Source organism: Peromyscus californicus, unplaced genomic scaffold (assembly GCF_007827085.1).
Source record: "Peromyscus californicus insignis strain IS unplaced genomic scaffold, ASM782708v3 Scaffold_19__1_contigs__length_69161282, whole genome shotgun sequence".
Classification (NCBI taxonomy): Eukaryota; Metazoa; Chordata; class Mammalia; order Rodentia; family Cricetidae; genus Peromyscus; species Peromyscus californicus.
Window position 1 is genome coordinate 4,989,586 of NW_026294491.1, and position 57,794 is coordinate 5,047,379.

Below are 57,794 nucleotides of genomic sequence, written 5' to 3' on the forward strand. Positions count from 1 at the left end.
GCCCAGGCTGGCCTCGAACTCACAGAGATCCGCCTGGCTCTGCCTCCCGAATGCTGGGATTAAAGGTGTGAGCCGCCACCACCCGGCTCCCACTAGCTCTTATAACTTAAATTAACCCATTTATATCAATCTACGTTTTGCCTCATGGCTTTTTACCCCTCTCCCACCTTGCACATCCTGTTTCCTCTCCATGTCCTTGGCATCTCTCCCCATTCTTCTTCCCAGAGCCCTCTCTGTCTGGAAGTCCTGCCTGTACCTCTTGCCTAGCTACTGGCCATTGATCTTTTTATTAAACCAATCACAGTGACATATCTTTACACAAATAATCAAATATCTCACAGCAGTCCAGCTCTGTCCATCAGAGTGAGTGCTGCCTTACTCCAGTGCGAATAAAGTCTTAGAAATCAGCTTAGAGGCCTTGGCCCTTCCCTTCCCTTCCCATCCATCTTGGCACACAATGCAGAAGATCCAAGGCCAAGGGCCCAGAAGCACCTTGACCTAGGTCACATAAGGTCTCCTGGCCCCAGGCCTTCCCTGCTGGATGCTCACATGGAGCTGCACGTGCCAAGCATCCTTCAGTCATGAGCTCCCTGCGTCGTCTTGCAGCCCCCGAGCAGATCACAGGTTCCCAGATGAAAACAACTTACACAACAGTGTTTACCTCAGTGGAAAGTCCCGGACCGCCTCCCACAGCCTCCAGGGCCTCCAAGGAGGAGGCCCATCAGGGACCAGTGTCCCTGTACCCGGCTAGGCTGCTTAGCACCTCCCCCAGGGAAGGAACAGGCGCCGTAAGGCCAACATGCCACCAAGCAGGACCCCACCCAGGACACTGTCATGAGAATGGGTTCACTGAGACAGGGAACCTGTCGGAAATTCTGACGAGGGTCACCCTGTCCTTTGCTCTTTTCCTGTTGTTGCTTCTGGATGGGGCCCAAGGGGTGCTTGCCAGCCTGAGTGGAGGAGCAGCATCTACCCTGAGGTCCTTCTCCAGGGCTTCAGAAACCCAGGCTCTCATTAACTCCCATGCCATGGATGCTTCAACAGGTATGATGGGGGAAGAAAGACATGGGCTCCTGACTGGAAAGATGGCTCCGAGGTTAAGAGCACTGGCTGCTCTTCCAGAGGTCCTGAGTTCAATTCCCAGCACCCACATGGTGACGCACAACCATCTATAACAAGATTTGATGCCCTCTTCCGGTATGTAGGCAGAACACTATACATAATATAATAAATAAATAAATAAATCTTTTTTAAAAAAGACAGGCTCAGGGTCACTCCTCCTTCAGCCCAGATCAAGTGACCTTTCTGGCTCTAACTGGCAGACTAGCTCCCCAACCTAGAGTGTCCTGATTGAGGGGAGCTTAGACAAGAGCCACCCCACTTCCACATCTGACTGTGGCCTTGGCACTGTGGCACTGATAATATTCTATTTACTTGTGACCTGTATAGCAAACTGACTTCATAGATAAGAACAAACCGGGCCACAGTGACCTGGATTGAAGTCCCCAGGGCTTCCTGGAGTGGCCCAGCATGAACACCACACTTTACCTCTACCATGCATTCTATCCCTCCTACAGTGGAGGCTCTCACCAGGCCTCAGTTGTCCATGCCCTCAGTCCTGGGTCCCAAGCCCTCATGACCTAGGTCACCTTGCTTTCCAAAATCCTTGGAGTCTTCCAGTACTTACCGAAAGACCCCACAGGCTTCCTGCCCGCCCACATCCCTGGAGCCCCGCACTCTTTCCTTCAGGCCTGAGATGGGGGCAGCGGCTGGCTGAGACTCGTTCCCTTTCCAGGTCATGTGGGATGAAGTTCCCACCTGGACATCCCTGCCCACATCCCATCAGGACTGCAGCTGGAATGGACACCATAGCCTGGGAGCAGCAGCTGTCGCAGGGAGAATGACCCCTGTCCCCAGCAACCACAGAGGTGTGGGCCTGGATCTCAGAGAAGCACTGGGAAGGGGTGACATTATTTCGGGTCCAATCTGGCTGTTGAAAGCTGAATCACTTGAAGAATTTGAGTGCATCTGTGAAAGAAGGACTTCTCGGCACAGAGGAGACTGAGCCCAGAGAGGAAGGAACAAGCCAAGGCTACCCAGCGGATGGAGGGCTAGCTCAGGGTCTGTTCACTTGCCTGCCTTCTCTCCCATTTTTGCGTCAGGGCTGCTAGTTCACTAGGCTGTCTGTCAGACGTTCACATTCTAGCAGAGATCCATCTGTCACTACCCGGAAGCCGCCAGTTCTCCCAGGAGAACTGAGGTTTGGGCAGAGGAGGGGTGACCGTAGAGACTGAGATCTGTGGGTTTTCTAAGCTGGAAGAGAAGCAGACTGGGAGTAAGAGGCCAAACACTCCAAAGGAGGTTTGTTCCCTGGGGCTGCCCTCCTGCACGGGCTCAGGAAGCTCAGGAAGTTGGCGGGGCAGACTAAGTGTGGGCTGAAGTCAGGTGACAGGGCAGATAACACACTGGCCCTCTGGGATGCGGAGACCTGGGGGACTGGGGGAGCTCAGAAGCATTGAATGCCATCTGGGCTGTATCGGTGCTATTTTGGGAGAGTGCCTGAGCCACCCTGTGGCCACAGTGGAGGGAGTGCAGTCAGGATTCAGTATTGGGCATCTTGCCCAACCACACCCACGCCCACTCCCTAAGGTACCTGTCTCATGGCAGAAGCATTGCCCCCTGGATGCCCTCAAGTCATCATGGCACCAGGGCCAGCAGCTGGCAGGGGAGGTCAGAGGCATGCAGGGTGCTGGCCTTCAGGCCCCTGATTGTCCCCAAGGCTACCTGAGCCTCACCTGCAACCCTGGGCTTACCTGTGAACTGCAATGGCACATGGTCAGTGGCTGAGGAAGAGCAAGTGGGGACCGGGGTGGGACTCCCAGGGGAACACTGAAGGGAAAGGGGGGCTTCTGGGGGGAGAAAACAGGGGTGCTATAGCAGAGGGAGGTTAAAGTGGGGGTCACCAGGCACTGGCATCCCAGTTGGAAGGCTCTGGAGGGCCTGTCAAGACCAGCTCTGGAAGACTGGCATGAGAACCTGTGGTGTGAGGAGGGCTTTGGACTGTCATCGCTGTGTGAGGTGAGGGCCCTTATTCTTCTCCAGCTATGGAAGAAGAAACCGAGGCACAGGCTGTGTAACTTTAGGGAGCAAGTGGGACACAACTCCAGTATTCAGGTCTGAGCTGGCACCAGGAGGGACAGGGAGGAAAAGAATTCAGCAGGAAGAGGAGGCCTGGGAGACCAAATAACTGAGGTGAAGGAACACTTAAGAAACCTATGTGAGGCCGGGCAGTGGTGGTGCACACGCCTTTAATCCCAGCACTCGGGGAGGCAGAGGCAGGTGGATCTCTGTGAGTTTGAGACCAGCCTGGTCTACAGAGCGAGATCCAGGACAGCCAGGGCTACACAGAGAAACCCTGACTCAAAAGCAAAAAAAGGAAAAGAAAACAGAAACCTATATGGCTCAGTGGTTAAGAGCACTGACTACTCCTCCAGAGGACCCGGGTTCAATTCCCAAAATCCACATGGTGGCTCACAACCATCTGTAACTCTAGTACCAGGGATCCCAACACCTTCTTCTGGCCTCTGCGGGCACCAGGCAAACAAGTGGTACACAGATATATATATGCAGACAAAACACATGTAAAATTAAAACTAGATCTTCAAAAGAGTGAAAAAAAAACACAACACAACACGTGTGCTTCAGGGCTGGGGACGTGGCTGGCAGAGTGCTTGCCGAGCTGGCACCAGGCTCTGGGTTCCATCCCTGTGACCACACACACCCAGTGTGATGACACAGTGTTGTAATCCCAGCAGTCAGGTGGAGAAGCAGCAAGAGCAGAAGTTCAATGTCATCCTTCGCTGTATAGCAAGTTTGGGGCCAGCCTGAGCGCCATGGAACCCTGTCTCAAAAGATTAAAACTGAAGGAGGAGGAGGAGGAGGAGGAGGAGGAGGAGGAGGAGGAGGAGGAGAGGTGGAGGAGGAGGAGGAGGAGGAGAGGTGGAGGAGCACACACCTTGAATCCAGCGCTTAAGAAGCAGAAGCAGGTAGAGTTCGAGGCCAGCCTGATCTACATAGCAAGTTCCAGCCAGAGCTACATAGTGAAAACCTGTCTCAAAACAAACAAAAAAGTCACCGAAAGACTCCAGTACAGGTGTTGACATGGCCAGCGTCACGTAGGGGCCAGGAAAGGGAAGCTGGAGGGTTCCCATGGGGCCACCCCGTGGAGCCATCCTGGCGGTAGTTTTTGGAAGAGGAAACAGTTGTTTTGAGGGATTTCTGCTGCCACCTGGATGCTCTGAGGGTCCTGTGTCTGGAAGTCGTATGTTCAACATTTATTAGCACACAGCTGCCCCAGCTAAGGCCACCCACAGCCCAGTACACTGTTCTAACTTGGTTACAGAGGCACATCTGAGGACTATCTGTCATCTCCCCTCCTTGTACGTTACTAGTAAAATTTCGTTGGAAAAAAAAAGAGCTTCCCCAGTCTGCTGCCCTGAGACAGAATTCTAGAAGGGTATCCCTTAAAGCACACCACTGCCACCTGCTGGACGACAGTGGCATGACCATCAACCCTACACCAGGATCCTAGCAGTTCCCGCACACAGTGGGTGCTTTTGTACTGTGGATGGAGCAACATTTTGGGCCAGTCTTGAACGCCCCTTCCTCCTGGAAAAGTATGGCTTGAAAGTGATGGTCCATCTCTCCTTGTACTGCCTCTCAACCAGATCCAGTACCAATTCTCCAGTCCACCAGCTCCTGCCTGAGGCTCTGGCCACTGGCCACTGGTCCCAGTTGGTGTCACTATTTAGATAGGTATAGGAAGTGTTAGGAAGCCTTACTGCAGGAAATATGTCACCTTACCGGGACCAGCTTTGAAGTATCAAAGCCGTGTGTCATCCCCAGTTTGCTCTCTGCCTGTGCCCTGGAGCCTTTACTCAGCCATCATGGGTCCTGGCCCTCTGGAACCACCAGCCCAAATCAACTCTTTCTTACACAAATTGCCTTTGGTGTTTTATCACATCAATGGAGAAGTAACTGAATACCCATGAAGGCTGGATCGCTCGCCCAGCAGGGGGTATGAGTGCACACCTGTAATCCCCCAGTACTTGGGAGATAGAGGCAGGAGGCTCAGGAGTTCCAGATCATCCTCAGGGACACAGCAAGTTGACAGGCAACCTAGTACATGAGAAAACATTTTTTAAAATATCCATGATAGGGTTGGGGATTTAGCTCAGAGGTAGAGCACTTGCCTAGCAAGCGCAAGGCCCTGGGTTCAGTCCTCAGCTCCGGAAAAAGGAAGAAAAAAAAAATCCATGATAGGGGCTGGAGAGATGACTCAGCAGTTAAGAGCACCGACTGCTCTTCCAGAGGTCCTGAGTTCAATTCCCAGCAACCACATGGTGGCTCACAACCATCTGTAATGAGATCTGGCGCCCTCTTCTGGCCTGCAGGCATACATGCAGGCAGAACATTGTATACATAATAAGTAAGTCTTTAAAAAAAATTATATATATATATATATATATCTCCATGATAAATATAACGAAGTACCTGAGCAATGGAGACGATTGCAACTCCTAATGTGGTAATGTTTTGCTGTGTCCAACCTGCCCAACCTCACCTGTGAGTCTGAGGTAAAAACCAAAGGCTTCAGGATTTTTCTATTTTATGGTGCTGGGGCTGGCATGATTCTTAGAAACCAACAACCTAGAGAAAGATGTGCTCTTCCCAGACTGTGCCCTGGCCTTGGTCCTGTATGTGGGTGGGGGGAGACCTCAGCTCTTACCTTGGCCTGGAGCTGCTGGAGAGAGCAGAGGGAAGGGGAGGGACCTGCTGGGTGGGAAATGTTAGTGCTGGGTGATAATCCCTCTGGGGCTTTGGTAGCAAACCCTCCAGCTCCACCCCTGTGAGCTGCAGTTTCCCAGCTGGGAGTCAGGGGTGTTGAATGGGGAGAGTCCCGCTGTGAGGAACCGTTCCTCCCTGCTCTACAGGTTGGTTTTTGTTTTGTTTTGTTTTAACTTTATTGTTTTGTAGAAGGATTTTGGAAGAAAACCAGTAAAATATACCTGAGCTGTCCAGTGCTATCTGAAGACTGCTGTTCATTTCTAGCCCTGCCCTGTCCTGGGGGGGCCATCGTTGTGCTTGGCTCTGGAAGACTTCCCTGTACACTCCTCAGAGAGTGGGAATGTAAATCTGGTTTAGAGACTTCCAGGGTCCTGGAACCAGGTTTAGAACTTGGTCTCAGTTCTGCCCAGATGGTTCAAATGCAGAACTAAGGGAGTGAGGGCGTAGTTGAGGTTTGGGGGATGAGGCTTGCGCGATGGCCCCGGCTGTGCTTCTCAGGGTCCACATCCTCCACAGCGCCTCTTTGGAACACCAGAAATCTGTTCCAGTCTACTTACCAGAGAGAGAAGGTTCCTGTAAGAAAGCAGTTCCTCAAACTCATTCCCTTGAAATAAATAAACAAGTAGTTTTGGCTCAAAATTAAAATCAGTTCAAAATACTACCATGGCTTCCCATGGTATTCAGAGCAGAAAGCCAATGTTCTCTGTGTGACCCTACGCCTGGTGACCTCTCTGAACCCCTCTCCAGGCAGTCCCAAGGGCCATTGCACTGTTTTTTCTGTGCCTGCAGAGACCTTTCCACGGGCTCACTGACCCCATCTTTATCGGGTTCATTATAAGATATCTCACTTTATCTCCCTTTATTCTTCCTGAAAGTAATTATCACGAAATATTTGATAATCTGTGGCCGGAGAGATGGCTCATCAGCTAAGAGCCCATATTGCTATCTTACAGAAGACCCAGGTTCAGAACTCCAGCTCCAGGGAATCAAAGTCCTTCTGGCTTCCGAAGGCACATGCACACCAAATACTCATGGACATATCCGCCAACCACACATACACATACCCCTCCCCACACACACATGATTAAAAGTAAAATTTAAAACGGATAGGAGCTGGAGAGATGACTCAGTGGTTAAGAGCATTGGCTGCTCTTGCAGAGGACCCGGGTTCATCCCCAGCACCCACATGTAAACCCCCAGTCATCTGTATCCCAAGACGACCTCTTCTGGACTCCGCGGGCACCAGGCACACACGTGGTTCATTGACATACATTACAAGCAAAACACCCATACACATAAAATAATAAAAAAATAAAATGTAAATATTAGAAAAGACGTGGAGAAGGAGTAAGATTAGGCAGCAGTCTAGTACCAGCCTTTCCACCAAGCGCCGACCGGATTGGCACAAATCGCTGGAACTGGCTCCGCCCCCCCGAGGGCTCCACCTACTATCCAGTCTGTGTAGCTGGCGGTTCGCCCTTTCCTGACGCCATCGCCCCGCCCCTTCCTTGGCCACGCCCCTTCCACACGAGTCTGATTTATTTGCCGGTCACACCCCTTCCGGTCCCTCCCCCCGCGCCAAGCCCCGCCCTCTCAGGCCCTGCTCCGGTGCTTCCCGTTTCCCCCGCGCGGGGATCTCTGCTCCGGCCGAGGATCCCTCGGCCCTCGTGTGTTCTGTCCGCCGCCCCGCGTCGGCTCTGCGCTGGAGCGGTCGGTGTCAGACACCGTGGCCTCGGCCGGGGCGGCGCCCTGGGCGACCCTGGAGGCCCCCGCCCGCCTCCTGCTGCAGGCGCTGCAGGCGGGGCCCGAGGGCGCGGGCCGCGGGCTGGGGGTTCTGCGCGCACTGGGCCGCCGCGCGGAGCACTTCCCCTGGGGCGGCTTCCTCGAGGCGCTGGGCCGCGCAGAACCCGTGGTGCGGGGCCCCGACGGCCGCCTGGAGCTGTGAGTCCCCGCCCGTGGCCCCCGCCGCCTCCCCTCTGCTTACTTGTGTAGTGGAGTCAGGGTTCCATCTAGCCCAGGCTACCCTCGAACTCCTGCGGCCACCTCCTGAGTGCTAGGATTACAAGCATGCGCCCCAACATTGGACTGAGACACGCCTTTCGTCGGGCATAATTCTAAGTGCACGCAAATTGACTCTGTTTGCGTACTTCATCTCAAAGTTGCCGACCTGGTGTCGCATGCCTTTAACCCCAGCATTCACGAGGCAGAGGCAGGCGGATCTCAGACCCTGTCTCAGAAGAAAAATAAAAGTTGAATTGTGATGGTGCATGCTGGTAATCGCAGCACTTGGGAGGCAGAGGCAGGAGGATCCCTTCAAGTTCAAGGCCAGCCAGGACTACATAGAAAGACAACAGAAAAAATAAATAAAACCTCCAGTACAGGCGTCCTTATGTCAAGTGGACGCCTGTGTTAAATTAAAAATATAGGTCATACAACGTGGGGTGTGCTTTCAGCAATCAGGAAGCTAAGACAGGAGGATTGCTTCAAGTTGGAAGCCTGGACTGCACAGCTAGCAAAACTATATTTAAAAAAAATAGATGTTACTTAAAACCGATGTGCTAGGTAGTGCAATAAGGCCTGCTGGTTGTCAGTTTTTCAAAACATAATATTCACTTTAAGGGTAACACCGCTCTCACCCCCACCCACCCACCCCAGCCCCTTAGGAGCTGTGAAGGGTGGGGTGAAGGGTCTCCACCCTGTTCCTTCTCAGTGTCCCACTTGGGCAGTGAGACCCTTTCTGGATTCTAACACAGCTGTTAGCGGCTGCGTACATGTCAGGTGTCGACTCCGCCGTTCCCTTTCCAGCCTCACACCTCTTTGGTGGTTTGGCTTGGTTTTTGAGACAAGGCCTCGTTATCGAGCCCTGGCTGGCCCCAAACCCGTAGAGATCTGTCTGCCTCAGCGTCACAAGTGCTGGGATTTAAGGTGTGTGCCACCATACCTGGCCCCCTCTCCTCAGCAACTCTTCAGACACCACCCATTCCCTGCCACAGTACAGCCTACCCAGTCTGCCCCACCCGATCTGGCACATAGCTGTAATCAGAGCACTTAGGGAGCTAAGGCAGGAGGATTGAGAGGTCAAGGCCAGTCTGGGTTACATAATGAGACCCCCAGCTCAGAAAACAAAGCAGCTCTGATTGTTCGTAGGATCCCACTGTTGCTACGGTTGCCTGGGGTGTGCCGGAAGAACCTGATGTCCCTACTGATGGCTGTTCGACCCTTGCTACCCGAAAGCGGTCTCCGTTCTGTGCTGCAGCTTGCCCAGCAGGACACAGCATCTACCCCTGATGCCTGGCTCCACGCCCTCGGGGAGCTGCTAAGAAGGGATGTGGGGATCGGAGTCTCTGTGGAGGGAGCCTCTCCGTTGTCCACAAGCTGTCAGTCACAGCTCCGAGACCTGTGTGGGCGTCTGGGCCAGGGAGGTAGGGGGCTGAAATTGGCTCAGGCTCTAGATCCTGAACAGGAGGACCAGCACTTGCAGCTTTGTGGGAAACGGAGGAAGGAGCCAGAGGAAGATCCTGCCAGCCTTGAGTCAGAGAGAGCTGCTAAAAGGTTCCGGGGTTTGGAGGAGGAGGGGAAGGACCAGGAAGAGAGACCCAAGCTGGAGTCATCGGAATCCCCACCAGAGGCAGAACGCATGTCACCTGATCCAAAGCAGACCATTACTGAAGCCGAGACTCCTGAGACTGGCCCGGATGTGGAGGAGGCCAAGGGTCCAGTTGAGAGTGTGGAGTTGCCTAGAGTTGTCCAGGTACTGTGCTGGAGGCTGGTTTCAGAATGGTCCTTCCGGATAATGGTGAATGTGGGTTGAGACTCATTTCCCAACAGAGACCTCTCTAGTAAATGGAGCAGGGATCAGGGGGTAGGTTGTGGAGGATGGAGGAGGGCAGCCTCCCCTCCCCAAAGTGATGCAGATGGGGAGGAAGTGAGCTGGAAACACCTGTCCTAATGATCTAGGGTGTGGGATTGGAGGGTTTGGCTCCTGCTGCTCTACCCAATGGGGTGAGCCATGCCAACATCGAGCCAGCCTGCCTGCCCATGCTGGGTCTACCTACCCCATTAAGGTTGGATGCAGGAAAGACACACAAGCCTGATTCAGACATTTTGTAAGATGGAGGTGGCACATTCCTGCTTCTCCTGAATTGCCTTGGCCATTAGTTCCCATTGCCCCCACTTTTTAAAGGTTTTATTATTTCATGTGTGTGCCTCCTTGTCTGTGTGGGCAGCACATGTTCATGGTGCCCATGGAGACCAGAAGAGGGCGTAGGATCTCCCAGAGTTAGAGTTACAGGTGAGTGTGAGCCAGCCCGGTGTGGGTGCTGGGAGCTTAACCCAGTTCCTCTGGAAGAAAGGGAAGTGTCTAACCATTGAGCCGTTTTCCCAGCTCTTCCCCGGGTGTTTTTTACAGAGGGAGCCAGGAGGGCCCTCTGCACTACAGAAAGTGACTGCCCTCTCCTCCGCAGGACCAGGTGCCCAGGCTGCAGCAGCTGCTGGAGGCCTTCCAGGAGGTGACCGACCCTCCCTTTTCGCCACAGCCCTTCTTCTGGCTTCTCTCTACTGTAGCCATGCCCAGGGAAGCCCCAGATCATGGAGCCTGGTGTGGAGCTGGGGAGGAGGGAAATCTGAGGCTAGTCCCCACAGGGCCAAGTTTGGATACGCCATCGCCATCATCCCCCAGGAAGTCGTCCTCAGGTGGAGCCTTCTAAGAGTGACCTCTGTGACCTGTCACAAGCACTCTACCGACCCTTACTCAGGATTTGCCTCCCCGCCAGGGGCTGGAGCGGGTGGAAGAGGAGCCCCCAGTGGACATGCAGTTCCTCCATGAGTGTAGTCCCAGCCAGGTGAGACAGGCCTCTGCCCTGAGATCACCGCTGCACCAGCCTGTTTCCCCATCTCCCACGGGACTTGGGGTTCTCCTGAGTCATTTCTTAGCCCTGGTCCCTCCCACTACAGCCCTCCCTGCCCCCTCTCCCCTCATGTTCTTACCCTTCCTGTTGCCCGCTGGGCTTGTGGCCTAGCAGAGCGAGAAGAGTGCCCTGGTTTCCCCCAGATGGAGTTGCTATGCAGCCAGCTGCAGCTGCCCCAGCTCCCCGATGGAGGCCTCCTGCAGCTCTGCAGCCGCCTGCTGAGTCTCACACCAACCCTCAGCCTCGCCAGTGCCTCCGTGTTGGCCAGGAGCCTCTTTCTTGACCGGGTGGGTGCAGGTGGCACCAGGAGGCCAGGGCTATGGGGCCCTCTGAGTCCTCAGGAAGGGGATTTGGGAGAAGGGCCAAGGGGTGGGCTCCTGGCCATGCATCCTTACAGCATGTAACTTCTTCCCACCTGGGCCCCAGATGGGGCTTTTGGGTTTGGGAGCCAGGGGCGGGCAGTGCAATCAATCCTAAATAGATACAAACACTTGGCTTTTCCTCAGTAATGGGGGAAACATCTGAATCGTGTGGGATAAACACTTCCTGAAGGAAAGGAGTGACTTTGTCCTCTCCCTGGTGACTAGATCCTCTCCCTGCCATCGTCTGCCTCCAGGCTGCTCAGAGTTGCCCTTGTCTCCTTCTGTGTGAAGTACACCTACCCTGTCTGCAAGGCCGTCCTTGTTCCCTTACTCCAGGACCCAAGCATGGGTAACTACAGAACCAGTCCCAGGCCTCCCCTCTGTGCCCTTGGGGCCCTGCTGAGTTGGGGTTCGGTGTGTAAAAGTGCTAGTTTGCCCCCAGACAGGTGCCTCTTGTCCCTGTCAGCCTGCTCCTGCCCTCCCCCAGCCCTCTCTCCTTTCCTATCTTTGGCCCAGGTCCCATGCAGACAGAGTTACTGTGCTCCCTTATAAAGGATGAGTCCCTGGAGCCAGACATGCAGGTCCAGATTCTGGGGTGAGTGTGCAGGCTCTGATGATTACCCACTCCTCCTCCCCAGGTCAAGCTTGCATGAGGCCCTGGGTTTCATCCCCAGCACCACGTGCACACACACACACACACACACACACACACACACACACACACACACACACACACCATGGCATAGCACATGCTGCTGCCCCTGGGGTCTAAACTTGCCTTGTGTCCTTTCCTCTGGGCCCATGTTGAGTACCTGGATAGACATCATCCCCAGTTTTACTGGGTACCTTGGGGAGTGCAGACAGAAGGCTGGTCCCTCTCAGAAGGAGCTCAGCCGGACACACGATAGCCGATAACGGTTGTCGCCAATGTCAGCATGAGTTCAGTCTCTACCTTGTTTATTGACTTAGATGGATGGACTCAAGTTCAAGATTGTTTTTATTTATTTAATTTATTGGGTTCTTGTTTAAAAAGATTTATTTATTTTTATGTGCATTGGTGTTTTGCCTGCATGTGTGTCTGTGTGAGGGTGATGGGTCCCCTGGAACTAGAGTTACAGACAGTTGTGAGCTGCCATGTGGGTGCTGGGAATTGAACCCGGGTCCTCTAGAAGAGCAGTCAGTGCTTTTAACCCCGGAGCATCTCTCCAGCCCCTTATTTGTTTTTTTTTTTTTTTTTTTTTTTGGTTTTTCGAGACAGGGTTTCTCTGTGCAGCTTTGCGCCTTTCCTGGGACTCACTTGGTAGCCCAGGCTGGCCTCGAACTCACAGAGATCCGCCTGGCTCTGCCTTATTTGGTTTTTGAGATGGGGTTTCTCTGGGTAGCTTTAGTTGTCCTGGAACTCGCTTGGGCTGGCCTCGAACTCAGAGATCTCCCTGCCTCTGCTTCTGGAGTGCTGGAATTAAAGGTGTGCACCACCCCATCCAGCTTATGAATCTTTCTTTAAAAAAAGACAGGGCTGTTACACAGAGAAACCCTGTGTCAAAAAAAAAAAACAACAAAAATGGAAAAAGAAGAAAAGGGGGAGTATTCTTAGCTAACACCAGCCACTGCTCACCGGCCACTTCAGATCTTACACAGCATCCACTTTCTGCATAGAAGAACTTCACAGACAGTGGGCGGGTGATCAAACCTGGGGAGGTACTGGAGCCTGGGGTCTGCAGCTGCTGCACATGGGGGCTGCTGCCCGCTCTACTGTGTGCCCAGTGGTGGGAGGACAGCCCTTACTCACTGTGTGTCCTCTGCAGGCAGGTCCTGGAGCTGGCCTGGAGGGAGGAGACATTCCTGGTGTTGCAGGCACTCCTGGAGCGCCAGGTGAGTGGACTGCCTTAAGAAGGCTGTGTGGGGCCCAGCAGCTGGCTTTCAGTCTTAGGCAAGCAGGCTGCCTTTCAGCAGTGTCAAGAGCTCCTGCAGCTGCAGGTGGGGACAGACAGCTGACCCCTGGTCCCCTTAGCTCTGTCTCTTTCTAGCACCTGCCTTGGAGCTGATTCCTCCCCTTGTGTGCTGGCCTGGAACGCCTAGGTAGTAGAGGGTGACCTTGAACTCCTGCTCTTTCTCCCTCATGCTGGGATTATAGGTGTGCCCCACCACACTGGGTTGGAGTCAGCAGGAGGGGAATGCTCCCCTGACCTTTTCCCCAACCCTCTGCCTGGTGCTTAGCTGTCAGTGGTTTAGAGAAACAGGAATGTGCAGAGCTCGAATTTGCTGCTTCGACGGCAGGCCTATAACTCGCCCTCCCTGCTTCTCACTCACTGACGCTCACCAGCCCTGGGCCCCTGTACCTGCTCTTCATGTGTCCAGCTGGGGTTTGAGCCCAGGACTTGGTTCACACTAGGCGGGTGCTAGACTTTGGAGCCATAGTCCTAGCTCATGGTTTTGGAGACAGGGTTCCACTGTGTAGCCCAGGCTGTCATGGAATTTACGATCCTCCTGCCTCAGTCTCCCAAGTACTGGGATTACAAGCCTGAGCCACTATAGGTGGCTGACTGGATATTGCTTTCTTTTCTTTTCTTTTTTGAGATAGGGTCTCATGTAGTCCAGAGTAGCCTTGAACAGGGCAACCTTGAATTCCCAATCCTCCTGCCTCCACCTGGGATTACAGGTGTGCGTCACTGTGCCCTATTTTATACGATGCCAGGGATTGAACCCAGAACTTCATGCATGCCAGGCAGGGCTCCGTCAACTGAGCCCTCTCCAGTCCTGCTCTCTTTTAGTAGTATATTTTGGCATTTTTCTATATTACCACCTAAATTCTCCATCCTTTTTTTTTTTTTTTGAGACAGGGTTTCTCTGTGTAGCTTTGCATCTTTCCTGGATCTTGCTCTGTAGACCAGGCTGGCCTCAAACCGCCTGCCTCTGCCTCCCAAGCACTGGGATTAAAGGCGTGTGCCACCACCGCCCAGAAATTCTCCATCCTTATAGTATTACTATTATCACTGTTTGTCTTAGGGTTTCTGTTGCTGTGAAAAGACACCATGACCACGCAACTCTTATAGAGGAAAACATTTAATTGGTGGCTTACAGCTCAGAGGTTCAGTCCATTATCATCATGGTGGAGCATGGCGGCATGCAGGCAGACGTGCTGGAGAAAGAGTTGAGAGTTCTGCATCTTGAGCAGGCAACAGAAAGTGAACTGAGACACTGGGCGTGGCTTGAGAGCATATATGAGACCTCAAAGCCCGCCCCCACAGTGGCACACTTCCTCCAACAAGGCCACACCTACTCCACAAAGCCACACCTCCCAGTAGTGCCACTCCCTATGAGCTTATGGGGGCCAGTTACATTCAGATTACCACACTATTATTATTTTGAGACAGGGTCTCATGTAGTCCAGGCTGGCCTTAAACTCACTCTATAGAGAGATGACCTGGGCTCCTGGCCATCCTGCTCTGAGTCTTTTGATTATTGGTGTACAATGCCATTCCTGGCTTCTCTCATTTTTACATCTTAGGTAATTAATTATTTTTCTTGCTGTGATAAAATTCCTCACAAAATCAACTTAAAGAAGGCAGGCTTTCTGAGGATGAGCTGGAGGAGGGGGGTCAGTTTTGGCTCACGGTTTAAAGATACAGCCTGTCACGTTGGGAAAGGTTTGGGCAGGAGCCTGAGGCTATATCCACATTCAGAAAGCAAAGAGATGAACCCTGGGTTCTTTCTGCTAGGGGACCCCAGCCCGTGGAATAGTGGTGAATCCTCCATTCCAGGAGGATCTTCCTTCAATGGAACCTTGCTGGGAGACATCCTCATAGACAGTAGTCAGAAGTGCGTTTCCATGGTGATTCTCAACCCATCAAGTTGACGGGTGAAGATGGGCCATCACAGTGATCAACCTTGGCTGTTTATGCCCAGGTCTCCTTACCTGAGAGTCGAGATTGTAGTAGTACTTCCTCATCGGGACCACCAGCCCACAAATAACGACACACAGAACTTAACTATGAACGCTCGGCCTTAGCCTCGTTCCTAACTAGTTCTTATAACTTAAATTAACCCTTTTTTTTTTAAATCTACGTTCTCCCATGTGGTTCGTTACCTCATTTCCATACTACCTGTCCTGCTTCCTCCTTGTCTGGCTAGTGACTCCACCTTTCTTTTTCCTGAAGTTCTCTCTCTGCCCGGAAGTCCCGCCTGACCAGCTCTTGGCTGTTCAACTTTTTTTTTTTTTTTTGGTTTTTCGAGACAGGGTTTCTCTGTGTAGCTTTGCGCCTTTCCTGGAACTCACTTGGTAGCCCAGGCTGGCCTCGAACTCACAGAGATCCGCCTGGCTCTGCCTCCCGAGTGCTGGGATTAAAGGCGTGCGCCACCACCGCCCGGCTTCTGTTCAACTTTTTATTACACCAATCACAACAGTACTTCTTCACACAGTGTACAAATACCTCACAACAACTTCACACAGTGTACAAATACCTCACAACAACTTCACACAGTGTACAAATATCTCACAACAACTTCACACAGTATACAAATATCTCACAACATGAACTGTGGTAAGATTTTAAGACCACAGGTGTGAAGTGCCGAGTGCCACCTGTAAGTTTTTGTGAAGAGTTGGCAGTGTCCCTCGCCACGCCCTACGTTAAGACTTCAGCCAGTGAGGCAGGCCAGTCACAGGCTCCCCCATGGTGCTGATCTGAGCCTTTGTGAGGGCAGTTGCTGTTTTGTGAGACCATGTGTCTGCAATTTCGTTTATCCTTCTCACAGTTACTTTGAGCCTTGTCCAGTTGTGGGGACTGGGGCTTAACTTGATAGGTTAGCTTTCCCTTACTATGGTAAAATACCTGAGGTAAACAGCAGGAGAAAGGTTGGCTTGGGTTCACAGGTTCCAGCTGTGCTTGGCTCCGTGGCTCCTGGGCCTGTATGAGGCACATCATGGTGGAGTGTGTGGCTGGGTAGGCCGCTCAAGTCGTAGCAGCCGAGAAGCAGAGAGAGAATAGGGGCCAGGCTACTACCGTCCCCTTTATACAAACCCTGAGACCAACCCTTAAACACGTGGGTCTGTGGAGGAACTTTCTAGACCCGTTCTAGGGCACTGTGTTCAGCTCCCTGCTAGGAGATGGAGAGCTTGGGGTCGAACCCGGGGCTGGCCTTAGGACGTTGTCCCATGTCCCAATGCCTGCAGGTGGAGATGACCTCTGAGGTGTTCAGTGTCTTAGTGCAAAGGCTCTGCAAAGAGGGACCGGCGGCCACCACCTCCATGGCTTACGCCAAGCTGATGCTGACAGTGATGACCAAGTACCAGGCCAGCGTGAGTGTCCACGGGGCTCACTGGTGGGGCCAGCATCTCTGGTGGCAGTGGTGTGTGGGGCGCTGGGAGGTTAGGACAGCACCATGCTGTCCTTCCCCTTGAGTTGACCCCGCCCCTCAACTGTCATGCTTGTGAGGGGACATGCACAAGCATCTGGTGACAGGAGGAGGGCAGCTGAGTCTTACTGGGGACTGGGGGTGGTGAATGTGTGGGGCAGGCTGAAGCAGGATTGCTGTAAGTTCAAGGCCAATCTGGGCTACATAGTGAGACAAATACAAAATGCTGTGAGCTTGCTAGCCTGGGCTAGGAGTCAGCCCTCAGACACTGTTAGCGCCTTTCTGTGGGTTTTGTTTTGAGATGGGGGTCTGCCGCGTCGGCCTCCTGTTTTGCTGGGGCTGTGTGTCTGTGTGCAGCCCCTCTTTACTGATGAGGGGTAGAGGCTAGGAGATTCTGTGGGACCAGCAGTGTGGCCCAGGTCATGGGCCAGAGAGGCTTTCGTTTTGTTTTGTTTTTAGACAAGATCTCATGTAGCTCAGAATTTGCTCTGCTGCCAAAATGACCTTGAACATCTGATCCTCCTGCCTCCAGCTCCCAAGTGCTAGGATTATAGGGGAAACTGCTATGGTCTGGTTTATGTAGTGCTGGGGATGGGATACAGGGCTTCTTGCTTGATAGGCTCTGTAGTTCTGGCTAGCCTGAACCCTCTATGTTGACCAGGCTGGCCTCAAACTCACAGAGACCCTCTTGCCTCTGCCTCCTGAGTGCTGGGACTAAAGGCCTGGGCCGCTATGCTGGGCTCAGCCTGCTTTTTCATACAGTCCAGGATCACCTGGCATTGCCCACTGTGGGCTGACCCTCCTGTGTTACCTGACAATCTACAGAAACGCCCCACAGGCCGATACGATGGGGCGCTTCCTCACTTAAAGCTCCTCTTTACCCAGCTGTATCTGGTGACAGCCAGGGTCGGCCATCACACAGCTGCATTCCATGATCTCGGGAAAGTGGGAATCTGAATCTGTGTGTGCTCTGAGGTTTGGGGGCTGCTGGCTCCTCCAGAGACGCCTCTAGATCACAGAAGGGGCCCCCTTTAGAGAGAGGTGTCAGGGCTGCCTTCTAGAGGCATTGGGAGCCTGCAGGGACCTTCATCTGGGGAGGGACTGTGCCTCTGTCTGCTTTGAGGAGTGGGGGTTGGAGAGTGGAGATGAGGAGCCTGAACCCCACAGGAAGATAGAGGAACAGGTCCGAAGGGTGTGGCGGCCATGGTGGTGTGTCCCTGACCCTCTCTCATCGGGAGCCTGGACGGGTCAGGAGGGCCATGTGAGACACCCCTGAACCTCCCTCCGTCCAGCAGCAGGGCCTGCTCTGAGTTCTACAGCTGGTAGAATTCCAGGTCCTTCCGGTGCTTGCTTCACCTCAAGAAGTAGTAAGGTTCTGTTGCCAGGAGTCTGCCCTTGGCTTCCGTTCTCCATCCTACGCAGGACTGTGGGGTGGTGAGGAGATGGGGAGCCAGGCTTCTGCAGTTCTAGCCCGATTCCTTCTCTCCAGATCACACAGCACCAGAGCCTGGACCTGGCTGTGGCCCTGGAGCCCAACGCCACCTTCCTGAAGAAGTCCCTGCAGGCAGCGCTGAGACATCTGGCCCACTGACCAGCCACAGGACACAATTCCCTCACCCCATGCCTCAGAACTCACACGAAGCACAGCCAGCTCAGGAGTCAGCTGCCTCTTTTCCGACACTCCTGGCTGTGCAGAGGCCATCTTGACTTGAGAGAGGAGGCCCCAGGCCTCATGCTGGCCGCCACTCCTGACCACGGTTCAGGGACGGTGGAGGGCCAGTGGTGGATGGGTGGTGTCCTGGGACAGCCAGGGTCCCAGTGTGCTCAGGGGGAGACTTTTGTGCTCAGGTGTATGTTGTGACCCTTCTCTTTTGTTTCTGAACTGAAAACTTTGTAGTAGTTTTTAATAAAAAGTTCGTCCAAGCACATGGCTCACCCCGTAATCCCAGCACTCAGGAGGATCGGAAGTTCAAGGTCATCTTCAACCACAGTGTAAGGCCAGCCTCAGCTACATGAGAGACCCTTTCTCAGAAATGTTGGTGGGTGTGGCTGGGAGATTGCTGGATGAGCAAAGAGCTTGCTGAATGCATTAGGACTTTAATTTGAATCTCCAGAACCTATGTAAAGCTGGGTATCTGTCATCTCTGTTCTTATGGCAAGATGGGGGCAGGAGGATCCCCCAAAGCTGGGGGGCCAGCTTAGCCTGAGACAAAACGGAAGGCAAGGACTGTCACCTCCAGGTTTGTGCAGTGGCACACGCCTTTAATCCCAGCACTCAGGAGGTAGAGGCAGGGGGATCTCTGAGTTTGAGCCCGGTCTGCTCTAATCAGAGTTCCAGGACAGCCAGGGCTACACAGAGAAACCCTGTCTGGAAAAAAACAAACAAAAATTTAGCACACATGTTACTGAATTAGGAAAGTTCATGGCAGCACCCTCCTAGCTGAGGCCTGTGGTGGGTGGGGAACAGAATTCTGGGTGCGTCTCAGACCACAGCTTCCTCTGGAGTCCTGAGTCCCTGTTTCAGGGAGGTGGGAAGTCAGTTTAGGGATAAGGCCTGGTTTGGGGAACAAAGCTTAAGAGAGAGAGAACAGAACCTCGCCACGTTGGCCTTTACGGCTGGGTAGCACCTGAAGCTCAACCCTGCCACTGAACTCCCTCCCCGACCCTGTGTGAGCTTTCTTTACTGTCCCTGAGTGTGCTGTGAATGTGCCCGGGCAAGATGAACCATTCCCAGACCTGCCCCTGGCCATGGTGGGTGCTGGCCAGAGAGGGTGGCCTAAAGGAGCTTACCTCCCTCCTCAAGATCCGGGTGAGTCACCCCAGATGTGGAGGCGCCCTGCACGGACCCTTGACCCCCGCTCCTCTCTATTAACTGCAAAAACGGGGGTGGGGTGGAGGTGGGGTGTCAGGCAAGGACAGCTTTGTTTGAAATGCCAACTAATTGAGAAAAGACGGGGGGCGGGGGGGCGGCATTTGTCCAAAAGTCCATCTTGCCTGGAGGCTGAATCGGGGGCGGTGTATACAGATGGCCACGGCAGACTGGGGGGCGCCTCCTCCCAGGTGGAGGCTTGCGCTGAAACGATGCACATCTGATCCTAATCTAGTCACAGGACGCTTCTCAGTTCTGCAGATCTCAACGAGGATCGTGTCCTCCAGCTATTCCCGTCCGCGGTGCCTCTGCCCACGAGTGGTGGCGGGGCTCTTGCACAAGCGTGGGCTGGTGAGGGCAGCTGCTGCCCTGGGGCTCCCCGGGGCTCCCCACCGAACTTGGCGATGAAGGAAAACAGTTCTGGTGCCGTGCAGGACCGGTCAGGCGTAAGACAGGCAGAAATCCGACCTCAGTGCTCCCGCCCCAGCCCCTCAGCTAGGTAGGAGTCAGGGAGTGTCCCTCCCAGCGCCTGCGGGTCCCTGCCTTGCACGGTTCTCACGGTGCAGCCGCGGGGTGGCGCCCCCCAGCGGCCGCAAACAGCAGCGCTTCCCCCGGGCCAGGCGGAGCGGCGGACCGCGCGCCGGAACGAGCAGTTCTCGCGAGAACAGGAGCGCTATTTGAGCGCAAGCGCAGAGCGCTCGCTTCTCTTTTCCGGTTTTCGCCGCCGCCGCCGCCGCCGCCGTCGCCATGAGGTAAGCGGCGCTCGGGGGGCGCTATCCGCCGCCATCCGGGCACCCGGGTGCCCCGCGGGCGCCCTGCGGGCCGGACTCGGGGGCTCCGCCGGCGGCCGTTCCCGTCGCGAGCCCCTTCCCAGCGTGCCGTGGGCCGCGGCCCTCCGCGCGGGGCCCCGCGGCCCTGCCGGGCTGCAGCATGGCCGGCCCTGAGCGCGCTCGTTTCTCCCCGACAGCAGCAAAGTCTCTCGCGACACCCTGTACGAGGCGGTGCGGGAGGTCCTGCACGGGAACCAGCGCAAACGCCGCAAGTGAGCGCGGGGCGGGCGGGAGGACGGACGGACGGACGGGCGGGCGAGCGGGATGAGCGGGGCGGACGGACGGACGGGCGGGCGGGCGGGCGAGCGGGGTGAGCGGGGTGAGCGGGGCGGACGGACGGGCGAGCGGGATGAGCGGGGCGGGCGGGCGAGCGGGCCTCCCGGGGCGGGCAGATGGGCGGGCGCCCCCCGCTGACGTCGCCCCCGTCGCGTAGGTTCCTGGAGACGGTGGAGCTGCAGATCAGCCTGAAGAACTACGACCCTCAGAAGGACAAGCGCTTCTCGGGCACCGTCAGGTTGGCACCGCTCTGACCCCACCCAGCCCCTCGGGGTCCCCGTGCGGCCGAGCCCGAGGCGGGCACGGGGACCCCGACGCCGCCAGGGTAGTTCAGGCGGCCTGCTCCGGGCAGGCTGGCCGGACGGACCCCCACCCTGGGTCTTAAAACAAGAGGGGAGGCGTGGGGAGGCCTCGGCCGAGCCCGCCGGCTAGCCTGAGAAGCCAGGCTAGTGTTGCCAGCGCCGGGTAAGACTCGGGGCTCGCCGCCGCCCCAGGCTCCACGCTCACACCCGCCCGGGCACTCGGGACTGGCCGTGACCTGCTGTCCCTATCCTCCCACCCCCCCACCCCCCAACGCAGGCTCAAGTCCACGCCGCGCCCCAAGTTCTCGGTGTGCGTCCTGGGGGACCAGCAGCACTGTGATGAGGCCAAGGCCGTGGACATCCCCCACATGGACATCGAGGCGCTCAAGAAGCTGAACAAGAACAAGAAGCTAGTCAAAAAGCTCGGTAGGGGCAGCTGGGTGCCGTGTCTGGGGTTCACCCAGGTGCTAGTGTTGAAGGCAGCTCACGGGCTCACCTCAACACCACAACCCAGCGCCACCATTCACAGGGGGGGGGCTCACGTGGGTCAGCGGTCTGGAGAACACCCGCAGGCCCATGCGACGGAGGCCGTCACTCTGAAGTGGCCCTCCCCAGCTGTTGGGTGTTGTTAACCTGGGGTCTGGTGGAGGCTGTTGCAGGCTTCCTCTCCCCCACTGCGGTATCAGATAGACCGCTGTTGACAGCTCTGCTTGCAACGTGGTGTGGCACCCACTCAAACCGGTGTCTGCACCACACAGCAGCCCTGCTGCGGGTTTCTCAGATAGATGCTAGGGTTGGTTATAGGCCTGTGCCACCACGTCGAGCATTCACCTGGCTCTCAGTGAATGCTGGGGTTACACCAGGCCAGAGGCCACCGCAGCCCCTTGGCCCTTTGCAGTGTGCTGTGGATTGTGTGTTGGGCATCTTGAGTAGTGCAGGGTCTGGGGGGGGGGGGCTCGCACTACTGAAGATTCTGGTTCTGCTTTCCTGGCCTGGATGTAAGTGGCCCATGACTTGCCCTCACAGCCAAGAAGTACGATGCCTTTTTGGCCTCCGAGTCTCTGATCAAGCAGATCCCTCGTATCCTGGGCCCAGGCCTCAACAAGGCTGGCAAGTTCCCTTCCCTGCTGACACACAATGAAAACATGGTGGCCAAAGTGGATGAGGTGAAATCCACGATCAAGTTCCAGATGAAGAAGGTGGGTCTGGGCTCCGGGGAGGTCATGGTGCTAAGAGGAACCTGAGTGTGGTCCTTGGCACAGCGTGGCTGGCTAAAGGGGGGAAGCACAGTGTAGCTCTGACGAACCCTGGCCTACACCTGGAAGGGCCAGGCCTGCCACAGACGTTCACTAGCCTGACCGTGCAGGTGCTGTGTCTGGCTGTTGCTGTTGGCCACGTGAAGATGACTGATGATGAGCTGGTCTACAACATCCACCTGGCTGTCAATTTCTTGGTGTCCTTGCTCAAGAAGAACTGGCAAAATGTCCGGGCTTTGTACATCAAGAGCACCATGGGCAAGCCCCAGCGTCTGTACTAGGACGTCCCAATAAACCTTAGTGTTACCGTACCCCTGGTCTGTGTGTGTGAGCTCAGTCACAGCCTCTGTAAAGGGTGACTTAGGGAGTGGTGACACTCCCAGAGTGAGGGTTCAGCTGCAGGGCATGTCCCAAGCAGCGGGTTTGGCCCACATCTAGGTGTTGCTTTCTGGCCCCAACCAGGTCCCTACTTGTAGATGGAACCTTTTGTGAGCAAGGCTCTAGATTCAGCCCAGCTGAAAGCTAATTCCAGCATGGTTAGAGGTGAGGTGTAGCTTAGCTCTGGGCTGTTGAAATGTTTCCAGGGGGGTGTGGTAGTGACAGGCAAGGCCACCTTAGGGGTCACGCACTTCTGGGTTCAAGCACGTAGCCGCGGCTAACCCAGAGCCAAAAAGACAGAATCATGTCACATGAACAGAGTGGGTCCGGGCATGCCCCTCCTAAGGAAGGGTCAAAGCCAGAGGGGCTTGAAGGCTTTACTTCCACAGATGAGGGAGATGTCCACAAGCATCTGAAGGATGTACCTGAGTGATTGAGACTAGGCTTGCCAGGTGAAGCCTGGTGTAAGGATAGGTATTTGTAGGAGTTGTGGGAACTTGAATGTCACAGGCCAGCATCCTACCCAGAGCTCTCCCCCTGCAGGCTGTGGGGTGTAGTGGCGGGCTTGGGGCCTCATTCTGCCTCTCATCCTTAGGGTAGAACTGGTCACCAGCATGCCTAGTCTAGCCTGGGCATCTCCAGGAGTGACTGCTGAAGACCTTCAGTTGATGGCCCAGCCTGGTAACCTACACACCTGGCAGCAGCTGTCCCAGAAGGCACTAAGGTGATGTCCAGACGATGCTGGGCATGCATGAGTGATGAGGTGGTGGTCAATCACAGTGTCGCTGTACCATATCAGTACAGGCCACAGTGGGAGGTTGCACGTGACACACAACTGTCCTGACCCAGAAACAGCTTTTAATTTTTTTAGCAAGAGCCAGACCTTAAGGGGCCCCTGCCTTGAGCTGTTTATGACATAGCCTGTCACAGCTGGATTTAAAAATACACAAAAATACATATAATACATGTTATAAAACCTAGGTGGGGTTTGGAGGTGGCCTGAGCAGTATGCAAACGGTGAAGACCTTCAGAAAGCTCGGGCAGGATGAGGAGGGGCACAGTACTTCATTTGAAACTCATAAATACCCAGGTGACCTGGGGACAGGCCAGTTGACCCTCAGGGGCCTGGGTGTGGAGAAAGCAGGGGAGGGGGGGAAGACGAGGTCTGTTCAAGTTCCAGCCTCCTGTTCCCTGCCACCTGTCTTTGGGACACTGAAGGGGTGCCTAGTAGCTGTGCTGGGGAGAACAGGGCAGCACCCTGTTCAGCCTCCAGCTCAGCTGTACCGCTCTGCCAGCACAGCCCCCTCCCCTGTAGCCAGCCCTGTTCTAGGGAGGTAGCCAAACCTAAGCTCCGGCTCTGTCCACTTGTGTGGACCTCCATCTTGGCACTTTGTCTGATCAAAAGACCCAATCTTGCTGTGCAAGGGGCCTGGGAACAGGCTGGTGCCCAGAAGGTACAAAGTGTGGGCCCTTCTCCTTAACCCAGCCTCCAACTTGACACCTTGTACCAGGGCAGCCTTGCAAGCTGCCTCTCTGTCGTCTCCGATCTACCCTCACCTGCTCATCACACTCCCTTGGGGGCCAGAGACCATGCACTAAGCCCACAGGTGTCTTCCATCCCCCAACTCTGATGTCACTTGAGGCCAGGTGGAGCCTGGTCATCTGTGGGTCAATGCCCAGGAAGGCCACATCACCATGGAGCCCTCTTCACTCCAGTAAAGCGCAGAACAGTGGCAGGGAGCGTGTGTGCTGGGGCCAGGGAGGCAGCCTGGGTCCCAGCCTGAAACCCATGGGTAGGTGAGTTGCCCAACCCACACCCTGGGAGACCAGGCAGGCAGGTGTGTGGAAGAAGTCCATCTTGCATCCTTGTGGACATCAAAGGTATGCTAGTCTTTGACAAGCTTGTAGACATGGTGTTGTGCCCCATGCTCGCTGGTGGAGACTTCGAAGACAAAAGCAATGACGAGCAGGGTCTCCTGTGAGTCCCGACTTGTGACCACCTGTGGGGGCAGGGAGGAGGAAGAGAACGAGTGGGGCTCAGCAGAGCAGGGGCAGTGGCTGGGCCGACCTCTCCAAGCTAGCCTGATCCCGGCTGAGCCACCGACAGCCTCGCACCTGCAGGATGGTGAAGTTCTCCAGCACGCTATTCATCATGTACTTCTCAGGCAGATGCTTCAGCTTGTGGATGAAGTTGATCATGTACTCGCACATGGGTGAGCGGTGGATGCGGTACACGAAGCGGCCGTTCTCTAGGCGGGCATACTCAGTCTGCAGAGTGGGGCGGTAGTGTCACTGGGTGTCACTGACCTGTGCCTGCCACCCACCTCCTCAGACCCCCTGCTCACCTCCACTTTCTCTACCACCTGCTTGCCGAAGGAGCACACCTTGGTGGAGACACTGATGGTCATGCTGTCGGCTGAGCTGTACTGTGAGCTGACCCCGTAGAAGGCCCCAGGGCCCTCCTGAACTGTGCTGTTGAGGTCAGCCTGTGGGGAGGACACCAAGTGCTGCAGAGGCCAGAGGCCAGCCTCCGGCTTCCCCACCTCCATGCCTCCAGTCCCACCTACCCAGAGGCCTGCAGGTCCCGCCCAGGGGCCCGCTGGTCATGGAGGAGAGCAGAGAGGCAAGGAGCTGGGCGAGCTGCCCATCTTGGGTTGGGAGAAGAAGCCTCACCCAGAACTTGACAAGGAAGAAGGCGTTTGGGGGCCCCTTCTCGTAGAGTTCCTTCAGTCCCCCCTTCTTCTCAGGGAACTTGTCATAGATCTGGCGAACATCCACCGCCTCCAGGGGTGGGTCTGAGAAGGCAGGGTTTGTCTGGCCGATGTGCACAAACAGGTGTTTGCTGTACTGTGGGGAGGGCCGAACCAGGGTCAGCCTGGAGGGGTGGAGGCTGCAGGCCCAAGGACCCCACTGCCAGGATCGCATTTGGTGCTCCCTCACAGGCCAGTTTCCCCACCCTCCCCACATTACCGTGTCAGGATCCCGTTGCACCTCCATGAAGGCAGAATACTCCAGGAGGCGTAGCCGGGAGGAGGCGATGGTTCGGTCCTGCCACGCAGGCGCAGAGGCAGAGGAGGCAGTGGCTGGGGGCAGCGGGGCCAGGGACTCATAACCTAAAAGGGTAAAGATGTAGCTCATCTGCCCACGCGTGGTGGACTGCAGGGTTGGGCTTTACTCTCCAAGGGGGGGTGGTGTGCAGTAGTAGTAGTCACAGGATGTCTTTGCATGCCACTATTAATGTGTGTTCACACAGAAAACTAAAATACCATCACCTAGAGTGGAATTCTGTGAAGATGTTGATTTCTTTCTTTACAGGGAATAAATAGAAACTTATCAAAGCCCTACGGCTGCCACCCACCCCGGTACAGATACAGGTCCCACATAGAAGGGCAGACACCAGAGGTACTAGATGGCCTGGCAGGATACTTACTGGTGAGCGTCGGTGGCAGGGGAGGTTGGATGGGGTAGGCAGGCTGGGCAAAGGGCTTGATGCTGCGGACAGGAATATGGTGAGTTAGAGGTCCTCGGCACCCTTCATCTGCCCAGTCCCTCCCTCCCCTGCATCCCCTCAGCTGATGCCTCAAAGTGCATGCTCACAGGCTAGCCCACCACCTTTTTGTTCCCTCCACGTTTTAACTCTGATGGCAGCAGCTGCATCCCACAGCTGGTGGGTGGGTACACTCCCCTTAAAAAGCTATTCACTGAATCCGTCAGTATGTTCTCAGAACTAAGAACCCTGAGTTTTGTTCACTACCTGGTGGTACGCAGACATTACCGTTGGTTCCCAAGTAGGAAACAAATACAGGGATGTTGACAGTGAGAGTCGGGGCTCAGGAAGGAGGGAAGGACTTGGGGAATCCATGGGCAATACTTACTCCTGAGACGGTCCAGGCTGTTGTCCTAGCAGAGGGGGACCACTCCAGAACTGTGGACAAAGCTAGGGCCTCAGTACTCAGGAACCCTGGCCACACCCCAGCCCCAGCCCCCAGCCCCCCCATACCCTTGAGGAGGTGGAGAAGACGGCCTGGGGCAAAGGGGAGGGCGGGCTGAACTTGTTCTGCAGGACGCTGGCAGAGACGATCTGTGCAGATGACATGGACGCCATGCTTTGGAGTGCTTTGTCCTTGGAGACCTGGTCCTGGGGGACAGTGGTCACATGAGGTCTGGGCCCAGCTCTACAGTGGATTCAGTAGTGTCTACCTCTCTGACCCCAGTGTACCGGTGTCTCTCTGTCCTTTCTGGGCACAGCCCACAGTAGGGAACCCTACTTTATTCTATGCCCCAGTCAGTGGTCTCTTGCAATCCCTGAGGGAATTGGTTTTGGGCTCTCTCATATACTGAAATACAGGGTGCCCGAATCTCTCACACAGCGTCTGCATAGACACTGAACGCTCCTCCTGGACACTCCAATTATCTGTGACTTTTCTATGAAAGCAAATTCACTCCACGATTAATTCAGCAGCTTTGATTTGTTTCTGTGTTGAGCACTGCACTGAGGGTGGGAAGTGCCTGGTGAGCATGCCACCACTGCGCCACCCCTCTGCTCCTGTCACCTAGGTGCTCTCAGGCCCCTCCCCAGGGCCGCTGGGCCACTTACCAGGTTCATGGCCTGTGAAGGAGAAAGGGACAGAGGATTAGATACATGTGAGGATTCTGGGGGGGAGGGAACATGGTCTTTTGCAACCCACCCCCACCTCGTGCCCTGGCTGTCAGCTCCCAAGGAAGCCAAGAGGCAGCTGGGTGCCCTCCCAACCCTGAGAGGCAGTGCTTGTCAGCCAGGGGGTGCCCTGGCAGGGTGAGGACGAAGAAAAAGGACCATGAGTCTGTCCCTCCTAGAACTGAGCATCGGCTTGGAAGCTTTAGAGGCAGGGAGGGACAGGGAGATCCTGAACCGCAGACTGAAGCGCTCCCTCAGTCAGGAGCTCTCAGCCCACCCCTGCTGAGCTGCAGCCAACACCCTTCACATCCTCCACATCCCCAGGCCATTAGCAAGCAACAGTCAGGAAAAAGAGCAGGGGGACAGAGGAGAGGCAGGCTGGAGTAGCTGGAGTAGCGCTCTCTGGGATGGACGCTGGCCACCGCTGTCCAGTCAGTCACCAGGGGCTGTGGCCTGGGAACCCTGACGGCTTGTTTTTGTCTTTTGAGACAAGAGTCTCACTGTGTAGCCCTGGCTGTCCTGGAACTCAGATCCGCCTGCTTCTGCCTGAGTGCTGGGGTTAAAGTGTCACCACAGCAGGCACCTCGGGGCCTTCAAACTCACTGCTGTCACTTGTGTGTCTCAGCCCCTCAGTTCCTCAGCCCTGTTCTGGGCAGAGCTCGGCCAAGTGGCAGGACCCATACCTTCAGCTTGGACTGAATCTCCTGAGATTTCCTCCTGGCTAGAACCTGCAAGTGACTAGAGACCTGTAGGGAAAGAGAGAGAGAGCAAAGGACAGAGGAGAGGGAGGAGAGGGAGGCGAGGAAGACAGCTCGAGCCAGAGAGAGGTACAGTGGGCTGGAGAGCCGGCCGAGGCCAAGGCCTGCAGCGTGCAGAATGGGTGAGGCGCCACAGAAGAGGCCCAGCAAGGGCTGGAGGCCCTGCCAGGCACCCAACGTACCTTGATGCCAACCTGGTATTCCCGAACCTTCTTCCGAGCTAGAACCTGGATGTGGCTGGACACCTACAGGGGTGTGCCCCACCACAAAGGAAAACAGATGGTGAGGAGGCATGGCCAGGGTGGAGGGAGCACCCCAGCCCTCATCTCTGGGGGACCAGGGTCCAAGGGGAGAACTTGGGCATCTCAGTGGGTCCGTGCCTATTGGTACTGTCAACTGTTTCTTCTTGGCCTTGAATTAAGAGCGCACAGTGGCTTCAAGGACCACTGTGCACTGCTGTGTCAGATGTTCGCAGAACAGCCCCCCAGTCCATGATCTGCTCTATGCTCAAGCAAGGGCTGCACCTGACCCAAAGGAAGTGGGTGGGTCTTTCCTCAGGAATCCCACCTCTGAGGACACCACACAGGCTAGCCGTGGCTCCTCCTAGTATTAGATGTACACGGAAGCCACAGCTGCTTTTTTTGGGGGGTAAGGGGGTGACAGGGTCTCACTTTGTAGCCTTGGCTGTCCTTGAAATCACAGAAATCCACCTGCCCCTGCCTCCCAAATGCTGGGATTAAAGGCTTGCAAAGCTTCTATCAGATCTCTCCAACCTGTCTGTCTACCCTGGTTCTCAGCCTGGCCCTCCCCTGCCTTCCTCCTTCAGCTTCTTTGGAACCACACAGGCATGCCTATCCATGGACAGATATGGGCAGATTTATGCACACAGTAGGTGCTCTTATTTGAAGGATTTCTTTCCTAGCACCCTGCACCTTGCTGCCTCTAAGAAAGATAAAGTTGAGCTAATCCTAGGCCTGTAGTGCCCAGCCTGTATGACAGCCCTTGGCACAGTTCGGACACTGATGACAGGCTGCAGATCCACATGCCATCAACACTGCTCCGTGGGCAATAACAGCAGCAGCTGTGAGCTTTCTTTGGAAGTTTTTTATTCCCCTAAAGAAACTGTTCTTTTCGCTCTGGACTTGAGAACCCCAGTAACACCCCCCTAGCTGGGCGTCCCTCTGACAGGCCCCTGCTCTGGAGTCCCAGCAGAGGCTCCCTCTTTCCTGGCAATACTGATGGCCACCAAACACACGTGCTGATGTTTTCCAAGCTTCGTAAGCCCAACTCCTTTGGTCTTTGAAGCAAGTCCGACTTTCAGATGGCCCTATCAAAGCCCAGAGAGACTCAGCTTCATCAGCAAGCTATCCTCCCAGGATTCCTTCAGACCCTTAAGTGGGGACCACCTGCCCAGGCAGGGCCAGCTCTGACAGCTGGAGCTCACAGGGAGCTTACTCCCAACTTGGTATTTAGCTGTCTGGTTAATATGGAGGCATTGTGCTGGGTATGGTGGCATACACCTTTGATCCCAGCACTTGGGAGGCAGAGGTAGGTGGAGCTCTGTGAGTTCCAGGCCAGCCTGGGCTACATAGTTCAATGAGAGGGAGTGCTACCACTACAAGGGACAGGAGATCTGGGCACCAGTCCCCAGATGGCTGCGTTGTCCTGTGTGGACAGCCTAGCCAGGAGTAGGTGCAATGCTGGGTCAGAATGAGGCAGGACATGTGGCCAGGTGGACTCAGTCTGAACTTACCGTCAGCCCCTTCCCAGGGCTGACCAGAAAGGTGCCTGAGAATATGGGTGTGGCTTACCACAGTGGCTGTAAGACAGCAGGTGTACTCAACTGTTTAGATGTCCACAGATCAATCAATTTACAGTGGCCAAGGAATCGGGCTGGGAAGCAAACTTAGGCCCAGGTCGGGCAGACTGTCAGAACTGAGGCTTGACCTCAGAGTCTGTGTTGTCTGGGGGTGGAGGACTGAGATAGATCCTATCCTGGGGCCTCAAACTCACGAAACTCCTGTTTCAGCCTTACAAGTGTTGAGAGTCCAGGCACGTGCTGCTCCACATAGTGGAGTTGGTGGTGGTATTGACCCTCCGAGTACAGGAGCCTGAGCTCAGGGACCAGCTGTACTGAAGGCCCAGGGAATGATCTGAGGCCCAGATCAGGCATTACTAAATGCCACAGTAGACAGGGAACCTAGGGCTCCCCCTTCCCAGGATGAGATTAGGGCAGGAGGGGCTTGTCTGTGCACACTCAGCACTCTGGGGAGGTGGATGCTTAGTCTGAGTGCCCACTCCTGGAAGGGCTGGGGGTTGAGCTTATCTCTCAGGTACCCCAGATCCAACTCGCCTGGTCACCCACAGCTGTTGGCACTCCCCCATCCTGTGGATGCAGTCTCAGCCTCTACCTCCTGGCTGGCCTCCCAGATCCACTGCCCTGGCAGCTGCAGGGCCACATCCCTCACAACTGCCCCCACTCTTTGACCCCCCCCACCAGGGCTCCCACCCTTCCTCCTCAGCACCACCTGCTCCTGGCTCCACCTCCTCTAGCTCATGGACCAAATAGGGGTCACTAAACTCCCTCCCCCAGTTTCTTAGTTGTATGGCAACTTGACACAAGCTAGTCATTTGGGAAGAGGGAACCTCAGCTGAGAAAATGCCAACAACACTGGCCTGTGGTGCATTTTCTTGATTGATGTGGGAGGGCCTGGCCCACTCTGGACAGTGCCATCCCTGGGAAGGTGGTCCTGGACAGTCTAAGAAACAGCAAGCAGCGTTTCTCCATGGCCTCGGCTTCAGTTCCTGCCTGCAGGTTCCTGCCCTGACTTCCCTCACTGATGGACTGTTATTTGGAAGTGTAAGGCAAAACCACCCTATCCTTTCCAAGTTGCTTTTGGTCATGGTCTTTTTTTTTTTTTTCCCCCTGAGACAGGGTTTTCTGTGTAACAAGTCCTGGCTGTCCTGGAACTCACTTTGTAGACCAGGCTGGCCTCGAACTCACAGGGATCCATCGGCCTCTACCTCCCGAGTGCTGGGACTAAAGGCGTGGGCCACCACCACCCAGCTGGTCATTGTCTTTATTACAGCACCAGAACTCCTAAGACAAGGGAGGACAGGCAGGCTCTGAGCGGCTGTATGGCCAGTCGGGCTGAATGATGTGAACCTTATCACTTGGCAATGTTGTGGTGTAGGGATTGGTATCGTGCCTGATCTGCCGGCAGGGTCCCCTCCCTGGTTAACTCCCACATCTTCCGAAGGCAGTTCTGGTGTTCCTCCTCCAGGCCGACCCCAGCAAGACTACACTGGCTGTTTCTGACCACCCCACTGGGCACATGCCCGTCTTCCTGACTGGTGAGCAGGCCCTGTGGTCCAGTCTGTGGTCCTTAAACCCACGACACCCAAGGGTGGAGTGGCAGGGGCCAGGACCATCTCTCTACCTGTTTTCTCGTCCTGGTCTTGCCCGTCCTCAGTTTGATGTAGCGGGCGATCAGCTCATTTCGACCTGGTCAGGGAGAGACAGCCAATGAGGACCGCGAAGAGGGAGGGTCCAAGGGGAGGCTGGGCACCCCCCACCCCCACCCCTACCACTCTTCACTCAGGGCTCCCCTGCACACGGCCAACAGGAAAAAGGGCCTTGACAGGCTTCCCAGGCAGCATGGCCATCATTCCCAGCAAGGCTCAGAGGCTGGGGGTGTGGATGGGTCTCAGCCCTCATCCCCTGTCTGTGAACAGTTCTCTCTGGCTTCCTCCTGATCATGGGAGACCCTGAACCAGGCCGTCCCTTCTCTGGTGAAGGAAGACAGGAGCTGGAGGCCCTTAACATGTCTCTTACGCTAGGAGCTTGGGTCAAGCTGTCGTCACTGGGTCCTCATGTCAATGACCCACATGGTGTCACCCACTCACACTCATCTGAGTCTTGGGGTAGGGGCTCTGTTCAGCACCAGACGCCCACTTGGGGAGTAGGCTATGCAAGGTGGAGGCTGTCTATACATACCATAGGGTGTATGTCAGCATCCAGGGTGCGCACTCAGCCCCCCAACCTCTCCTCCCCAGAACTGCCACATTCCCCAAATTCCTCTGTGATGACAGAACAGGCCCCTCTGCTCCTCCTTGCCTGCCAACCCCTTGTCTAAAAATACCCCATGGGGCTGCCCTGCCATTGGTGAGGGTGCAACGTGGGCAGGCAGCCCCACCCAGGAGGCACCCTAGAACATCTTCCTGTCCCAAGAGTGGGGTTCAGGCATTAAGGACCGGCCTTGCAGAGGGTGGGGCTCCCATCTCTCTGCTTCTCCCTATGGTACCCCCTCAGTCCCGGGTGTTGGGAGTCTGGTGCTGCCTCGCTAGGCCATAGGCGCTCAGAGGCTCACTGGACTGACCCAGTTTTCCTGGCCCCCTGAGTCACCCCGAAACCTCCAGCCGGCAGGGCTGGGGAGAGGCGGGGCGCGTGTGGGCTGCGGCCAGCCTGTTTGCGAGGTGCAGCTGGAGGAGGCCCCAGACACACGCAGCTCGAGCCCGCCCGGACTCGCCCGCCGGGCAGGCGGCCAGGGCTCCCCCAACCAACCGGTCTGGCAGGGGACAGAGAGCAGGGGGCGGGGCCAGCGGGCGGGGCCACGCCCACCTCTGCCTGCCCCACGCACTCACCGTACATCTTGCCCTCATCTGACAGGATGATCTTGCGCCGGCCGCAGGGCGGGTAGATGGCCAGGGCCTCCTGGAAGCTCTGCTCGATGTCCGGGCTCCACACTCCCTCCGCATCGTTGTCCAGCGCCTTGTCCAGGCCTTCGGACCCATCCTCCCGGGCCTCCCCGGGGCTGCTGCTGGCGGTCCAGCTGTTGGACGCTATTGTGGTGGTTGCCCTGGGCTCTGGGCCTGAGCCCCCTGGACGGCCTGAGCCTAGAGCAGCAGATGAGGAGGGTTAGGGCAGGGTTTTCCCACCCAGCGGCCACACTCCAGTGCTCCCCACACCAGGGGCAGGTGCTCCAGGCCGGATAAAGGCCGGCAGAGGTGAAGCCTGAGCAGAGCTGTGTGACCCTTGGCCGAGTTGAGTTAGTTTACTTCTCTGCGCGTGGGGCCTGTAAAAAGTCAAAGTGGTCCCTTGGAGGGCTGGAGAGAGGGCTCAGAGGTTAAGAGTGGAGGACCCAGTTCCATTCCCAGCACCCATGTCCGATAGCTAACAACTGCCTGTCACTCCAGTTCCAGGGAACCCTGACACCTCTGTACCCGGCAGGTGTACACACACACACACACACCCCTAGTTTAAAACTAAAAAGGGTCTCTTTGAGTTATGAGGGTTAAAAATGCCAGGCTGGAAACACTGAAAACACAATAGAAGCTGGGTATGGTGGTGCACCCCTGCAATCCCAGCACTTGGAAGGCTGAGGCAGGAGGATCAGCGTTCAGCCTCCTCCACTACCCAGCACATCTGGGGGCAGCCTGGGATTTGTGATACCTTGGCCCTCCCTTGGTCCACCTCCCCCCTCCCCCAGAAAGAGATGGACCAACAAGATGGCGAGAGAATTTGCCAAGCCTGATGACCTGAGCTCAGTTCCTGGGACTCACATGGTGGCAAGATCAACTTAACTCCCGCAAGCTGTCCTCTGACCCCGGCAAGCACCCTCTCACACACACACACACAATCGTAAGAAAGGTAGAAGGGGCGAGAGCTCCCTGGTCACCATCTGTAACAGTGCATATACCAAGAGGTGCTGCACACCTGTAATCAGGCAGTTGGGAGGCCGAGGCAGGAGGATTGCTAGTTTGCCAGGCATGGCGTTTGCCTGTAATCCCAGCATTCAGGAGGCTAAGGCAGGCTGACCGCAAATTTCAAAGGTCAATCTGGACTACACAGGGAGACCCTGTCTCAAAACACAAAAAACTGGGCATGGCATAAGCCAATAACTTCAGGACTTGGAAGTCTTGGGCAAGAGTTCAAGGTCATTGTCAGCTACATACAGCAACTGGGTCCAGCTTGGACTGTGTGAGAGCCGCCCCCACACAGCACCTGCATATCTGGTCAGTCTCCGCACAGGCAGGCGGGGAGGATGCTTATTCATAGCAAGAAAGCTGAGGCTCCCCAGGCACATGACTGCCCGGGGAGTTCCGAAGCAGAGTGACTTCAGGCAAGGACTGATGTGTCTGCAGCCCTCCTGGGGCAGAGAGGTGAGACCTCTAGCCAGGGCCTTCACTGCCCACTCTGTACCAGCACCAACACAGGCCTACTGAGGCCCCTGCTGTGAGAGGAGACTGCTCTCACCTTCTCCACAGGTAACTGAAGAGAACCTCCACAGAGGACCTGAGCATGGGCCAGGCACTGCCCTGGGAGTGGCCAGGACAGAGCAGCAGAGGCCAGCTAGGAGGTCCAGCCAGCAGCCTGCCTCCGCCTGTCCAGCCTCCTCCATCCACTTCCTGTTCCCATACCTCCTCACCACCCACAGGCAGGCCTGTCCTGGCCCACATGGCAGATGGGCACCCGTGCTCCATGCATCCTTTCTGTCCCCAAGAACACAGCCTCAGATTCACCTCACACCTCCTGCAACCCCAGAACACCGGGAGCTGAAGTCAGTTCTGGGGGCCTCCAGCCCTTGGTGCACTTCGCTCTGGGTAAGCAAGAACAGAAAGTATCTGCCAGTGTGGTGGCGCACACCTTTAATGCCAGCACTCAGGAAGCAGAGGCAGGCAGAACTCGGTGAGTTCCCAGGTCAGCCAGAGCTACACTGGGAGACCAGATATCTATATCTATGTATGTGTATCTGTATCTCTCTATATATACATGGCAGTGTCTGAACAAATAAATGATGAGCTTGGAGATCATTTTACATCTATGTTAGAGATAGGTCTCACCATGTAGCCCAAGCTGGCCATCCACCTGTCTCAGCCTCCCAGGTGGTAGGATATCAAGCATATATATGCAACTGTACACAGCTCTAGATGTCAGGTTTAGACTTAATATTTCCAACAGTGGCACCTGCCACATGCCAGGTGTGGTTTGGGAATTTTATACAATGACTCATTCAGTCTTCATAGGAACCCTTTGGGGTACTATTTTTTAATAATTTATTTATCTCTAGTTTACGCGCATTGGTGTTTTGCCTGCGTGCATCTCTGAGTGAGGATGCTGGATCTCTCTGGAGCTGGAGTTACAGACAGTTGTGAGCTGCCGTGTGGGTGCTAGGAAATGAACCTGGGTCCTCCTGAAGAGCAGCCAGTGCTCTCAACTGCTGAGCCATCTCTCAGCCCCTGGGGTACCGTTATTAACCCTACTTATTACATGAGAAAAGCCAAGGAACAGAGAAGTTAAACAACTTCCCCAAGACACACAGCAAGTAAGTCAGAGAGCTGGGTTTTGAACAGAGTTACTGGTCAGTGGCAGAGATGGGGACTAGGGGGGCAGGTACATGGGGAGAAGAGAGGCCCTTGCTGCCCACTTCCTGACCATGTAGACAGGGAAAAGGCAGTGAAACCCACCACTTGGATAGGAAACCGAGGTCCAGGCCACTGAGCCCCCTCAGCTCAAGTGGCTGTAACAACTTCAAGTGCCCCACACCACTGCACAAGACCAGCCTTTCTGGTGGCTTCCAAGACACCCAGGAGTCTCTCTCAGTGGTCAGTGGGCAGCCGGAGGCAGACACCCCTACCCCCAGCCTGCTCCCCACCACAGGAACTGTCTAGGTCTGTAACCCCTCTATTCCGTTTACAGTCGGAAGGGGGCAAGGTGCCGTGCTAGCTGGGGGAGGGGACACTGGAGGAGCAGTTGGTGGTCTTTGCCTCCCCAGGTATCGGTCTGACGCTGCCATGGAGCTGTCAGACCAGCTGAAGGGTCAGAGGACACACCCTGAGATAGGACCCCTGGGCCCTCAGCCTCCGATGGAACAGCCAGGCTCAGTGCCCAGGGGACCTGGCAGCCCGACTTCTGAAGAAACTTGCTGGCCTCCCCCAAGTCTCTGGCTGTCTCCCCCTCATCCAAACCATGCCCCCCTCCTGGGTGATGTCAGTCCTGCCCCGCCCCCGCGGGAGCATGTGGCCAAATATGGCGAACAGAGCAGCCGGGGAGCTGGGACAGACTGGGGGCGGGGCAGCCCCTGACTGCGATCGGGCAGTTGGGGAGGGGGAAGGGCATTGGGGTGAGGGGTGTCAAGGAGTAGGGACCCTAACACACACACACACACAGTCTACACGGCTCCTGGGCACCTGCAGGACTGACAGTTAGTTCTAGAGACACACCCCGGAGGGCAGAGTACCCACGAGTGGCATAGGTGGAACCCCCAAACAGCCTCACACCGAAGCACCTTCCTGCAAGGCTCTCCACTGCCCAGCATGGGCAGATGCTGGAGGAAGGGGTCTCCTCTGCCGACGTCATCCCGAGAAGACACACCTCAGGAGGTGTGGGAGACTACTGGGGTGACCACTGCTGCCCTCCCGGGTCACCATGGTGGATGAAGACAGTGCCTGGAGTGTGGGTGCTCACCCCCAAACCCTGGAACCACCTGGGAGACAGGAAGGAGGCTGAGCTTCGAGGGGCGGGTCAAGAGGGGACACAGTGTAGCTCCCAGACACAACCTCCACCTGCAGACGGTGTTCTGAGAGGAACAGGGGGCAGCGAATGGAGGGCGAGATGGGCCGCATAGACAGAAAGGCGGGGCGGGGGGGGGGGGTGTCCCCAGAAGAGTCGCCAGCAGGCTCAGACCAGAGAGAACTGTGGAGAGCTCAGAGACCAGCTAGTGCCAGACACCCCGCTCCCGGGGCAGCCAGACGGGGACTCTCATCTGGGGTGGGAGGGAGAAGACCCAGGGATGGGTCCACAGCACCCAGGGGAAGAGGCAAGGACACTGCAGAGGAAGTCAGGGCCGAGAGCAGAGGAAGGACAGAACCCAGAGAGAGGCGGGAGGGACCGGGCCTGGCGGCTCCTCCCCCCACAGACCCTCTCCCTCCAGCCGGAGTTTTCTGGATGGCTTTAGCTTTCCCGAGGCTTCCACACCTCACCCTTAGCCTGCAGAACAGTCACACCTGCCTCCTCCCTTCTCCAGACCCTCAGCCCCGGGGGTCAGAAGGTGCCTTGGGCCAGTGACGAGGAAGGGGGCCGGGAGGCCCAAGGAGATAAGGGGCCCTGGCTGCCCACTCCCAGCCCTGGGGCCAGATCTACGGGCAGAACTGGCCAGACCGCTCTGAATGGAGGCCAGAGTTGGGCAGCTGCAAAGGCCCTGTGGCTCCCTCCGAAGGGGGAAGGCCAAGCCGGGGCCGAGGGCTGGTGCCCTGGTACGGGCACAGCAGAGACAAGGCACGTGGTCAGGTGGCACTTGGCGGCTTCCCGGGGCGCAGGAGCTGAGCTGGGCCCTGCGGCTCCCTGCCCTGCAGAGACCACTGCCCTCAAGTGCTCACTTCCAGGAGCCATAAGCCAAGGCGGGCAAATCAGTGCTCCCCTGCGCTCCACCGCGGGCGGGGCTGACAGGGAGGCAGCGCGGGGAAGGGCCCGCTGGGCCTCCCCACCCCCTAGCCTTTCTTCCCTCCACCCCACCCCCACAGCAGCCAGCTGTTCTCCAGCTGCCAGAGGCTCCCACCCTACAAGTGGCCAAGCTCTGGTTAGGACCAGAATGGGCCAGGGGAGGGGGTAGGGATGCTCTATGCCTCCCCCACCTCCAGTCTAAGGACCCAGGAGGGACCGGCCAAGTAGCCACACCCTGCCAGGCTGGGGAGGGAGGACCCGCTCCCCTTCTCTACAGGAGGGAGTAATTTACAGGCCCACTGGAGGAGCCGTGCCTCCCCTCTCCGGCTCAACTAATGTGCTTCCAATTTGAGAACCACGGTCCCCGCCCCTCTCCACCACCCCGAGGAGCCCCGGCCAGGAACAGCCCCCTCCTCAGAACCCCCAAGCCTCCCGCAGACGGAGCTGACCGATCCCAGAATGCCTCCCAACCTCTGTGCCACTCTGCAGGGTCTTTTTGTGTATCGGGAACCTGAGAGATCCAGGGTTAGGCTGAGGGATAACCTAAGGAACTGGGGTCCCACAGAGCTCAGGTAACATGTGGCAATCCACCCCCACCCCAAATCACCCACTGGGCGGCCAGCAATCAGCGATGTCATCTGGTCTTAGTGTCCTCCAGAAGCACACAGGCTTCCACCTTGCCTCTCCAGGGTCACAGGAGGCAGAAACCACAGTACGGTGTGGCCTCCTGTGTTTTGTTTGTTTTCTTTTGGTTTTTTCAAGACAGGGTTCTCTGTGTATCCCTGGCTGTCTTGGATCTCGCTCTGTAGACCAGGCTGGCCTTGAACTCACAGAGATCCATCTGCCTCTGCCTCCTGAGTGCTGGGATCAAAGGTGTGTGGCACCACTGGCCCGTACCTCCTGTGTTTTAAGTATGTGTGTGTGTATATATATTATATATATATATATATATATATAATATATATATGTGTGTGTGTGTGTGTGTGTGTGTGTTCACATATATTCATAGTGTTATTTGTTTGTGTGTGCGCGCACGTGCGTGTGCATAGGCCACAGCGCCACAGTGCACGTGTGGAAGGCAGTCTTTCCACCCTCCCTCCACACCACATAGGTTCCGAAGATCAAACCCAGGACACCAGGCTTGGCAGCAAGCACCTTTTCCCACCGAGCCATCTCAGGGACCCCACCACCCCTTTATGAAAGCAGGTCTTCAGGTCTTCATGCCTGTAACCTAGGCCCCTCTCAAACTTGTGGTACTCGCAAGTGTTGGGGTTTACAAGTGTGAGGAAAAATTCAAGTAAGGATTATGTGTATTATAACAAAAATTGATCATTTTAACCACTTTTTTTTTCCTTATTGGGTTTTGATAAAAGGTCTTACTTTGTAGTTCTGACTGGCCTTGAACTCAACCATCCTCACACCTCAGCCTCTTAAGTGTTGGGGTTGCAAGTGTGAATGAAAATAAATACATACACATCATCACATCTACACGTTAGACCTTTTCATTTCTCTCTCTATCGGAGATTGAGTCTCATGTATAGCCCTGGCTAGCCTTGAACCCATGCCTCACTCAGCCTCCCTAGTGCTGGGATTCCACTGGGCATGCATGCCTTCTCTTTCACAGTATTTTTTTTTTTTTTTTTTTTTGAGACATGTAGCCCTGGCTGTCCTGGATCTCGCTCTGTAGACCAGGTTGGCCTTGAAAACACAGAGATCCGTCTGCCTCTGCCTCCTAAGTGCTGGGATTAAAGGTGTGCGCCACCACCGTCCAGCTTTACAGTATCTTTTTCAAGGCCTTCCAGATAGATGCCACATGCATTAGGGTCACAGGCCCCCACACCCTGTGTGGCATAGCCCTGAGGATGTCACCCACACAAGCTGAGACAGTGACCACCCACGGCGTCAGTCTCAGTCACACCCCAGTTTCTCACACAGGGCGCCACAGACTGGCTGTCTCTCCCAGGCTGCCTTCACTTACAACTGGATGCAAATATCGCGCTCAGCTCCTCAGCACCCACGGCACCCTCACACACATCAGTGGCGGTGGATCCTGTCATTGTACCCGTGTACAGTGTCATCAACAGTCACGCAGACAAACCCAGAGCCACCTCACTCATTTCACAACTGGCAAGAGAAGTGGCCACACCATGGCATGACAGGTCACATGGAATACCCCTCACATAGCATCATAGCATCACCTGTCCCTCACACTGCCAGTGCCACAGGCAGATTCACAGTTTCCTTAGCGATTACCCCAGTGTGATGCCTGACAACAGAAAGTCACCTCGGGTCTCGGGTGTTGGGGATTTAGCTCAGTGGTAGAGCGCTTGCCTAGCAAGCACAAGGCCCTGGGTTCGGTCCTCAGCTCCGGGAAAAAAAAAAAAAAGTCACCTAGGCAGCTTCTCAGACACACTCAGACACACACACACACACACACACACACACACACAGAAATCCCACTCCCCAACCAACTTACACACCTGATTCTCATGGGCTCTCTCTCCACCGTGTGGGCCCTGACACTGAACACAGATCAGCAAGCTTGGCGACAAGCACCCTTCTACCCCCAGGGAGAGCCATCTCACCAGCCCAAGCTCTCAGTTTCTCTCACGACCATGAGGATGGAGAACATCACGGCGGCTCTCACACACGTCGCCGCCACAGACAGCTTTCCTCACGTATGGTCACCAAGTCTGTTTCTGGGTCCTTTCCCACACACACCCACTGCACAGTGTGTCCCCCACAGATGACCCCTCTCGCTCCTCTGGTCTGCTCAAACCCAGCCCCACACAGCCGCACTCTCATTTCCCTCTATCACTTCCTGTCCTGTCAGGCCTGGCAGGGAGTCCAGGAAACAATCGGCATTCGAGGAAAGCCCAAGCGCTGAGGCTTTGGGGATCTGGGTCTGGATTCCGGGCCTGGAGACAGGTAGCACCTGCCGTGCTCACAGGGACCGCAGCAACCTGCCGATGATCCCCAGCTCTAACCAGAGAGGCTCGGGCTGGGGTCCCAGGGCTGCTCGCAGCTCCTGTGACCCACGGGCGACAGGGCTGGGACCTCCTGGTTCCTCCAGCAGGAGTCCACCCTCCGACCCTCAGCACCTCTGCATCCACTGAGGATAGGACTGGTGGCTTCCGTTCCAGTAAGCTCCTATACGGAGCCCCAGGGGGCCCTGAAAGGTTCTGGGACTGAAGATGGGGGTAGCCAGCCATCCAGTGGCCTCTGAACCCCACTTACAAGGGCAAGCACCCCCAACTCCACAGCCTCCCTGTTTTTTCACCCCTCTTCGGCTACCTCTCATCCATCCTTTAACTACACCCCCCAAGACTTTATTGCCCGCTTCTTTGCACCATCTGGGGCCACCCACCCACCTCTCAAGACCCCTCCAGGTTCAGTTTCCATGATGAGAGGAGGCTGAAGCCAGACAGGACAAGCCTCTGCGGGGGCTCAGGGATTAGGCACCTGAGGAGCCACCAACACAGCTGGCCCAACAGGGGACAGAGACCTGTCTCCCTGACCTCAGCTGAGTTGTCCCTTCTCCAGACAGCATAACAGGATAGGGTGCAAAAATTCACAGTGTTGGTGGGTGCAGAGCTCTGGATAGACACTCACCTACGTGTGTGTGCACACACTCAAAGATCTCCTGCCAACCACTGACCATTCTGTTCCACCATCCCCAGCCCCAAAGTGCTAATTAGCATTAATTACAGCTCCCTCCCTGGGGGTGGGGAAGGCCTGGCTTCCAGCCCCTCCCTGAGGAGGGGTATCCAGCCATCATGTCTACTCTTGGCCACACTAGGGTGAGTAGACGTCCTTCCCATGAAAGAATAAAAAAGCATGACGGACAATGAGAAGACCCGAGTGGGAAAGGAAAACCAGCCGCCCTCAATGGCTTTAACAAGTGATCGGAAGACGTGTGGAGAAGGGAGTCTCCGAGGGAGGTCCGGGGGCTAGGAAGGGCAGAGCCATAGTCTCCCTAAACCTCCAGCTTCAATCTGCTTTCCCTCCCGGCCCCAGGCGACAGCAACCCCCCGCCGGAGGGTGTCCCAGACCCCAGCACTGAGGCGGAACCCTGTGTACACAGAACCAGACCAGGGGAGCGCGAATACACGGAGCCACCATGGACACCAGCCCCTCAGAGCTGTGTCCAGCCCCCACCCCCATCCTCCCGGCTGGGCTACAAGTCCAGGCCTGCCTTGGTTCTGCCCCTACCTGGAGAGCTCGGGACACAGGCCCCGAGAAGCCCGGGCCCGGACCTCGTTCCCTCTTGCTCTTTAAGAATCGAAGCCCTCAATCAGGGCCCCTATGGGGGGTGGGGGTAGAGTAGGGGCTTCAGTGACACTGCCCCAGGGCCTGCTGGGGCTAGAAAACAGATCCACACCAGCACTCCGGCCTCCCTTCCCAAGAAGGAATAAAGACGTGACAGACAATGGAGAGGACCCGAGTGGGAAGGGAAAACCAGATGCCCTCAATTGCCTTAACGAGTTCTCCGGAGAAGTGCGGAGAAGGCCCCAAGTGAAGCCGCGTCCCGAGCGAGGCTCCTGGAGCTCGGGGCTGGGACTCTGAAGCCCTCTCCCTGACGTGGGCCGCAGAACTGGAGGGGACAGGCGTCCCCCTTGGGTGCGCACACGCACGCTCGGGGCTCGCGGTGTGGCTTCCCGACGCCCGGCCGGGTCCCAGCGCAGCGGCGAGCAGCGCTCACACCGACGCGCCCTGGCCAAGGCCTGCGTGGAGCCCGGGGCCCGCGGGCTCCCGGAGTCCAAAGGGCGCCCCGGATACGAGTCCCGGCGGCAGGCCCTCCTAGCCCGCGGCTCCGGGCGCACACCCCGGCACACGGCGGGGCCAGGCCCGGGCACCCGGGACACTCCGGGCTTCCCAGCCTCCGGGGCGCGGGGGGGTGGGGGGTGGGCGGGGCTTCCCGGAGAGCGTCTCCCCCCTTCCCTCCAAACTTCCCGGCACCCAAGTCTTGGGCTGGGGCGCAGGCTGGACAATAGCTCAGAGCCCCCAGAGTGTCCCGCGTCCCCGCCATCCAGAAGCCACCCGAGCAGTCACCTCCGCGCGCGAGGCCTCCGAGTTGCGTCCCCCGGGCTTACCTGCTCCGAGCTCCGGGGGGCGCTCCGCCGGGCCGTTCCTCCGGGCCCGAGGGAGTAGCGAGGGGGGCTGGGAAGGGGGGTCGTGGGCAGGGGGATGGCCGGAATGCACGGAATGAGCCGGGCCGGAGCGGGAGGTGCTGGGCGCGGAGGAGGGAGCGAGCGGGACGGAAAGTTTGTGTTGAGGAGCCGGGCGGGGGGTGGGGGCTGCGGGCTAGAGGGGCGGGGCCTGTGGGCGGGGCCGGCGCTGGGCGGGGCCGTGGGTGGGCGGTGCTGGTTGGGGGCGTGGTCTAAGGCGGGGCCCCGGCCTGCGGTCTCTCTGACCACCCAGCCCCAAGAACGCCCGTCACTGCGGATTCACCTTCCCGCGCACCCCAGTTCTCGCTCGCCATCTCAGAGTCCCCACCTCCCTAAACTACCCCCTCCCGCTGAATCTTGGGGATCAGGCCTGGGGCGGAGCCAAGAGTGGAGCTCGGCCCCCTGGGCCGGACTCCTGGAGGTGTCGGGGGTCCTGGGGAGCCGCGTCCCGCGCATCCAAGCGGCGCCCGAGCACGCACGGGGTCTCGGGGCTCCCCACCCTTCCACTCCCGGTCCTCCGCAGCCCAGGCCTCTGCAGCGCCCCTCCCACCGAGAGCCCGCCCCCTCACTGCGGGGCCCCAGACCCGGCTCCGCCCTGCCCGGACCCGGTTTGTCTGGTTCTCCCCGAGTGGCTTGTTTCTCGAATTTCTCCCTTTCTCCCTCTTCCTGGACCTCTGGGGCCCCTCCCTCTCCGCCCTGCCGCCTGGAGAGTCGGGGGCCCGACCCTGAGCTCCCGCCGAGGATCGATAGGACGACGGGAGAAGGGGACAAGCAAGCTCAGAGCACGCGTGGACACCTGGGTCTACAAGCAGACATCCAGGAATTACCGCTGCGTTCAGTCCGGGATGTGACTTTATTGAACATGTGGGTCCCTGGTTCTGCTTCTCCGTTCCCCCAGCGCGGGTCCGGAGAGGCCTCGAACATCTGACTAGTCTCCCGGGCAGGAAGTGACTGGGGAGGAGGGGGCGAGGCAGGCATGGCTGTGCGACCAGATGTTCATCTCCATCCCAGCTGGTCAGAGCAGCTCCGCCTGGCTGGTGCTAGGCTGGGGGTGCGCGGAGGTCACCGAGAGGCGGAGGGGTGAGCCCTTTTGTGGGGGTTGTGGGAGAGGGACCCTGCCACCCCCAACTGAATGCTTTCTCAGCGCTGAGGAGCTGCGGGGTCATTCGCAGGCCAGCTTCCCATCGAAGCTGGAGAGCGCGATGGCGAAGGCTTGCAGGGCGCACAGCGGGTACCGGTAGTCCAGGGTGAAGGCGTCCTCAGCTACCCGACCGAACTGGAGCACTATATAGTCGGCTGTGAAGAGACAATGGGGTGACTTTCGGACCCCATCTTGGCAAGCAACCCCTTAACACCGGGAGGTCTTTCTCCTTGGTTTGCAGTCACAGCCCCCAGGCAGCCTCGGGCCGCCTTCCCTTTTCCGTGTCATCCAGCGAGCCTCGCCTGTATAGGGTCTGCCACACCAAGTCCTCAGGGCAGGAGCCCCACCTTATCAGGTTTGCCCGGGGCTACTGCAAACCTGTAATCTAGCAGTCCAGGAGCCCAACAAACTTGACCAAACCAGAACCCTTCCCTCACGACTTTTCTGTTGTCTTTTGGCCTCATTCCTCTGCCCAGCCCCCAGTCCATAAGGCCCACATTCGACCCTGGTTCAGGTCCTTCTCTAACCAGGTGTTCCCTTCCTTCCCAAGTTGCCACTAGACTCAGGCCGCTCCTGCTCCGAGAGCTATCGGTTCCAATCACTTTCAATCAATCAACCTTTCCCCCACCCTTCCCTCCCTCTCTCCCTTCTCTCTTTGTATAGCCAAGGCTGGCCTTGAGCTCCTAATCCAAATGCTCTGGCTGTCCTGAGTCCGAGAACCAGGCTGGTCACCGGGACAACAGGCAGGACCACCCAACAGGCTTCCCAGCCTGGATCTCAGCACCTCTCTCCCAGCGTGGGTAGGAATGGGAAGCTGCTTTAAAACAAAAACCCCTCTACCCTGTTCTGGTAGCAGACCAGGTTCCCACAGGAACTGGCCTGTTGAAAAGTCCCAAGGCCAGGGGACATGAGATACTGGGGACAGCTCTGGGACAGAATGGGGTGGAGGTTGCATGATCCCGGTCCAACTCTCTGACCCTGGAGTCTTTTGTACAGTACTGGTGGGACCGCTTGCCCAAGCTGTGACAGGGACATTTGTGCTCTGGAGACCCCCTAAGTAAGTCCTCAGGGGCAGTCTGTGAGAGGATGTACAGGGCTGGAGAGATGGCTCAGCAGTTAAGAGCACTTACTGCTCTTGCGGGAGGACCCAGTACCCATCCGACTGCCTGAAACTCTGGTTCCAGGGGATCTGACACCCTCTGGCCTCTGTGGGCACCTGCACACACAAGGTGCACATAACTCATGTAGGCACACACACATAAAAGTAATAAATCTTAAAAAACAAGTTGTGGACATTTAGAAATGCATGGTCTCCATCCCCTACTCTTAGAGCTTCCTGCCAAGGCTGACGACCTGAATTTGATTCCTGGGGCTCAATTGATGGGGGGAGAGAAGTGGCTTCTGCAGATTGTCCCCTGACGCACACACAGACATGGAAGGTAGTGGTGTATGCCTCCCCCCAAAGCCCTAACAATCCCTGTTGTTTTTGTTTATTTGTTTGGTTGGTTGGTTGGTTGAGGGTTTTTTGGGGGTTTTTTTGTTTTGTTTTGTTTTTTCAAGACAGGGCTTCTCTGTGTAGTTTTGGTGCCTGTCCTGGATCTCACTCTGTAGCCCAGGCTGGCTTCGAACTCACAGAGATCCACCTAGCTCTGCCTCCCGAGTGCTGGGATTAAAGGCATGCGCCACCATCGCCCGGCTACAATCCCTGTTCTTAAAAGATAACCCTTGCTGGATGTGGTGGCAAATCCCTTTAATCCCAGCATTTGGGAGGCAGAGGCAGGGGGATCTCTGCCTGGTCTACAAAGATTTCCAGGATATGTTACACAGAGAAGCCCTGTTTTGAAAAACGAAAAGGCCCCACCCCGCGCGCAAAAGACAATCCTCTATTTTGGTAGGGCAATGGTGGCCATACCTTCAATCCAAGCAGAGGCAGGGGGATCTCTGTGAGTTCGAGGCTAGCCAGGTCCTCATAGAAAGGTTCAAGACAGCCAGGACTATATAGCGAGACCTTGTTTTAAGACAATTATCTTGAACACAATAAGTTCTAACTTTCATTTCCACTGTGCGGCCTTTGGCCCCACCACCTACTCCACACAAAGGGGTTAGTTAGACTCTGGGTGGTTTCCAGATGCCAGCAGCTCATCCCTCTCCTCATCACGATACCACCGGGAATGTCTCAGCACCTACCCAAGGGTCCTGGTCAACGCTAGGTCACGAACTCGTCCTAGTGAACCCCAAGACTTTTGCCTGGACTATCTGAGCCCCTTCCCAACCCAGAGTCAAGAAGGACAGAGAGAGAGAGGACCCTCAGATACTCACGGTCATCAGCGTGTACAATCTGAAAGTTCTTGACGGAGGCCTGGGTGACCCGGCCCTGGAAGTTGAGGGTGTAGGAGCCACTGTCCTCATTCCAGATGGGCGGCTTGTTATGCAGCTCGATGAGGCTCTCCAGCGTCTTGTTCTGCCAGCGAACCAGCAGCCCATCGCTGGACTGGGGTGCCCAAGGGGAGGTAACAAAGGACAGTTAGGGGCGGCCGGGCTCGCTCAGGGGGCCAGGATGTGTGTGCTGCGATGTCCACAGAGGGTGTCAGCAGACACGGGGAGGGAAGGGCAGTGCTGAGAACGGGTCTTGTTGGGGATGCGCTGGCAGAGAGCGGAAAGGCTCAGTTGGCACCCAGGAGGAGTTATGTGCCACTCTTCATGCTCTGGTCTCCCACTGAACCTGGAGCTCATTGATTGAGCTAGACTGGGTGATCAATGCATTTGGGGATCCACCCATCTCCTCCCGCCTAGTGCTGGGTTACAGGTACACACCAGTGTGCCCAGCTTTTACATGGGTGTTGGGGATCTCCTCTCAGGTCCTCTTGCTTGTACAGCAGGTGTTTTATTGACAGAGATATCTCCAAGCCCTTTATATTATTATTATTATTATTATTATTATTATTATTATTATTATTATTATTATTATATGTGTGTGTGGTGTCAGGGTCCCACATAGCCCAGGCTAGCATCAAACTCCCTGTGTAGCTGAGGATAACCTTACAGTTCCGATCCTCTTGCCTCTACCTTCTGAGTGCTGGGATTGTAGGCATGAACCATGATGCCTGGTTTTCATGGTGCTGGGGATGGAACCCAGCACCTAGTGCCTGCCAGGTGAATCACCCTGGCTCAGCAGGTAGCATTCTGATCTCTGTGCTGTGTCACATTTGGACCTGGGTTCTTACTCACTGGACTTAGAAGTAGCGACTAGGACCTGTAAGTCCCAGCTTCCTAGCCAGATTGGCCTCCAATGACAGCCTGGCCTCCCAGCAGGGAGGATGAATGGGCAGCTGACAGGGGTATTATTTTCATCAGTCACCCAGGAGCATGGGACATGCCAGAGACCAATGGGTCCCTGAAATCCTAGGCTCACCCAGCCTGCAAGAGCGACAGAACCCAGGGCAGTTTCCCCTCTTTTCCACACTGCACATACTCCAGCTTGGCCTCTTTAGAGTGTCATTCCTTGAACCTTGTAAGTCATAGCTTAGAACCCTGCTATGACTTCCCAGTTCTCTCAGAACAAAAGCCAGTTAAACAGGCACCCTTGTGCCCCTTAGAACTACCTCTGCCCTCAAGCTCTTTATCCATGATGGTCACCTTACTGATCCTCAACCCATCAGGTACCTGCTGCCCCAGGGCCTTTGCACAGGCTGTCCTCTCTGGATGCCATTGCCCTAAACCTAGATACCAGACGCTAAAGACTCCTCACCTTGCATCACTGAGGCCTGATATTGAAACCGTATGACAGGCATGTGCCTCAGCTGCCCCCTCTGGTCCTCTTGGCATCCCGTAACAGTTACCACCTTCTCCCTTCTCTCACCCTTTGCTCATTCATCACGTCACTGTCTGCTGTCTACCTCCTGCCCTGATTACAGCCTCATAGGGATCACATTGCTTCACGGTGGCTCACGCCTTTCACGCCAGTGCTCTGGAGGCAGAGACAGGCAGATCCCTGTGAGTTCAAGGCCAGTCCGGACTACATAGTGAGACCCTGCCGCCGAAACAATAGTCGTCCCCCAAAAAACAAAAACAAAAACAATCTCAGGTCCTTTGAAAGAGCAATGTGTGCTCTTAACTGCTGAGCCAGCTCGCCAGCTCTCCAGCGCTCTTTATTTCTTTGAGACAGGGTTTCGAGTAGCTTAGGCTAGCCTAGAACCCTCCATGTGTACCTAGAGATGGCCCTCAATTACTGATCTGCCTGCCTTCACCTCCCAACTTCTGGGGTTACAGGAGAGTGCCACCATGCGTGGCATGAATTCAGCGACAGAGAACCTGAGTCCATTCCACAAGTGACCGACCGGAGGAAACTGCGACAAGTGTACTCAAGAGACTCACGTGGGCAGGCTGAGTTCCTGGCCCTGATCTCCCTGAGTGGGTCAGTAGAGAGCCAGGCTCCCAGGGACAAGGGGTAGGAAGGTGGAGGCTCACATTTCGGGGCCGGATAGGGACCCTCTCATTGTCCGAGTTCATTCCGGGGATGATGACCGTCATGCGTCGGGGTCCTCGGAACCCTAAAACATTGGTTTCCTGAAAGAGAGAGACGGACGACGTCAGGCCGCATCCTACCTGAGGAGAGCCTGGCATGGTGGGGAGGGTGGCTTCTCACATAGACGACAGCTGCCAGCTCCTGGCGCAGGCTCCCCACCTCCACACCTCCGCCACCGCGCTGTGGGTTCTGCCCGTTGTCAAAGACCGTGAAGCGGTTGCCCAGGAGATTGGACCTGAGGGTGGGAAAAGAGTTGAGCCAGGGCAAAAGGATACCTCCCACCTCTCATTCCAAAACCCTTCCCATAACCCCCCCAGTTCAAGAGCAAGGGGCAGTGTGTGCCTTGGGAGTCAGCGTGTCATGTGCCCCGATCCAGGCTTCCCTTGAAGGGAGAGTTTTTGAAATTACTACTAATCATGGTTATTTTGAGACAGCCTTGCTGCGGGGCTCAGTGGTGGAGCACTTCTTTGCATGCCCGAGGCTCTTGGTTCAATCCCCAGCTGCAAGAAAAGCAGGGGGGGGGGGCAGTAACTGTGCATTTGGCAGGTGCAAGCAGAAGACTGGGAATCCAAGGTCATCTGCCACCACATCGTGAGGTCCAAACCAGCCTAGGCTACATGAGACCCTGTCTCAAAAAAAAAAAAACATTCAAATTTTGTCTCCATCTGTGTGGCCCTAGGAAACAGGAAAGTCTCAACGGTCCCACTTGAGCGGATTATTTTGAAAGTTGACTTAATGAATGTACATGTGTGGCCATGCACACAGGGAGGTCAGAGGACAGCGTTCAGGAATCAGTTCTCTCCTTCTGTCATGTGGGTCCCAGGGATTGAGCTCAGGTCATCGGGCTTGCTGACAAGAACCTTTACCCCATGGGCCATCTCGCTGGACCCCAGCTTTCCCACCTGTAAATCATCAGAGCTCTAATCCTCCTCTGGTTTGGTTGATTAAAGGATGAAATATCTGGTTAATATTGGAAAAGTGCTTAGAACTGTGCCTGAGGCACCGGCGGGCCCCAAATAGTGTTTGTTAAATGCACAAATGAAGTAAATAAGTCTTTTCAGACTAGTGGGTAGCTGAGGCGCCATACAGGAAGCCTGCCTGGTCACATGGAGCCTCCCTTCACTTGTTCATTCACTCCGTAAATATCGCTTTCGTTTGCTTTTTTTTTTTTTTTTTTTTTTTTTTTTGGTTTTTCGAGACAGGGTTTCTCTGTGTAGCTTTGCGCCTCTCCTGGAACTCACTTGGTAGCCCAGGCTGGCCTCGAACTCACAGAGATCTGCCTGGCTCTGCCTCCCGAGTGCTGGGATCAAAGGCGTGCGCCACCACCGCCCGGCTCGTTTGCTTTTGAGACAGTGTCTCAGGATGTAGTCCAGGCTGGCCTTAATGTGGACCCTCCTGCCTCTGCCTCCGGGTGCTGGTTTTACAGATGTGTTCCATGACACCTGGTTTATGTGGTGCTAGGATCAAACCTGATTAAGCAAATACTCTATCAACTGAGCTACATCTCTTTCTCTCTCTCCTCTTTCTTAGGGGGTGGCTAATGTAGCCCAGGCTGGCTCCAAGTTCCTTAAACAGCTAAGGGTGACCTTGAACTCCTGCTACTTTTTTCTCTACTCACCAAGTGCTGGGATTACAGACGTGTACCACCACACCCAGTAGTATACCTCCTCTGAGAAGACGCTATGTGGGAGCTGGGCTACAGGCCTGGCCCTGCCTCATGGAGCTAGAGTCCATCTCTGCCGGAGGAGCCTTGGTCAGGTCTGCGCAGTCCCCGCCCCTCGGGGGAGATGCTGACATGCAAGGCCAGGGGCCTATCCCAAGCCCACAAAACCATCTAGACCAGGTCCCCAAGAGATCCATGCATGTCGGAGTGTGAGATGCCCTAGGCTGAGGGATGTCTCTGGAGCATCCTATGTGGGGGACACTCTGCCACCCACAGTGGGACAGAAGTGACTGCCGCCAGTGGCCCAGAAGCACAGCCGAACCTCAGCTTTCCGATGAAATCCTCCCCTCCCCTGGACAAGTTGGTAGGGTCTCTGGAGATGAGGTAATTGGCTGTCTTACTGCGCTTGCGTTTCCTGCCAGCCAAGAGGAACACCTGCGGAGAACGGGTCAGAGGTGACTGAGTGAGGCAGATGGAGCTGGGGGACCAGGGAGGCCCTAGCCACTGCCCCCAGCCCTAGACACACCCAGCCCCTTTCTCAGGACCTTCTTCTCCGTGTCCAGGTGCAGGAAGTAGGACGGGTACATGCCGCGGTCCATGCCCTTCTTGTCCCGTGTCAGCCGGCAGCGCACTGCCCTGCCCTGGGGCGCCGGCTGCAGCACGAACTCCCGGGGTTCACCCACTTCCACAGGGGGAGACGGGGCCCTCTCCTCCTTCTGCACGGGCAGACGGTGCATCAGCCAGGACACCCCACACCATGGGTCCCTTTCTGCACCCCAGGCAGGACAGGCCATCACTCACCGCTTTCTGGAGGGAGAAAAGAGATAGATAGGTCTAGCATCCAGACATGGGAGCTGAGGCGCCTCCAACCCGCACAGCGCAACCTCAGATAGAAGGCTCTGGAATTCTGTGATTTAATATGACTATTCAGCTTGAGCTCCATCAGTCACAGTCTGATTTCAGGTTCCACCACTAGGGGCTGTCCGCCGCCGGCTACAACTTCTTTTCCTGTTTTCATTTGCATACGACATACAGATTTAATCTATATGTTCTTATTCTCCGTGCATTGGTGTTTTGCCTGCATTTATGTCTGTGTGACAGTGTCAGGTCGCCTGGAATTGCAGTTACGGTTGTGAGTCACCATGTGGGTGCTGGGAATTGAACCCTGGTCCTCTGGAAGAGCAGTCAGTGCTCTTAACTGCTGAGCCATCTCTCCAATCCCATTTTCATTTTTAAAGACAGAGTCTCATATAGCCCAGGCTGGCCTTGAACTCAGTATGTTGAGGAGGCTGGGCTCAAACTCCTGATCCTCCTGCCTTCACCTCCCAAGTCCTGGGATAACAGCTATGAGCTACCTACCACATCTGGCCCTGTGGTGGTAGTGATAGTATTTTTGCTTTTGTTTTGTTCTTTTGTAATATATGTGAGTATTTTGTCTGCATGTCTGTCTGTACACCACATGAGTGTGTGTCTGGTGCCTTTGGTGGCCAGAAGAGGGTACAGGATCCCCTGGAAACTGCAGTTATAAATTGTTATAAGCCATCATGTGGGTGCTGGGAACTGAACCCAGGTCCTCTGTGAGAGCAGCAAATGCTCTTAACCATTGAACCATCTCTTCAGTCCCTATTTTTTTTATTCGAGAGAGGGTTTCACTATAAGGCCAAGACTGGCCTCAAACCCACTCCGTAGCCCAGGCTGGCCTCACTGCAATCCTCCTTAGCCTTCCAGTGCCTGGAGTGGAGGTGTGCACCACCATGCCTAGCTCTCCAAATACTGACTCTTCGCATTCTCATTAACACACAGGGGTAGCTGTCCCTGTTATACAGAAATTGGGGTCATGCCAATGCTACAGGAGAGGAAGAGAGGTCTCCAACCCACAACCATGACTGAACTACTTTAGAAATGAACTGTCCATTCCTAGCCAGCCTTTCAGGTGACTACAGCCTTGTGTGACACCCTGAGCTGTCTCTAGATATATGACCCTTAGAAACTAAGTAGGGCCAGGTGGTGGTGGCACACGCCTTTAATCCCAGCACTAGGGAGGCAGAGCCAGGCGGATCTCTAGAAACCCTGTCTTGAAAAACTAAAAAAAAAAAAAAAAAAAAAAAAAAAAAAAGCTATCTATCTATTTATCTATCTCTCTATCTATCTATCTATGGAGAGAGAGAGAGAGAGAGAGAGAGAGAGAGAGAGAGAGAGAGAGAGAGAGAGAGAGAGAGAAACTAAGAAATTAAGTAGAAAAGCTGGCTCCGTATTTGAAGACACTAAAGCTTGGAGGCCATTTGTTACGCAGCAAGACAGACAGACACAGCTGACTCATGAATGTGTCAGCTTACTTTGCTGTTGGAGAATTTTCTAGTAACACTTCGCTTACAGAAGGGGGCAGGGTGAGACCTGGTGCCCTTTCTCCTGCTGCTCTGTGAGGGGACAGTTCCTCAGGAGGGCAACTGACCTATCAGGATGGGGGCTTCAGCACCTGAGGCTTCAATGTTATCTGTTGAGGGCTGAGGAGCCTTCTGCCTGGGGCAGTTCTACACTGTGTGTGTGTGTGTGGGGGGGGGAAAGCACAGCCTGGGGCTCTCGGCCAAGGGGCAAATGGCCATCTTGACTGTACTCCAGCCTGCTCCAGGAGAAACTTGGGAAACACAGACTATGCCTGGAATGTAAGGTGAGAAAAGTCACTGTCACTTAGTCAAACATTTCTACACCTGTGACTTTCAAAGACCTGCTGTGTGGAAGGCCATTTCCACCAGGGATAAAACACCGGGGACATCAGCGGCAGGGATCTTAGTCAATGCGAATCCATCCCTGAAGATCCGCCACTCCTACACAAACTATTAAACCCACAAAGCTCGGCCGGGGGCTGGCTCTTGTACGACTTTCTTGTTAGAGGAGAGTCCTAACACTCTCAGCCAGGCCTCCTTGTCTCTGTAGCAGTGTGTGCACAGCTTGTCATACGAAGTCCTTAGCGACATGTCTTGACATTGGCAGATGTCAAATCAGGATGGACTCTAAGCTTCGGGGAAGATTCTGGAGCCTTTGGCAGCCAGGGATTAATTGGTTATTTTTATTTAAATATTTACTTTTTCTTTGTATGAGTGTTTTGCCTCCTTGTGCGTCTGTGTACCATGTGTGTGCCTGGTGCCTCCAGAGCCCAGAAGAGGGCATCAGATCCCCTGGAACTGGACTTCCAAAGGTGAGGCGCCATGTGGGTACTGGGAATCACACCCAGTTCCTCGGCAAGCGAAGTGCACCCCACTGCTGAGCCATTTCTCCAGCCCTGCTTTATTGTTGGAGACAGGGTCTCACACAGGCCAGGCTGACCTCAAGCTCACAGTGTGGCTGAGGTTAGCTCTGAACACCTGATCCTGATGCCGCCACCTCCCTATGCTGGGTTGCATGCACGAGGATCTAGGGCTGTTTCCTGGCTGGGAGGCTAGAGGTCCTGAGGGATGAACTCAGAGCAGCGGAGTGGAAGTATTTAATGGCTGGTCCTGCTAGACAACTCCCAGCCACTCAGTGTCCCCAAAGGTGTATAAGGTGTGCCTAACAGAAGCCAGACATAGACTCACCCCTGTAATCCCAGTACCAGTGGGGGTAGAAAGATCTGGAGTTCCAGGCTAGCCTGGGCTACAGAGCAAGACCTTATCCCATTCCAATTCCCCCACCTCCACCCTCCCCAAATTCAGAGCCCTGATGCTGGTTGCTCAGCCTCCGGGTATTTTAACACGTCTTCTCTCGCTGGGGACTGCCTGATGTTTGTGCTGCAGAGGGAAAGTCTGGACAACAGAGTGTGGAAGGTCCATGGGTGGCCTGAGCTATGCCTGTTCTGTCCCCATGAACCCCATGTCCCTGGGCCTTGTGCCCATCATAGATGGGGAGCCAAGTCCTCACCCCCAAAGTCCCCCACACCCGCCCCTCGGTGACAACCTTTCTGCCTTTCCCCTTCGCCCGGCCTTTCTGGTTACTGTTCTTCATCACTGCAGCGTCCTCCTCTTCCTCCTCCTCCTCTTCCTCCTTCTTCTCTTCCTCTGAGCCTTTGGAGGGCCCTGAGAATGGAGGGGGAGAGGCTGAAGACCCTTTGCCCTGATTGGCCAGGGGTTCCCAACACCCAGGTTTCCCTGTAATCCTCTCCAGGGCCATAAAAAGGTTCTGATCGGAGCCTCAGGAAGGCCACCTGCTTGGGGCCACACAGCTGTCAGAGCAGGAGTGTCAGGATGTCCCCACATGGTCCGGCTCTCGCCCTCACTCCTTCTGTGGTACTGCACACACGTGTCCATGTTCCTGTCACCTTCAGCCACGTACCTTTCTTCTTCACAGCCTTCTCAGCCGGGCCACCTTCCCCAACCAGGAACATGGCAGCTGGAATCTTCTTCCTTGGGGCTGCTGGGCTCTTCGCGGGGTCCTTGTCAGTCTCCCCAGCCCCTGCAGAGAGGATACAAGAAGGGGTCACCATCTCAATACACCCAGCACCCCCTGTCCACCAACTGTCCGTCTGTCCATCTGTCCGTCAGTGTCCACCACCCCGCTTACCTTTCTTCTTTGCCTTTTTCAGCTTGGTGCCCTCCCCAGCCTCCTTCTTCTTGGGGCGGGGTGGTTTCCGGGGGGCTTCAGGGCTTCCTAGGTCCCCTGGGAATAGGAGGGTGGGGGGGGGCTGGGGACTACCTTCTAACCCCCTCATCCAGCCTCCAGTCCCCACAGTGCTGAGAGCCAGACAGGGAACTCTGTGGTCTGTGGATCTGATGTTCTTTCTTCTGAGTCTAAAACCCATCTGGCTAGGAATCAGCTTAAGAGGCATCGACGCAATGAGTGAGCGGATGCCAGGCGGTCACTTCAGCCCCTGATGCTCCGCCAGGCTCTCCTCCAGAGACCCTCCCCACGCCCTGCTCTCAGCCTCTGCCCCTCCACAGAGACCAGGTCCCAGCATCCTACACATTTCTTACCAGACCTTCCAGGCCTGGAGCCCACTGCCTCTAGCCACAGATTTCTTTTTACTTTTGTCTACTTAATAAAAAGTATAACGCTAGCCAGGTGGTGGTGGCACACGCCTTTAATCCCAGCACCCGGGAGGAGGCAGACACAGGCAGATCTCTGAGTTAGAGGCCAGCCTGGTCTCCAGAACCAGTTCCAGGACAGCCTGGGATACAAAGAGAAACCCTGTCTTGAAAAAAATAAAATAAAATAAAAAACAACAAACAAAACAAATTGTAACGCTAATCCACATCACGTCAAAGCAACAGCTCACCAAAGAAAACACACTCCTTCTCCATGTGCACCCTTGGCAGCATGCAGCAGCCTTGAGAGCTGACCTCCTTAGAGACCGCCAGAGAGAGAAGGCCGGGGAGGCACTCTGCACCAGGTGCTGGGGAGCTTTGGGGTCTCGCCCGCCCCTCAGGGGACTCTTTCTGCCTGTCAGTCCTGCACCTACCCCGCGGGCCTAGGGCCTTGGCTTTCTTCTCTCTCTCCTTGGGTGGTCTCCTGGGGGGCAGAGAGCTTTTCTCTTTTTTCCCCCCTTCCTCCGCCTCTTCATCATCGTCATCTGAATCCTCCTCCGAATCCTCCTCTATGGACAGAATACGCTTGTAACAGGCTTCAGAGGTCCAGTGCCCGCAGGGTGCTGCCAGGCTTCAAGCCCTTCCTGCAGGGGGCTGTTGTGGGAAGCACTCCCCCCACCACCCCCACCCCCACCCCCGCTCTGCCTCCTTGTCACCTCCCTCCTGACCGTTGTTGTTCCCATCTGGGGTACTTTGGCTACTAGTTGTAGCTCAAGACAAAAGCTTGGGCCCCTGCTGCCTCAGTTTCCCCATATGTATAACAGGGAAAGAACAAGGGAACCCACCCCTGGGCTGGGTGCCCAGGTGGTCACTCCTGCGTCCCCGGGACAGCTCACATGTCTGCCCCTCGCTTCCTGTGTCTCACTCACCGCCTCCCACATCTGGGGCGCGGGCAACCAGGAAGGTTTCCCTGGGGTCCCTCTTCTTGGCCTCGGGGTCCCGAAGGAACTTGGCGTAGACTGTCGGCGCAGCGCACGCCTCGGCGGGGTCCGCCGGCGGCTCCTCGAGCTTCCTGCGCCCAGCTGGGCCAGATGTGGGGCTCAGCAGGGTCCTGTCCCGGAGGTTCCCCCCTTCGGCCTCCCCTGCCCACACCCTCCCGGTGCACCCCCAGGACTCACCTCCAGCTCTGCGGGGCTTGGATCCCGGAGACTCGGGGGTCTCGGACTTCTTCTTCCTCAACTTCTGTCCCTGGGTGGGTCGCTGTGGAATAGGGGTCACGGGGAGAGAAGGGGACTCTGAGGCTCCCATCCCCCTCTAATCCCTTGGGTTCGCCAGAAATAGCCTCGGATTAACCCAAGGGGTGCTGCAGCCCCTTCTCAGTGTGGATGACCCATACACGCAGGATGGTCACTTCCAAGACCCAAAGCCCCCCAAGTCCTCCTGGGCACCCCATGCCCTAAACCCCGGTTCTTCTCCTAAACTCTCCGGGTAGAGAGCCGCAGATGCTGGCGAGAGGATCTCTCTCCTACAGCCACCTTCCTGTGCGCACCACGGGGGGCCCTTTGTGCCTCCTTTCCAAACCCTAAACCCGGTGACAGACCTGCTTGGGGCGCAGCGGGGGCTCCGGGCTCAGCCAGTCCTCTTCATGGCCACTGAGGGTACAAAGGAACCGGACTGTTCCCTACTTGCATTCTCCCGCCTCCCCACCGCTACTGTGGCCCTGGAACTGGGGCCTGGGGTTCAGATGGGACGGTGTGGGGGCTCCCACCTGTCTGAGGCCCACACTTCCCGGAGGGTCTCCTCCTGCAGTGGCATGGTGAGCCTGTCGCCTGTCACAGCCACTCCTCCTCTCCGGTGCCTTGTCCCTCTCCTCCTCACTAGCTAATCTCAGCTCAGCTTCTCCCCACCTGCTCAGGCTAGAGGCCACAGGGACTCACCTCTGAGGACAAGACGCGTCAGCCCATGGACTCCGCCACTGAGGGGAGTGTCTGCACCCCCAGCTCTCCTCAGCACAGCAGCCTGAAGGACAGGACACCACCCTCCACCCAACTCAGGCACTTCCCTGTGTACCCTGTCAGTGGCGGTGGGGGAGGGGTGCTGGAGAGTAAAGGGCTAGCCTGCCTCTCCATGATGTCCCCAACTCCCCAGACAGGGTCTCCCTGTGTAGCCAGGGTCTCCCGGTGCAGGCTGGCCTGGAAGTCAAAATTCTCAAGGCTCCTGAGTGCTGGGATTGCCAGCATGTGGCACCATACTCAGCCTGAGATAGGCTAATTTTTAATTTTTTACATTTATTTATTGCATGTGTGGGTGGCACACATGCCATGTTCATGTGTACAGAGGTCCAGGGGACAATGAATTAATTTGTGGGTATCAGCAAGTGCCCTTTCTGAGCCATTTTGGCAGCTGTATTTTTAATTTTTATTTTTTTGAGTCAAGATTTCACTCTTGACCTAGAACTCACTGTGTAGACCAGGCTGGCCTTGAACTAATTCCCGGAGGTTTGCCTGCCTCTGCCTCCCAAGTAAGGATTACAGGCATGCCCTGCTGTCTGGGCTTGAGATACAACCTTAAAGTCAACAGCATTTAGGCTATTGGTATGAGGACTGTAATGGAGAGGTTCGTTTAAGGGGTCCCCAGAGCTTCCAGATCCGAAACAATAATGGAAGGCAATCAGCAAGGCACGGGCCTGGGGTCACCCACAGCCTGGTGTGTTGGAAGGCGTGGGGCCACTGAAGAGTCGGCATGTTGGGTATTTTCCTCAGCCTCCCTGAGCCCACCCCTCAGTTATAAAACGGGTTTAATGGCGGTGTGGAACCTACCTGGTATTGACTGCTGAGAGCACTCGGTAGTCAGTCACTGTGTGCCCTTCGTCGGGCCCTCTGCCTCTCCCCCCCTGCACATGTCACACATCCTGGTCAGGGCTTGATCTCACAGAACGTTCTTTATCTCACAGGAGTCAATATGGAGCTGGGCCAGAGATGATCTCCACTTTACAGGTGGAGAAACTGAGTCTGGGGGGACACAAAGTGACTTGCTTTACTTGGCGTCAGCTAGAGAGAAGCTG

General features: G+C 55.9%; 4 protein-coding genes and 1 long non-coding RNA gene across 8 annotated transcripts; 3 read left to right on the plus strand and 2 right to left on the minus strand.

Annotated features, from left to right (window-relative positions):
• Positions 1 to 7,390: 7,390 nt before the first annotated feature.
• On the plus strand, positions 7,391 to 18,397 carry Fance (FA complementation group E; the record flags this gene model as incomplete). The annotated part of the gene is made up of 10 exons (XM_052744159.1): positions 7,391 to 7,788; positions 8,995 to 9,598; positions 10,311 to 10,355; positions 10,620 to 10,688; positions 10,898 to 11,041; positions 11,342 to 11,465; positions 11,633 to 11,711; positions 12,922 to 12,988; positions 16,290 to 16,415; positions 17,961 to 18,397. Coding segments are annotated over 10 exons (1,758 nt in total), but the record flags the coding sequence as incomplete, so codon positions are not given.
• Positions 11,711 to 12,701, plus strand: LOC128114425 (uncharacterized). The gene is made up of 2 exons (XR_008219765.1): positions 11,711 to 11,796; positions 12,239 to 12,701. It is a non-coding gene; the product is annotated as an uncharacterized LOC128114425 (long non-coding RNA).
• Positions 18,398 to 20,038: 1,641 nt separating the features above from the next.
• Positions 20,039 to 22,315, plus strand: Rpl10a (ribosomal protein L10a). Of its 2 annotated transcripts, XM_052744409.1 has the most exons (6): positions 20,039 to 20,092; positions 20,308 to 20,382; positions 20,604 to 20,684; positions 21,026 to 21,174; positions 21,775 to 21,947; positions 22,115 to 22,315. In XM_052744409.1, exons 1-6 carry the CDS (start codon positions 20,088 to 20,090, stop codon positions 22,283 to 22,285), a joined length of 654 nt encoding a protein of 217 aa, XP_052600369.1. In that variant the 5' UTR covers positions 20,039 to 20,087; the 3' UTR covers positions 22,286 to 22,315. The 2 variants fall into 2 exon arrangements, with proteins under 2 accessions (XP_052600369.1, XP_052600370.1); XM_052744410.1 differs by lacking the exons at positions 20,039 to 20,092; positions 20,308 to 20,382; positions 20,604 to 20,684 and adding an exon at positions 20,706 to 20,911.
• A 908-nt stretch (positions 22,316 to 23,223) lies between these two features.
• Positions 23,224 to 43,385, minus strand: Tead3 (TEA domain transcription factor 3). Its single transcript, XM_052744169.1, has 15 exons — positions 43,235 to 43,385; positions 42,749 to 42,975; positions 42,333 to 42,543; positions 32,442 to 32,693; positions 31,238 to 31,302; positions 27,980 to 28,042; positions 26,980 to 26,991; positions 26,383 to 26,520; positions 26,258 to 26,307; positions 25,813 to 25,874; positions 25,353 to 25,495; positions 25,056 to 25,229; positions 24,728 to 24,868; positions 24,498 to 24,650; positions 23,224 to 24,382 (listed from the first exon to the last, which is right to left on the minus strand). The coding sequence occupies exons 1-15, from the start codon at positions 43,383 to 43,385 to the stop codon at positions 24,269 to 24,271; spliced, it is 1,956 nt and encodes a 651-aa protein (XP_052600129.1). The 3' UTR covers positions 23,224 to 24,268.
• On the minus strand, positions 43,254 to 56,545 carry Tulp1 (TUB like protein 1). Of its 3 annotated transcripts, none has more exons than XM_052743850.1 (15): positions 56,499 to 56,545; positions 56,331 to 56,382; positions 55,909 to 55,990; positions 55,663 to 55,812; positions 55,165 to 55,299; positions 54,270 to 54,365; positions 54,028 to 54,161; positions 53,667 to 53,756; positions 50,538 to 50,543; positions 50,282 to 50,452; positions 50,059 to 50,171; positions 48,194 to 48,308; positions 48,016 to 48,114; positions 45,868 to 46,039; positions 43,254 to 43,703 (listed from the first exon to the last, which is right to left on the minus strand). In XM_052743850.1, the coding sequence occupies exons 1-15, from the start codon at positions 56,543 to 56,545 to the stop codon at positions 43,570 to 43,572; spliced, it is 1,596 nt and encodes a 531-aa protein (XP_052599810.1). In that variant the 3' UTR covers positions 43,254 to 43,569. The 3 variants fall into 3 exon arrangements, with proteins under 3 accessions (XP_052599810.1, XP_052599811.1, XP_052599812.1); XM_052743851.1 differs by lacking the exon at positions 50,538 to 50,543 and adding an exon at positions 52,613 to 52,618 and having other exon boundaries at positions 53,667 to 53,785; positions 54,042 to 54,161; positions 55,660 to 55,812; XM_052743852.1 differs by lacking the exon at positions 55,663 to 55,812.
• Between the last annotated feature and the right edge of the window lie 1,249 nt (positions 56,546 to 57,794).

Excerpts from the sequence above, each read along its gene's own strand:
- Rpl10a (XM_052744409.1), top strand. Across the intron at positions 21,175-21,774 it reads GAAGCTAGTCAAAAAGCTCG|CCAAGAAGTACGATGCCTTT; the intron begins GTAGGGGCAGCT and ends TTGCCCTCACAG. Across the intron at positions 21,948-22,114 it reads TCAAGTTCCAGATGAAGAAG|GTGCTGTGTCTGGCTGTTGC; the intron begins GTGGGTCTGGGC and ends CTGACCGTGCAG.
- Tead3 (XM_052744169.1), bottom strand. The coding sequence starts at position 43,385 with ATGCCTGCCTCGCCCCCTCCTCCCCAGTCACTTCCTGCCCGGGAGACT. Across the intron at positions 31,303-32,441 it reads AGATGAGGGCAAGATGTACG|GTCGAAATGAGCTGATCGCC; the intron begins GTGAGTGCGTGG and ends CTCCCTGACCAG. Across the intron at positions 24,651-24,727 it reads AGGTGGTAGAGAAAGTGGAG|ACTGAGTATGCCCGCCTAGA; the intron begins GTGAGCAGGGGG and ends CCCACTCTGCAG.
- Tulp1 (XM_052743851.1), bottom strand. The coding sequence starts at position 56,545 with ATGCCACTGCAGGAGGAGACCCTCCGGGAAGTGTGGGCCTCAGACAG. Across the intron at positions 55,813-55,908 it reads CAAGCCCCGCAGAGCTGGAG|CTGGGCGCAGGAAGCTCGAG; the intron begins GTGAGTCCTGGG and ends CATCTGGCCCAG. Across the intron at positions 55,300-55,659 it reads CGCCCCAGATGTGGGAGGCG|AGGAGGATTCGGAGGAGGAT; the intron begins GTGAGTGAGACA and ends TTCTGTCCATAG.